Here is a 71677-nt window from a genome sequence, read left to right as displayed (position 1 = left end):
GTGCGTAAATGTGTGTGCATGTCTATATGGGTGCGTACATGTGTGTGCATGTCTATATGGGTGCGTACATGTGTGTGCATGTCTATATGGGTGCGTACATGTGTGTGCATATCTATATGGGTAACTCTTTCCGCCAGTCAATGACCAAAAGCGCCCTCTTGGGCGTTATCGGTGGAATGTTCTTAATATTTTTTATAGTTTCATAATTAATTACAAAATATACAGTACCAGTCAAAAGTTTAAACACACCTACTCATTCAAGTTTTTTAATTATTTGACTATTTTCTACATTGTAGGATAATAGTGAAGACATCAAAACTTTGAAATAACACATATGGAATCAAGTAGCAACCCTTTGCATTGGTGACAGATTTGCACACTCTTGGCATTCTCACAACCAGCTTCAGGAGCCGTCAAGAACTTTGAAAGTTTCTTCAATTGTAGTCGTAAAAACCATCAAGCTGTATGATGAAACTGTCTCTCATGAGGACCGCCACAAGAAGGCCCAGAGTTACCTCTGCTGCAAAGGATAAGTTCATTAGAGTTACCAGTGGGACTTAATGGGACTATCATTTGTTTTTTTTACAGGAAAATGACCCAACACACCATGTGTGGAGAGTGATGGAGTGCTGCATCAGATGATCTGGCCTCCACAATCACCCGACCTCAACCCAATTGAGATGGTTTAGGATGAGTTGGACCGCAGAGTGAAGCAAAAGCAAGGAACAAATGCCCAGCTTATGTGGAAACTCCTTCAAGACTGTTGGAAAAGCATTCCAGGTTAAGCTGGTAGAGAGAATGCCAAGGGTCTGCAAATCTGTCATCAAGGCAAAAGGTGGCTACTTATATTAAATATATTTGGATTTGTTTAACACTTTTTTGGTTACTACATGATTCCATATGTGTTATTTCACAGTTTTGATGTCTTCACTATTATTCTACAATGTAGAAAATCGTCAAAATAAAGAAAAACCCTTGAATGAGCAGGTGTGTCTAAACTTTTGACTGGTACTGTATATATATATATATATATATATTATATGTGCAAGGTGCAATATATGGTATAAAATACAGTATATACATGTGATATGAGTAATGTAGGATATGTAAACATTATTAAAGTGGCATTATTTAGAGAGCATTGTATAAATTGACTAGTGATCCATTTATTAAAGTGGCCAGTGATTGGGTCTCAGTGTGGGCAACAGCCTCTCTGAGTTAGTGATTGCGGTTTAGCAGTCTGATGGCCTTGAGATAGAAGTTGTTTTTCAGTCTCTCGGTCCCAGCTTTGATGCACCTGTACTGACATCAACTTCCGAACGGTAGCGGCGTGAACAGGCAGTGTCTCGTGTGGTTGATGTCCTTGATGATCTTTTCGGCCTTCCTGTGAAATCGGGTGCTGTAGGTGTCATGGAGGGCAGGTAGTTTGCCCCCGGGGATGCGCTCACCCTCTGGAGAGCCTTGCGGTTCAGGGTGGTGCAGTTGCCCTACCAGGCTGTGATACAGCCCGACAGCATGCACTCGATTGTGCATCTGTAAAAGTTTGACAGGGTTTTGGGTGACAAGCCAAATTTCTTCAGCCTCCTGAGGTTGACCACACCATCTGTGTGAGTGGACCATTTCAGTTTGTCTGTGATGTGTATGACGAGAAACTTAAAACTTCCCACCTTCTCCACTGCTGTCCCTTCAATGTGGATAGGGGGTGCTCCCGCTGCTGTTTCCTGAAGTCCACGATCATCTCCTTTTTGTTTTGTAGACGTTGAGTGAGAGGTTGTTTTCCTGACACCACACTCCAAGTGCCCTCACCTCCTCCCTGTAGGCTGTCTTGTCGTTGTTGGTACTCAAGCCCACTACTGTTGTTTTGTCTGCAAACTTGATGATTGAGTTGGAGGTGTGCATGGCCACGCAGTCGTGGGTGAACAGGGAGTGCAGGAGGGGGCTGAGCACACACCCATGTGGGGCCCCAGTGTGAGGGTCAGCGAAGTGGAGATGTTGTTTCCTACCTTCACCACCTGGGGGCAGCCCATCAGAAAGTCCAGGACCCAATTGCACAGGGCGGGGTTGAGACCCAGGGTCTCCAGCTTTATGATGAGCTTGGAGGGTACTATGGTGTTGAATGCTGAGCTGTAGTCAATGAACAGCATTCTTACATAGGTATTCCTTTTGTCCAGGTGGGATAGGTTAGTGTGCAGTGTGATGGCGATTGCGTCGTCTGTGGATCTGTTGGGGCGGTATGTAAACTGAAGTGGGTCTAGGGAGTCAGGTAAGGTGGAGGTGATATGATCCTTGAATAGTCTCTTGAAGCACTTCATGATGGCAGAAGTGAGTGCTACGGGGCAATAGTCATTTAGTTCACTTATCTTTGCCTTTGTGGGTACAGGAACAATGGTAGCCATTTTGAAGCATGTGGGGACAACAGACTGGGATAGGGAGCGATTGAATATGTTCGTAAACACACCAGCCAGCTGGTCTGGGCATGCTTTGAGGACATGGCTAGGGATGCCATCTGGGCCAGCAGCCTTGTGAGGGTTAACACGTTTAAATGTTTTTCTCACGTCAGCCACAGAGAAGGAGGGGGCAGTCCTTGTTAGTGGGCCACGACGGAGAAGGATGGCGCAGTCCTTGATGGTGGGCGGCGATGGTGGCACTGTATTATCCTCAAAGTGGGCAAAGCAGGTGTTTTGTTTGTCTGGAAGTGTGACGTCGGTGTCCGTGACGTGGCTGGATTTCTTTTTGTAGTCTGTGATTTCCTGTAGACCCTGCCACATACGTCTCGTGTCTGAGTCATTGAATTGCGTTTCCACCTTGTCCCTGTACTGGCATTTCGCTTGTTTGATTGCCTTGCGGAGGGAATAGCTACACTGTTTATATTCAGACATATTCCCAGACCTCTTTCCATGGTTAAATGCGGTGGATCATGCTTTCAGTTTTGTGCAAATGCCGCCATCCATCCACGGTTTCTGGTTACGGTAGGTTTTAATTGTCACAGTGGGTACAACATCTCCAATGTACTTCTTTATAACGCACTCATCAAGTGAGTGTATAGATCAATGTTATTCTCTGAGGCTGACCAAAAAATATTCCAGTCTGCGTGATCGAAACAATATCAAAGCATGGCTTCAGATTGGTCGGTCCAGCGCTGAATGGTTCTCGTCACTGGTACATCCTGTTTGAATTTTAGCCTGTAAGACGGAAGGGGCAAGATGGCGTTGTTGTCGGATATGCCGAGGGAGGCCGGGGGAGGGCTTTGTATGCATTGCGGAATTTAGAGTAGCAGTGGCCGTAGACTTCTCAAATTTGCTTTGTTAATATCCCCAGCTACAATAGATGCAGCCTCGGGATGTATGGTTTCCAGTTTGCATATTGTCCAGTGAAGTTCCTTGATGGCCGTCTTGGTGTCTGCTTGATGGTGAATGTACACAGCTGTGACTATAACTGACGAGAATTCTCTTGGTAGGTAAAATGGCCGGCACTTGACTGTAAGGAATTCTAGATCGGTGGCTGAACCGATTCCGACAACATATTCCGAGAGTGCCATGTTTCCATGAAACAGAGAATGTTACAATCTCTGATGTCTCTCTGGAAGGCACCCTTGCTCAAATTTCATCTACCTTGTTGTCAAGAGACTGGATATTGACTAGTAGTATACTCAGTAGCGGTGTGCGATATGCACGTCTACGGAGCCTGGCCAGGTGGCCACTTCATCTGCCCCTTCTGCGTCATCGTTATTTTGGATCGCCTACTGGAATTAGCTCCATTGTCCTGAGTGGTGGCCCGAACAGAAGATCTGCTTCAGGATAGTCGTATTCCTGGTGTCGAGTCTTTGGCTATGCCGGGGTGGCAGGGTTGCCTAGTGGTTAGAGCGTTGGACTAGTAACCGGAAGGTTGCAAGTTCAAATCCCCGAGCTGACAAGGTACAAATCTGTCGTTCTGCCACTGAACAGGCAATTAACCCACTGTCCCTAGGCCGTCATTGAAAATAAGAATTTGTTCTTAACTGACTTGCCTAGTATAACGGTAAAAAAAATGCCGGATTAAGTGATATGACATGCTATTCTGTAAAATCCTTTCTCCGTAATTAATTTGACCTGATTGAGCTAATCATGTAAATGTAATTAACTAGAGAGTCGGGGCACCACAAAATAATATTTATAGAGCTGTTACCTTCCGAATAAACTCTTTAAGACCTAGTAATATTTTACATCAATAGCAGTCCATATTAATCGTCACCTTAATTCAGTCTCATCTGAAAGTTGTAAATTCTTGGTTATCTTCACAAAACCTGGCTAACAAGTTGAATCAGCAATACAAAATTGGGTTTAATTATTTATTTACTAAATACCTAACTAATCACACATAATTACATATACACAGAATTAATCATACCTTGATTACAAATTACATCATAAAGGAAAAAGTCCCTAGCGGGCGGAACAGATATGACAGCTGGTTACACAAAAGAAAAGGGGCTGGGTTTGAGTGAAAGAGCGGGAAGACTGGGGGACAAAGGGAGAAGCTGTGCTATCGTAAATACAGTATCTTCTGCATTCTAAATTACCACCCATTTGGAAAAGGAAAATGCAATTAATATTTACTCTGAGCTGCGCTTCGGTAGGTTGGTGGTAGATGGAAGGCTGTGTTGTCCAACCGAGTCCTTTGTCCTTTGAAGAATGTCTCTGGTGGTCAATTGGTTACGTTGTAGTAACGTCATTGTGTGGTAGACGGGATACTCTGTCTGTTCTTTCCTAGCCCGCGTTTGCAGCCGCTGGGGCTAACTCAATGGCTAGGAGGTAACACTTCTGTAGTGAATAAGAGTTCAAAGTTCATAGCATTCACAACCAAAGCTCATGCTGAGGTTTGCTTAGTTCTGTAGTTGACATGTTAGTCCTTTTAACGCAGAGGCTGCAGACCTCACGTACTTGGAACAGGAGGTTACATTTTCGTCAAGGCTTTATATAGTGGAGCGAGAAGGGTGTGTTTGAAAAGTTTTATAACCCATGTCTCTTCACAGGGGCGGGCCACTGATTAAGCAGAGCCCTAACCTTATGATAACCCAAATCTCTCATTTGAAAGATTAATCTTTTCACCAATAATTTTATATTCAAACATTTAAATTGAACAACAATTCCATGTGAATCCGATAACTCTGATGTGTAGACTTTCCACTGTAGAGTTTATGTCATCCTATTATTGATGAGAATGTCCCAGATGACAACCGAACTGACATCATATTGAGTAAGTACCTCCGTATATGTTCAATTGGTCGGATTACCAGAATATAGTTCATTTCCCCCAACCTTCTGATGTTCCCAGAATCTCTATGTTAACCAAGGGGTTTTCAAATGTCACATCAGTAGGGTAGAGAGAGGAAAAAGGGGGGAAGAGGTATTTATGACTGTCATAAACCCTACCCCAGGCCAATGTCATGACACTGGTCATAATGTTGTTAAGTTGACATTGCTCTTACAATAGTTCTTCCCAGCTGTATGTAATAACACTCAAGATTTCCTGGGATAACAATGTAAAAATAGTACATTAAAAAAACAAAATACTGCATAGTTTCCTAAGAACTCGAAGCTAGGCGACCATCTCTGTCGGCGCCATACTCTACACATAGTATGGCGTATATACAGTATATGACATGGTACAGGTGTCTTCTTTTTTTAAGCCCATAACCGTGTGTGTGAGGTGTATACTTTGTTTCAAGGTAGATTTGTTTAGGACTACCAATAATCACTCTGTGTGACCCTGATTTAGCCCAATGCAGTAAAAGGTTCATTAGTGGGGTTTGATGGCTGGGGCTCTTTAACAGGAGTGGGGAGTTCTGCCAGCAGCTCTTCTCTTTTTTTGTGAGAGTGTTCCAGTAACTGATTAAACACTGCAGATAGAGGCTTTGACCCAATACCCCCCACCCACCCCTCATGTTTCAGGGCAATGGCGATAAAACACGACTTGACAGAGGTGTCGTAAAGCTAACATCTGGTCCTCATAAACGTGTTACAGGGGAATCATGCAAAAATCGGAAGGGACACAAAGTACGTGAGGATGGCTGGGGGGTGGTCTGGAGGGGGTCTGTAAGTTTAAGAATTTTGCATTTTTTAAACACAAAAAACAGATTTTTCCTGCAATCTAGAGCCACAATCATTATGCTTAATTCTTTGTGAAAAATATTTTTAAAATTCAGCATATGACCTTTTGAGCTGTCTGTATCTTCCTGAATGGTGGTTCTTTAAAAAAAATAAACAACATATGTTTCTCTGCATCTCTGCTAAAATCTGTGTAAAATATTGAAAGGAATGTGAGTCTTATTCAGTATATTTAGCTATTGCTTGCTTTTATAAAGTCTACCAACCTTGCCAGCAGGCATGCCAGCTAAGATAGCTAGACAAACTAGCTACTCTAACTTGATTGATAGCCTGAAATGGTTTCTTGGTGGCTAGTTCTGGTTGGGAGTTTGGGAACCTATCTGGGCTAGCTAAAGCCAAATTGCTAGATGGCTAGTAGTATTTCAGGGATTTTTTTTTAATAACAGGACATGTCTGAGGGGGCACATGCCCCTGTTCCCCCTATGGGCATGACGCCTCTGACTGTTTATGAATCCTGATGATGAATGAGGCTGTTCTGTTGTAGTAGGACAGGACACAGACAGGCAGAGTAGGGATATGAAGAGGCAGGTAGGTTGTTGAACACAGTTTGCATGATGAGTAACCTTGCCTGAGACCTAAAAACTTGTGTTAGCTCCCAGAGCTTTAGCTCAGTGAGCCGACACATTATTGTGGTGTGCAGACAACCTGGGTTCAACACAGTTGGTTGCACACAAACATGCCAAGGGGTTTGTTTTCTCTACAGCCTCACATTCTTCATGTTGAGAGAGATTACATTTAAAAAATATCACAGACAAGACGGACAGGATAATCAATCACGAGGGGAGTACAACACACTCACTCACTCAATCACACACTCACTGTAGTGGCTGCTGGCTGTGTCTGTTTGAGGGAATTGGACTCATAAATCAGCACTTGGTTGTCAGATGGACTAACATCAGTGTGTGTCCTTCTGTAATCCTCTCATAAAGAATTCAGTGAACTAAGAAAATAGTAAAAATAAAGAAAATACAGGTGTGCCAAGCTTGTAGCGTCATACCCAAGAAGCTTCGAGGCTGCAATCACTGCCAAAGGTGCTTCAACAAAGTACTGAGTAAAGAGTCTGAATACGTATGTAAATGTGCTATTTCAGTTTTTAATCTTTAATAATTTAGCAAACATTTCTAAAAACCTGTTTTTTCTTTGTCATTATGGAGTATTGTGTAGATTGATGAAGGGGAAAATGGTTGAATCCATTTTAGAATAAAATGTGTAAAAGGCTAAGGGGTCTGAACCGACAAACCCAGATTAGTCCATCGGACTGTCAGATGGTTAAAGCGTGATCAATCACTCCAGAGAACGTGTTTCCACTGCTCCAGAGTTTAATGGCGGCGAGCTTTACACCACTCCAGTCGACGCTTGACATTGCGCATAGCGATCTTAGGCTTGTGTGTGGCTGCTCGGCCGAACTGACTTGTTAGAAATGTTGATAGTCGGTGAGCTCTTCAGTAAGGCCATTCTATTGACAATGTTTGTCTATGGAGATTGCACGGCTGTCTGCTTGATTGTATACACCTGTCAGCAACGGGTGTGGCTGAAATAGCCAAATCCACTCATTTGAAGGGGTGTTCATTGTCTGAGTGAAAGCATGCAATAAACCCCAAAAAGGTTGCTATGGGGAGTGGTTATAACCCTGTGACGTCATCAGGTTTACTGTTCTAGTTTACAGAAGGTAATCAAAAACGAAACCTCACATTTTAACTTTTGAATTAAATTGCCTTTTAACACGAGGAGAGCTGTTAGAAGTAAGTCAAATGAATAGGATAATAGGTAAGAAGATTCCATCTTTACAGTAAAATATCCTGTCAGAGTGAGTTCAGCCATGTAAAGGGTTAACTCTACCAGGAAGAACAGGGTAGGGAGGAGCATGTCAATGTCACTGTTGAAGTGAAACTCAGGTGGAGAGACAGACAGGTAGTATAGTCTGCACAAAAACAGAGTTCCTACGACTGTTCAGCAATCTTTCTCAAACAATTACATACAGAGTTGCTGGGCCTCATGTGATACTACAAATAGAAAGATCAGTGAAAACAGTCAGTCACACTGATACAGGTGAGTAGAGAGATTTACCTGGACAGGTAAAGATGAACTGATTAACTACTGTGTTCATGTCTGTTTTCATGATGACTGTATCAAGGTGATTTCCTGTCTGATGGTGAAACTGTAAGCAACATTGGCTAGTATTATAATGCTATCTCAACAACTCTAGAGTGGAAACTATTGAGAGCAATAGCCTGTTCCCAGATCTATTTAAATGCCATCATGCCACATGTATTAGCTGGTACTGGGATACCACTGACCTGTGCCAGTGTCCAAAGTGTAAGGAGAAATTCTACAGAAGACTTGATCTTCACGTAAATACTTTTATTTCTGAGATGGCTGCTCAGTTCAGTAAGTTGGTTAAAGACACCAGCAGTCCAGACCAATGTCCTGCCAAACCTGGAGAAGTGGCCTGTGATATCTGCACTGGGAAAAAGCTTAAGGCCCTGAAATCCTGCCTGGAGTGTCTGATTTCATTCTGTGTCTCACCTGCAGTCTCATCAGAGCGTCAGACACAAGCTGAATGACCCTGCGGAGAACCTTGAAGACAGGATGTGTCGGGAGCAACCTCTCTGGAACTGTTCTGTCGGACTGACCAGACGTGTGTTTGTGTCTTGTCCATGAAAACAAATCACTAGAGTATGGAAAGAAAAATGTTAAACGGGGGAAGACAGAGGCAGAAGAGATCCTGAAGAAGGTTCAGGATATCAAACACTCAGTAGAGCTCAGCAAGAGAGACGCAGATAGAGAGATCAAATCAAATCAAAGTGTATTTGTCACATGCGCCAAATACAACATGTACCTTACAGTGAAATGCTAACTTACAGGCTCGAACCAATAGTGCAAAAAAGGTATTAGGTGAACAATAGGTAAGTAAAGAAATAAAACAACAGTAAAAAGACAGGCTATATACAGTAGCGAGGCTATAAAAGTAGCGAGGCTACATACAGACACCGGTTAGTCAGGCTGATTGAGGTAGTATGTACATGTAGACATGGTTAACGTGACACAATACAAATAGTCCGGGTAGCCATTTGATTACATGTTCAGGAGTCTTATGGCTTGGGGGTAAAAACTGTTGAGAAGCTTTTTTGTCCTAGACTTGGCACTCCGGTGCCGCTTGCCATGCAGTAGTAGAGAGACCAGTCGGGGTGGCTGGGGTCTTTGACAATTTTTAGGGTCTTCGTCTGACACCGCCTGGTGTAGAGGTCCTGGATGGCAGGCAGCTTAGCCCCAGTGATGTACTGTGCCGTATGCACAGTACATCCCTCAGTAGTGCCAGTAGTGCCTTGCGGTCAGAGTTGAGCAGTTGCCATACCAGGCAGTGATGCAACCAGTGCTCTCGATGTTGCAGCTGTAGAACCTTTTGAGGATCTCAGGACCCATGCCAAATCTTTTTAGTTTCCTGAGGGGGAATAGGCTTTGTCATGCCCTCTTCACGACTGTCTTGGTGTGTTTGGACCATTGTAGTTTGTTGTTGATGCGGACACCAAGGAACTTGAAGCTCTCAACCTGCTCCACAACAGCCCCATCGATGAGAATGGGGGCATGCTCGGTCCTCCTTTTCCTGTAGTCCACAATCATCTCCTTAGTCATGATCATGTTGAGGGAGAGGTTGTTATTCTGGCACCACCCAGCCAGGTCTCTGACCTCCTCCCTATAGGCTGTCTTGTCATTGTCTGTGATCAGCCCTACCACTGCTGTGTCGTCTGCAAACTTAATGATGGTGTTGGAGTCGTGCCTGACCATGCAGTCGTGGGTGAACAGGGAGTACAGGAGGGGACTGAGCACACACTCCTGGGGAGCTCCAGTGTTGAGGATCAGCATGGCAGATGTGTTGCTACCTACCCTTACCACCTGGGGGCGGCCTGTCAGGAAGTCCAGGATCCAGTTGCAGAGGGAGGTGTTAAGTCCCAGATCCTTAGCTTAGTGATGAGCTTTGAGGGTACTATAGTGTTGAATGCTGAGCTGTAGTCAATGAATAGCATTCTCACATACGTGTTCCTTTTGTCCAGGTGGGAAAGGGCAGTGTGGAGTGCAATAGACATTGCATCATCTGTAGATCTGTTTGGGTGGTATGCAAATTGGAGTGGGTCTAGGGTTTCTGGGATATTGGTGTTGATGTGAGCCATTACCTGGCTATTAGGCAACCTTCATTTTGACCATCACGAAAATTACGACATTTACAAAAGTCCCAGAGTCTCAATACTAGGTGCATTGAAACTGCCTCAGCCCATAGAGATGGACCCTAACGTTTCTGTCCGATAGTTCATTCAAGGACCCGCTGCTCGGGCTCCGAATGACCTATCAAGCCGAAACTCGGGGTTCAGGGTTGCCTCAACTAGGCCTACACATAATGTCAAAACTGGACCCGCAGCTAGAATGTAACTACGTATTTTATGTTTTTATTATGGTTTAAACAGAAGGCGCTGTGAATTTCGGGCCTGACAGTTGGCAGCTAAACAAGTTGGAAAAAGTGGGTTTGGTGTCATTTTGTATCAGTTTGGTGTCAGAATGATATCTACAGTGCCTTGCGAAAGTATTCGGCCCCTTTGAACTTAGCGACCTTTTGCCACATTTCAGGCTTCAAACATAAAGTTATAAAACTGTATTTTTTTGTGAAGAATCAACAACAAGTGGGACACAATCATGAAGTGGAACGACATTTATTGGATATTTCAAACTTTTTTAACAAATCAAAAACTGAAAAATTGGGCGTGCAAAATTATTCAGCCCCTTTACTTTCAGTGCAGCAAACTCTCTCCAGAAGTTCAGTGAGGATTCTGAATGATCCAATGTTGACCTAAATGACTAATGATGATAAATACAATCCACCTGTGTGTAATCAAGTCTCCGTATAAATGCACCTGCACTGTGATAGTCTCAGAGGTCCGTTAAAAGCGCAGAGAGCATCATGAAGAACAAGGAACACACCAGGCAGGTCCGAGATACTGTTGTGAAGAAGTTTAAAGCCGGATTTGGATACAGAAAGATTTCCCAAGCTTTAAACATCCCAAGGAGCACTGTGCAAGCGATAATATTGAAATGGAAGGAGTATCAGACCACTGCAAATCTACCAAGACCTGGCCGTCCCTCTAAACTTTCAGCTCATACAAGGAGAAGACTGATCAGAGATGCAGCCAAGAGGCCCATGATCACTCTGGATGAACTGCAGAGATCTACAGCTGAGGTGGGAGACTCTGTCCATAGGACAACAATCAGTCGTATATTGCACAAATCTGGCCTTTATGGAAGAGTGGCAAGAAGAAAGCCATTTCTTAAAGATATCCATAAAAACTGTTGTTTAAAGTTTGCCACTAGCCACCTGGGAGACACACCAAACATGTGGAAGAAGGTGCTCTGGTCAGATGAAACCAAAATTGAACTTTTTGGCAACAATGCAAAACGTTATGTTTGGCGTAAAAGCAACACAGATCATCACCCTGAACACACCATCCCCACTGTCAAACATAGTGGTGGCAGCATCATGGTTTGGGCCTGCTTTTCTTCAGCAGGGACAGGGAAGATGGTTAAAATTGATGGGAAGATGGATGGAGCCAAATACAGGACCATTCTGGAAGAAAACCTGATGGAGTCTGCAAAAGACCTGAGACTGGGACGGAGATTTGTCTTCCAACAAGACAATGATCCAAAACATAAAGCAAAATCTACAATGGAATGGTTCAAAAATAAACATATCCAGGTGTTAGAATGGCCAAGTCAAAGTCCAGACCTGAATCCAATCGAGAATCTGTGGAAAGAACTGAAAACTGCTGTTCACAAATGCTCTCCATCCAACCTCACTGAGCTCGAGCTGTTTTGCAAGGAGGAATGGGAAAAAATGTCAGTCTCTCGATGTGCAAAACTGATAGAGACATACCCCAAGCGACTTACAGCTGTAATCGCAGCAAAAGGTGGCGCTACAAAGTATTAACTTAAGGGGGCTGAATAATTTTGCACGCCTAATTTTTCAGTTTTTGATTTGTTAAAAAGTTTGAAATATCCATAAATGTTGTTCCACTTCATGATTGTGTCCCACTTGTTGTTGATTCTTCACAAAAAAATACAGTTTTATATCTTTATGTTTGAATCCTGAAATGTGGCAAAAGGTCGCAAAGTTCAAGGGGGCCGAATACTTTCGCAAGGCACTGTATATACGTGTGGTGGCCTTAATCAGTTTTACCTCATCTTGAGGTAACTCAACACTGTGTAGTCGTTTTAACATCAATGCCCTCGGCACATGATATCCAATATCACCAAAGTAACCCCTGCTATTAAATCAAATCAAATCAAATCAAATCCAATTTTATTTGTCACATACACATGGTTAGCAGATGTTAGTGCGAGTGTAGCGAAATGCTTGTGCTTCTAGTTCCGAGAATGCAGTAATAACCAACAAGTAATCTAGCTAACAATTCCAAAACTACTACCTTATAGACACAAGTGTAAGGGGATAAAGAATATGTACATAAAGATATATGAATGAGTGATGGTACAGAGCGGCATAGGCAAGATACAGTAGATGGTATTGAGTGCAGTATATACATATGAGATGAGTATGTAAACAAAGTGGCATAGTTAAAGTGGCTAGTGATACATGTATTACATAAGGATGCAGTAGATGATATAGAGTACAGTATATACGTATACATATGAGATGAATAATGTAGGGTATGTAAACATTATTTTAGGTAGCATTGTTTAAAGTGGCTAGTGATATATTTTACATCAATTCCCATCAATTCCCATTATTAAAGTGGCTGGAGTTGAGTCAGTGTGTTGGCAGCAGCCACTCAATGTTAGTGGTGGCTGTTTAACAGTCTGATGGCCTTGAGATAGAAGCTGTTTTTCAGTCTCTCGGTCCCAGCTTTGATGCACCTGTACTGACCTCGCCTTCTGGATGATAGCGGGGTGAACAGGCAGTGGCTCGGGTGGTTGCTGTCCTTGATGATCTTTATGGCCTTCCTGTGACATCGGGTGGTGTAGGTGTCCTGGAGGGCAGGTAGTTTGCCCCCGGTGATGCGTTGTCCAGACCTCACTACCCTCTGGAGAGCCTTAAGGTTGTGGGCGGAGCAGTTGCCGTACCAGGCGGTTATACAGCCCGACAGGATGCTCTCGATTGTGCATCTGTAGAAGTTTGTGAGTTCTTTTGGTGACAAGCCAAATTTCTTCAGCCTCCTGAGGTTGAAGAGGCGCTGCTGCGCCTTCTTCATGATGCTGTCTGTGTGGGTGGACCAATTCAGTTTGTCTGTGATGTGTAGGCCGTGGAACTTAAAACTTACTACCCTCTCCACGACTGTTCCATCGATGTGGATAGGGGGGTGTTCCCTCTGCTGTTTCCTGAAGTCCACAATCATCTCCTTAGTTTTGTTGACGTTGAGTGTGAGGTTATTTTCCTGACACCACACTCCGAGGGCCCTCACCTCCTCCCTGTAGGCCATCTCGTCGTTGTTGGTAATCAAGCCTACCACTGTTGTGTCGTCCGCAAACTTGATGATTGAGTTGGAGGCGTGCGTGGCCACGCAGTCGTGGGTGAACAGGGAGTACAGGAGAGGGCTCAGAACGCACCCTTGTGGGGCCCCAGTGTTGAGGATCAGCGGGGTGGAGATGTTGTTGCCTACCCTCACCACCTGGGGGCGGCCCGTCAGGAAGTCCAGTACCCAGTTGCACAGGGCGGGGTCGAGACCCAGGGTCTCGAGCTTGATGACGAGCTTGGAGGGCACTATGGTGTTAAATGCCGAGCTGTAGTCGATGAACAGCATTCTCACATAGGTATTCCTCTTGTCCAGATGGGTTAGGGCAGTGTGCAGTGTGGTTGAGATTGCATCGTCTGTGGACCTATTTGGGCGGTAAGCAAATTGGAGTGGGTCTAGGGTGTCAGGTAGGGTGGAGGTGATATGGTCCTTGACTAGTCTCTCAAAGCACTTCATGATGACGGAAGTGAGTGCTACGGGGCGGTAGTCGTTTAGCTCAGTTACCTTACTAACATTGCCCCGACACTGGAAATTGTGCATGCTTTAAACACCAGGATATCAGACTCTTTTCGGCTTTTCATCTTGTAGAATTCACTGCACACTATGGAGGAAGAGAACCGTCTTTCCAGACCAACATTTGTCAACAGGTAATAATCAGATAAGAGACGCACTATACCAAAACGAACAAATGACGGGTTGCAATGGAATTGTGGATTAGACGTATGAGCCTATTATGTTCAGATTTGTTTCTTACAGAAGACATTTTTAATAAACAGTAGTTTCTTAATAGTATGTAGTAGCCTATGATTAGGACACAGTATGTTGTTTTAGTAAGTAGTAGGCAAGACAGTGTTGTATTGTAAACCCATGAGTGGACAGAGCGGGACATTTCATGCCAGGCTTCACAGATTCTGTAATTCACAGCGCCCCCTTTCAACCCATCACAGAACAAACAAACTGCTCTTCCCACAATCCTGTTATGACTCTGAATGCGAGGCTGGTTGTCAGGAGACAGTCAGCAGACCCCTTTTACAACTTACATGTATTAAGGGAGGGAGGTCATCCGAGAGGCGCCACAGCTCTGTTCCAACAAAAGAACGCTTTTTTCCTCACTCTTCTTAATTAACAAGGAGAAAATGGCAAGAGCAAAAAAGGTCACATTTGCCTCCTCAGACTATGTACCTCATCCTAGAGATAGTTCTCACATTCAAAAACACTTTTTGGTATTTTGTGAAAACTTATGATTAACTGTTTATCGCCTATGAAAATGGATATGCCAAATCTTTGCATAACTGGGCCGTTAGACCCTGCCTTCTGTGATTCTGATTTTAAATAAGAGGACTTACTAACCAGAAATCAAATCAGATCTTTGTGAGGTGTTGGCCATGCCTTGAAGATTCAATGATCCATCTCCTTGGAAACCAAAACATCGCTGCGAGAAACCTACGCAACTTTGATTTGCACCATCCTATTCAAACAGAAGATTCGCCTGAGAGGAACCGTTGAGTCTTCATCGCTCCCAAAGGCAATCCGTACCAACATTATATTACACCCCAGTATCTTAACAAACTTTATCTTGTTGAACTGAACGAACTGAGAACTGAACTGAGAGAGCCTATGTTTGAGCTTCTATGAGGGCCTTCTTTGACTGAAAGCTCCAAACGCCAGGACCACAGACCTTTTCCCTGTGTCCCACTGCATCATAACAGAAACTCGACTGAACAAGACGACACTCAAATCCACGTAAATACCTTGTTGCATTTTCCTTTTTTGTGACGCTGTCTGTGTAAAAGTGGTGGCAGTAACAGATTATTGTAAGACTGTTAGTCTTAATTCGATATCATAATTAATACTGTTAAGGCATTGTCCACTTTCGGATGTGAACTGATAGCCTAGCCACTGGCAACTCTTGGTGGATGAACCTATAATTCCACAATGGTGACGACTATCAGTTGATAAGACCATGTCATCCTCAAAAGTATGGTGAATGTATGTACTGTCGTATTTGCTCAGTTCAAGTACAGAAGTTCATTTATGTTGGCCTGTGGAGATTCTCACTTCAATGATTGTGTTGTATTCTGTTTGCCTGGACCCTGCCTTACTCTGTTCTGCCATACTCTGTTAACTACCTCATTTTCCAACTTATTTAGTCTAGTAAATAAAACCTTAAAAATGAATTTGTGGCCTTGAGTTCATTTGCAAGTGACTGGGTCCTTGAAGTTTCTGAGCTCGACGACTTTCACAATGAGAATATAGTAATTGACTGTTGATTAAGACTATTGTTAATATAGGATTGGTATAACGGTTAATGATAACTAGGGACAGAGTTCATTCAAGGGATCTCTATATTTTTTTAAAACTTGATGGTGCACAACCTTTGATTAATTTGGATAGGATAACCAAGTTTAATTACAATAAATTACATACATTAATTATTCCAGTAATTAATCAGTAAATTATCTTTAATAGCCATTGCCAAAGTCACAACAGCAGATTTACGACACAGCCTCTCCTCTATCGCTCTCTGTGTCTGCTTGCAGGACCTGGCATTTCCTTCCATGCATCCTGTGTGTGAAACATGGGACCAACATGTGTGTGTCACGGAGGCTGTCACTCGTCACTCGTCCTCTGATAGCTGACGGACAGCAAGGGGGAGTAGTGCTGTGACAGGATGACAGAGGGACATCTCTCTCTCTCTCTCTGTCTCTCTGCTACGTTGATCGGATTCAGTTAGTGGGCAGAATCATTGAACAAAATTTGCATTCATTTTATGATGCACATTATGAACTTTCATTCATCTGATGAAGTTTTACACATTACTGAGACTCAACTGAATTACAGTACATCTGTTTTCTTCCACGAGAAACAAGTTAATTGAGTTTGTTATTAAAAGCAACTTTCTTACCATCTCTGTCTCTTCCCGCTTTCCCTTGCTGTCTGTCAGCTGCTCAAATACTAGTCTGTCTATTCATTCATCTGGAGGCAAAGGGAGGCTCTGAGGGGAAATATTGACTCAGGTCCACTGATGCAGCAGAATATGAATGGTCCTCATTTCAGCTTGTCATGTTAGCCTGTGCTCTGCCCCTCCCTGTGCCAAACACACACGCACACGCCTGCTGCATGGTGAGGCTGGAAAATTGAGCTGATGACAGCCCTGTCTGTCTGGCGGCATGTTGGGATGTGTTGTACTGCACCACACTCTTCCACATGGGTCATGTCACATTGTGTACCCCCGCGATCAGCTGTGACCCAGCTGTCAGGCTGCCCATGCTGGAGGTGATGTAGTAATGTGTATGTCTGAGTCTGTGTTGTCTGAGCGTGTGCTAAGATTCCCCTTGCTTAATTGAATCTGGTGTGTTCATACTGGGCTGGAACAAAAGCCTGTACAGTGTATAGTCATTCAGGCCACCTACACTAGTAAGTGAGCAGGGTGTAATTTATGGTTTGTTTGCTCAACACATCCAATCCAATTCCATTCCCAGCCCAGAGCCTGTAAGAAAGGTTTAATGATGGCGCAGAGAGAAAGAATTAGAGATTACTAACGAGGTTAGAAAAGCTTTAGAGTCTGGGAGGCATGGCTGGCTACCTAACGACTCCCTGGCTGTTTAAACAAATCACTTTTTCCCACTGGAGCTGGTGCTCAGCACAATTATACCCACAGTTAACCTCTCTTTTTACCAGGGCTGCCTCTCTCAACTGGCCTCTAACTGGAGATGCTAAGGCCAAGTAGATCTTTGGAAATGACTAATAACGCTACTATATCAATGGCCCAATGGGTTCGTTATTAAGCTGGCTAATGTAGTGATAGAGGGGATACAGCCAATGTGGTGTGTGAACCAGTAACCCTGAGATTATGGGTCAAGTGCTCTACCATAAAAGCCTGGGCCTCTTGGCAGAAGTAGTACGTGAGTTTCCTTTCAAAAACACATGGTAGAAAGAGATGAATTATAAGGGATATCAAGTTTTTGATTGGTTGATTTAGGGATAATTGTAAATATGCATATACAGCCACATCACTACATCAGGTGTAGAAGATAGGAGAATGAAGTGAGAGAAGGCAAGACAGAGAGAGAGAGAGCGTAAAAGAGATGGAGGAGGAGGGGACAAGCTGGTATTGATTTTGTGCCCAGTGTGATGGATAAAACCATAAGTGGTAGGAGCCAGTGGAGGAGAGGAGAGAGTGATTCTGTTTTTCACAGGTCAAAGGAGGCAGAGGAGGGCCAGTGTCCAGACCTTCGCCACATGATAGACTGATCTGTCCGGATGAAAGACAAACATAGAGGGAGGAAAGAAAGGGAGAAGAGGGACTCCAGTCTGACTCCAGTCACAAATTTGATGCCCTGATACTCGACTTGATATAAAATATAATGACTTTATTTGGACCTGGAGCCTCAAGACTCGGGACTCGACATTGACTTGAGACTGATGATTTGAAATGATCTAGCCAGGTTTTGTAATGTTTTGTAACTCATTTTGTGGCACAGAGTCTTCATTGATTGCTCTCCACGCAGCCAGAGACAGTAGCCACAGGCAGCATCGCAGATTGGCTAGTGAAAGGCACACTCAGCCTTCTGATTAGACCAACAAACTGTCAATCAACACATGTCCAGTGAGCCACTGTTCTTCAAGTGGAGAACATTCTGGGGTGTCATGAGTATGAAACTGAATGGGAAAAATAACTAATCTGGTACCAAGAAGCAAACGAGTAGCCTAATATCTAGGTTATTACGGTGTAATTATCATTTTACCTTGTGATTCAAGTACACTGAACAAAGATATAAACGCAACATATAAGGTGTTGGTCCCATGTTTCATGAGCTAAAGTAAAAAATGTAAAAGTATACATATTTTAATTGGCTACATATACAGTGTATACTATTTTATATTTAATAACCATTCATCAGCATTAGAGTGCAAAGCCGGACGTGCATATCCAGATTAGTCTCAAAAAAGCATTTGTTTCATCTACTATGGACGCATCTTTCCCAGAAAAATAACAATAGCCTACCTGGCTATCATTATATTTTCAGATTTCAGATAGTCGTAGTTTGGGTGGCTACTGGCCATAAAAACGCAGTTTATTTATGTGTATTGCATTTTTAAAATGCATCTCTGTTTATGTCTGTAATGCATTGGAGGCTCCTCAGAGGAGGAAGGGGAGGACTGTCCTCCTCAGTGAATTTTATAAAAATAAGGTATCCTTTTTAGATAAAACTATACTAAATATTTTCACATTATTCACAAATAATTTATTTAAACACACTGTTTTGCAATGGTCTACAGTATCCTCAAGCAATCTGTAGGGTACCACAGATGATAGCTAGTTTATGTCCTCCTCTGGGTACATTGACTTCAATACAAAACCTAGGAGGCTCATGGTTCTCACCCCCTTCCATAGACTTATGACAACATCCGGAGGATGTCCTCCAACCTTTCAGAGCTCTTGCAGCTTGAACTGACACATAATCAAAGGATCAGAGAATGAATATAGTACTGAAAGCATAAGCTACAGCTAGCTAGCACTGCAGTGCATAAAATGTGGTGAGTATGTGACTAAGAGAGAAAGATAATAGTTGAACAGTTTATAACAAATTAATTCCTTCCAAAATGAGGGAGATGTAAGAGAGAGAACAAGAGAGACAGCTAGCTATATTTCATTGTATATTGTTTTTTGCTTTCACTTATCTAGCGAATGCAGGTAGCTAGTTTAGCCTACTCAAACACCCAGCTAAACAGAGAGTGATGCAATGTTAGTTAGCAGGCTATGGCTATCCAACACTGGAACTCACCCAGGTCATGGTAAGTTTTAGGTTTAATTCATTTATTACCACGAGGCCCGCCGGTGTAACTGCTAAAGTGCTCGCTGACTGTACACTGTACTGCATGATTGTACAGGTTTACTAACGCTTTAGCTCTAGTAGCTATGTTGACTCTGACATTAGCTAATATGATGACAACAATGTAGGCTGTGTGTAGATGTTAGTGGTTATGATATTGTCGTGTCTTGACTATCATTAATGTGTTTGACTGTTATTTTATCAGTTAATTACATACCACGTTAAATTATTATGTGATTGAATTAATCATATAACAATGAATTCATTATTAATCTGGGGCACCGCGGGAAATAATTTAATGAGTTACTATCTCCCGACTAAACTCTAATGATATAAATATCTCTTACATCAGTAACACTCAATTCATTCCTTGTTATTTACCTTCAGTCTCATTCTGAATGTTGCAAAATCCTTGGATATCTCCACGAACCCTAGCATAAATGATGAATCAGCGATATACAAATTGGCTTAATTATTTATTTACTAACTAACTAACTAACTAACTAAATAATCACACAGAATTAAATAAACGCACAAACAGGATAGCTTACACATTGATTACTACGCAATGCAATGAAAAGTCCCTAGTGGACTAAACCGATATGATGGCTTGTTACACTAAATGGTGGATTCAAAAGAGAGGGAAAGGGAAAGGGAGAGGGAAAGGAATTCCACTATCGTGATCCAGCCTTTTGGTGTTGTAGTTTTGGCAGGAGGAATCTCCTTCTAACAAAAGGTTTCTTTCCCCTCAATCCTGCAGAGGCCAAAGGCAGAGTTTCTACAAGGCAGTTACAACCGTCATAAAACAGCCAACTTCACCCCTCTCCCTCTCTGCGGGAGAGAGAGATCGCTGTAGAGCAGACTCACTGTAACCTGATCCTTCGTGTCCTCACAGGAGAGGCATGGCAATATGAAGGTTTGGCCTGGAAAGGTTTTTTCTTCTGGTCACATACAGCTGATGTGTTGTGCACTGAATTCCACAAGCGAAGGGAAAATGTGAGAGAAGGAGAGCGCGTAGATGTGAGAAGGAATTATACAATGAACAAATTATCCTGCAGTTTATGGGTGGCTGTTGGAATAATGATTTCATCCTAGATTAGCTAGATGCAGGCAAGAGTAGGCAAAGTGGTATTGAATCTGTCACCTTGATTACAAATTTTTTTATCTCGACCTGTGTTGTAAACTTTCATTCATAGGCTAGGTTGTAGCAACCTCATGATGGGTATAGGGAGAATTTGAGCATCATGTATTAGCCTAAACCTATCGATGTTACATTGAACTGGGTGAATGAAATTTGAACGACAGTCATCCAATATGCTTTAATAGAAATAAGGCCGTGCTCTTAAAAAAATGTATAATCCTCCCTCATCTTAAACGGCACCGACCGCCACTGCTGTAATGACAGGCTACATTTGCACAGGAATTGTGTGCGCGTGTATGTGCGTCCTTGGTGCTTGGGGTCACCACCTTTGAACCACTCCTTTTAGGGGTTTGTGGGTCAAAAAGTTTCAGAACCACTGAGCTAGCAAATAGATTGCAGATTTACTGCAGCTATACAGGATTGGGTGCAGCGCAAATGCCAAATTCTAGGGAGAGAGGATTGCCATAAATAAATATGCAGCTCCCCAAAAAAATGGTGATAAAGAATATGCAAGCTTGCATTTGCAATTTTATGTCAAAATTAATTTTCCATAGGCCTAATCAAAATATGTTGTAGACAAAATAATTAAAAGGGCTGAAAAAATAGACAACGATTTGTAGTTGAACAAGTCTTTATACGTATAGATTTTATTTTACTTGACTTGAGACTTGACTTGAAATAGCTTGTGACTCGACTTGACTTGCTCTTAGAATGCACAACTTGGACTTGACTCAAGACTCAACCCATTCCACTTGGGCATCGACTTGAGACGGAGACAGAAACGAAGGGAGGAGAAGAGAGATGGAGAGGAGGGTCTGGAAAGAACAGAAGATAGATGAAGGGATGTGATAGAGGGGTGAAAAGAGTTGAAGAGAGCATTGATGAGAGAGAGAGAGAGAGAGAGAGATTAAGGCAGGGGTTGATATTGCAGTCAGTTCAACATTATTAATGGCAAAAGAGAGGAGAGGGAGTTATGACAGAATGAGTGTGAAGGGGGTATGAAGTCTCCACGAATAAGTTATTTGACTGTATTAGTGATTTAAATACTTGGATGCCTCACAACTTCCTTCAGCTAGATCAAGACAAGACCAATGTTCTTATTGTTGGAGCCATATCACAGAGAGAGTATCTAGCCGCACATTTGAATTCACAGGCAATAAAGATAAAACACCAGGTAAAAAACCTAGGTGTTATTTTAGATTCTGAACTAAATTTCGAATCACACAATTAGGACCAAACAAGTGTTTTACCACCTGAGGAACATTGCCAAAGTGTGGCCATTTCTCTCTCAGGCTGATACAGAGAGACTCATCCAGGATTTTGACTACTGCAATGCTCTCCGGTCTGGTCTACCCAAGAAAGCCATTGGTCAACTGCAAAACATACAGAATGCTGTGCGGGTACTGACCAAGACCAGACGGAGAGAACACATTACACCGATTTTAAGGTCTCTGCACTGGCTACCTGCGAGTTTTATAATTAATTTTAAGATTCTTCTATTGGTTTTAAAATCAATCCACGATTGTGCACCCCAATACATGTCAGACATGCTTTTAAAGTTATGTACCCAGTAAGGTCCTCTGGCACTTTCATTTTAACTATCCCAGAACCTGAGGGGGGATGAAACTGTGGACATATTTGAAAGAGATCTTAAAATACATATTTTTAGCTTTTCTTTTCCTTAGGTTCTGCTTAGTTGATCAGTTTGTGTCATTCTTAAGTTTTTTATCTTATGTTTGTTGTGTAGTAAATATTTCAGATTTTATTTTCATTGTTTATTATTTTTTCCTGTAAAGCACATTGTGTTGCGTTCCATGTCTGAAATGGACTGTATAAATAAAGCTTGATTTGATTTGAAGGAGGGAGGGGGAGGGATGAGAGGAGGAGTGATGTATGCCCCTTCTGGCAATCCAATAATAACACTGAAGAATGGCCCAGCAGATGGAAGGAGGGAGAGAGGGATGGAAAGAGGGAGAGAGGGAGGGTAGGATAGGATGGATAGAGACCAGACTGGGTGTAGAGGACTGTGGCCAGAAGGGGGCATCATTACAAAACATAGTCATAGTGAAGCGTGTCTTTTCAATCTTTTCATTACCTTTATTCACAGTTTAAACAGGCTATTCCAGAAGGGGGGGGATAATGTGTATGATATTAGGCAGTTATAAGATATATTTGCTGTAATAATACAGACATTTAAAAAATATAATTTTAGAGAACCTTTATTTTTGCTTTATTTGGAAGAGTGAGTGTAGTCGCACATGCACACACACCCCCGAGCTTGCATGCACACACGCCCCCGAGCTTGCATGCACACACGCCCCCGAGCTTGCATGCACACACGCCCCGAGCTTGCATGCACACACGCCCCGAGCTTGCATGCACACACGCCCCGAGCTTGCATGCACACACGCCCCCGAGCTTGCATGCACACACGCCCCCGAGCTTGCATGCACACAATGGGGTTGATGAGTAGTTATGATTGTGATCCCAGCCAGAACCATGCATCAGGTAACATCTAGCAGCCCAGCCAGGAGACGCACAAACATAATAGATATATACCGTAACCAAGTCACTTCCAGGCCCCATATACTCATATACTAACTGTTCTTTCTCTCTCTCTCTCTAATTTCTAGGGCTCTATTGGCATGGGAAACATGTTTACATTGCAAAACAAAGTGTAATAGATAATAAACAAAAGTTAAATAAAAACATTCAAAAATTAACAGTAAACATTACACTCACAAAAGTTTCAAAAGAAACTGTGGCGACAGGTCACAAAATCTTGCTACTGTGATGGCATCACTGTGGTACTTCACCCAATAGATTTCTCTCTCTCGCTCTCTCATAACATTATATGACACCAGTCAGACACAGACATCTCTCTCCTCTGTCTAGCTCTTCTATTTCTCCATCAACAAAGAGAGAGGGATAGAGGTTGCCAGACATAGATAGAAAAAAAGAGGAAGAGAGGAGGGGCAGACCCTAGACAATCTCATTAAATTGAGTAAAGAAGGAATGATTCAAAAGGGAGAGAAGGAGAGAGGGAGAGTGAAAGTGGCAGAGAGCCCAGCCCAGCTTAGTTTGGTCTGATAAAGACAGATATAGGTGGCCAAACGAAGGAAGGATGAGTAGAGCGAGGGAAAATAATGGATGAGGAAGAGGAGAGAGGAGGGGTTGGGCCCAGACAAGCTCATTAAGTAGAGGGCCGTGGTGTGACACAAGATGCATGAGTCTGGCAGCATCCCTCCACTCTCTGTCTGGAGGAAGATGTATGGCCGCGTGTGTCAGTGTGTGCGTGGAGTCGTGTGAGTGTTCGTGGAGAAAAATAAACAATTAAATACAAGGGTCAACTCAGATAGTCCGTTAAATATATTCTGGCAAAAATTACAGACAGTAGCTTATTAGCAAAATATAACTTTATTGAGAGTGTGTGGGGAGAGGCCAGGACCCGCTTCCATAATAGTGATGGAACTTCGGCTTATGAGTGTATTAATGATGCAGCATTCCTACAACGGCCGAAGACGTAACAAGATTTTCCCAAAACACCACGCAGAGAGAACGTTTCCTAAATGTGTAGTTAGACTGTGTCAATACCATCGCTTCTCTTGGATCAGCTTTCTCCATTCAAGTCTTACCTTACCATACAGTGCCTTCAGAAAGGATTCACGCCTCTTGACTTCTTCCACATTTTGATGTGTTACAGCCTGAATTTAAAATGGATTAAATGGAGATGTTTTTGTCTCTGACATACACACAATACCCCATAATGTCAAAGTGGAATTCTGTTTTTCTAATTTTTTACAAATGAATTAAGACAACCCATTTGTTATGGAAATCAGAGTCTACAGTCCATTACGGATTAAGAAGGAAGGCCTAACCGTGATCTGCCCAACGATGCCTCTCTAGCAGACAAACTCAATGCCTTTTATGCATACTTTGACAATAACAACATCAAGCCGGATGTGAAGGACCAAGTGGCTGCACATATGTGTTATTTCATAGTTTTGATATCTTCACTATTATTCTATAATGAAAAAATTGTAAAAATAAAGAAAAAATCTTGAATGAGTAGGTGTGTCCAAACTTTTGACTGGTACTGTATCTCCCTCCATCTCTCCAGTTTCCCTGCATATGTAAATATGGTATTGGAACTGACTTTTAACATATTTCCTGTATATATAGTATGCTTAATTACTTACTGTAAGCAAAAAGCCTAAGTAAGTCCACATAAGTTGCATGGACTCACTCTGTTTGCAATAATAGTGATTAACATGTTTTTTTGATTGACTACCTCATCTCTGTACCCCACTCATACAATTATCTGTGAGGTCCCTCAGTCGAGAAGTGAATTTCAAACACAGATTCAACCACAAAGACAAGGGAGGTTTTCCAATACCTTGCAAAGAAGGGCACCTATTGGTAGATGTATAAACAAATCTATATTCAATATCCCATGGTGAAGTTATTAATTACACTTTGGATGGTGTATCAATACACCCAGTCACTACAGATACAGGACTCCTTCGTAACTAAGTTGCCGGAGAGGAAAGAAACCGCTCAGGGATTTCACCATGAGGCCAATGGTGACTTTAAAACAGTTACAGAGTTTAATGGCTTTGAAAGAAAAAAACTGTGGATGGATCAACAACATTATAGTTACTCCCCAATATTATCCAAATTATCCCAAAAATATTCCAAATCATGTATCCAGTTTAAAACAAGGCATTAAAGTAATACTGCAAAAAAAATGTGACAAAGAAATGAACTTTTTGTCTTGAATACAAAGTGTTATGTTTGGGGCAAATCCAATACAACACATCACTGAGTACCACTCTCCATATTTTCAAGCATGTTGTTGGCTGCATCATCTTATCAAATCAAATCAAATTTATTTATTTAGCCCTTCGTACATCAGCTGATATCTCAAAGTGCTGTACAGAAACCCAGCCTAAAACCCCAAACCGCAAGCAATGCAGGTGTTGAAGCACGTTGGCTAGGAAAAACTCCCTAGAAAGCCCAAAACCTAGGAAGAAACCTAGAGAGGAACCAGGCTATGAGGGGTGACCAGTGGCCAAGGGGATTTCATTGTGAACTGTGGTGAATACATACAAAGCTCAGATTTCTCACTTCCTGTTTTGATTACTCCTCAGGATTTTGCCTGCCAAATGAGTTCTGTTATACTCACAGACATCATTCAAACAGTTTTAGAAACTTTATAGTGTTTTCTATCCAATACTAATAATAATATGCATATATTAGCAACTGAGACTGAGGAGCAGGCCATTTACTTTGGACAACTTATTCATCCAAGCTACTCAATACTGCCCCCCAGCCATAAGAAGTTAAGAGGTGGGGACCATACAAGAGTAATAAAGGCCCAGTGCACAAATTTTGAGGGATTTTTTTTCTGATTTATCATGGGGTACCCTCAACCCTGCAGCACCCTCAACACCCCAACTTCCCGTGGCACTGCAGCTCTGAGAATTAGCAATGTTCCTACTAAGGTTCTAACAGTGAACTTAACCTTAAGATGCATTTGGGAAACTGGGCCCAGGGCCGCCAGTTCTCTGATGGATGGGAGAAGAGAGGGAAGACAGGTGATTAGATAGCTGTGCTTATCATCCCTTCATCGAGAGATAGAGAGAGAGAGGAGAAAGCTTCAATAAAAACGAGAAGCACAAAGAGAAAGAAGAATGAGGATGAGCAGAAGAGAATAATAAGGGAGGGAGGGAGGGAGGGAGGGAGGGAGGGAGGGAGGGAGGGAGGGAGGGAGGGAGGGAGGGAGGGAGGGAGGGAGGGAGGGAGGGAGGGAGGGAGGGAGGGAGGGAGGGAGGGAGGGGGGGGAGAAAAAGAGAAGAAGTTTGTTGAGATTCTGGCAGCGACACTGGGACTATCATTTCAATACATCAGGACAATGAATGAGGCTTTCAGCGAGCTGTAATAAGAATTTGATAAATCATGAGACCAGAATTAACCAGACGTCACAACAATGAGACTCCTCTGATGGATGGAGGGAGGGCCACGGCACAGATTACTCATAGAGGAAGAGAGGAGAGTGGGAAGGAGAAGGGGAGGAGAGGAGGATGCATTGGGTCCAGCAAGGTCAAAACAGGGTCTGAGAGAGAGGAAAGGAGATGTGCCAGGCAAAGAGAGGGGAGAAGAAAGGAAGATAAGGATGGGAAAAGAGAGAGAAAAGAGGTAACAGATTGCAACTGAGAAGATATAGGAGGACAGAGATAAGAAAGGTGGGGCAGTGAGAAATAAAGAGAGGAAGAGAGGGGGGGTGAGGGAGTGGACACTATGGGAGGCAGACATTATATCTGCCATATCTCTGGTAATGATCTTTGTAGTACTACAGTTATCACAGAACAGTTTATCTCTCACCTGGCTGAGGGATGTTTATTTAATGAGCACAGTCTGGAGGGGGTAAAGGAATCTGCCCTAACACCATTAACCATGAGGCTTATTAGCTCTGCTCTGCATGGGGACACACGTCAGCACACTGCACCCCTTCATTCTCTATACCACTCCAGTCCTCCAGTACCCCCAACAAAACACATTTTATTGTAGCCCTGGACAAGCACACCTGATTCAACTAATCATCAAGCTCTCGATCAGTTAAATCAGGTGTTTTTGTTCGGGGCTACAGCAAAAATGTGGCCGCTAACACAGGTCTGGGATCAGATTACCCATGTAACTGCAGCCTAACCCTGAGTGTGAGGTTTTACAAAAAAGTGGTAAAAAGCTAAAAGTGACTAGAGAACAGTACTAAAGGGGTAACTGTTTATATGTTGTTGTTGCTAAGTTGACATGGAGGACAGTCTTGTGATAAAGGTTTAGGAGGACTAGAGTAAGTTATGGTTAGTATTAGTTCAAGTACAAGTTATAGTTTACTTGCCATATTCCAGTTCAAGTTTATTGGCCATACCCAAGTTACATTTTGCCATATATAGTAACTACATTGGAAATAGAGGTCTCCCATTAAAACAGCCTTACATTAGAGAGGTCTGATGATGGCTACACAGCCATGTAAATGAGCAGAGAGTTCTCATCAGTCATCCTGCCAGTCTCTCAGTCCCATTAGAATTATGACCATAATTGGCCCATGTATCCTCAGGCTACTGACTCCTCTCCTCTCTGTTGGAACTACTTACAGCCCTACTCAGCCCAGCCACTCAGCACTACACTGTGTGTGTGTGTGTGTGTGTGTGTGTGTGTGTGTGTGTGTGTGTGTGTGTGTGTGTGTGTGTGTGTGTGTGTGTGTGTGTGTGCGTATGCGTGTGCGTGTGCATGTATGCGTGTGCGTGTGCATGTGTGTGTGTGTGTGTGTGTGTGTGTGTGTGTGTGTGTGTGTGTGTGCGCATGTATGCGTGTGCGTGTGTGTGTGAGAGAGCTGGGTTGGACAGGTGTGTGTGATGTCATATGATCTGATTTGCTGTGATCACCACAGGACTGTGTACTGGAGATCAGAAGGATCCCACTCCCTTTGTGATCAAGTGAATCCCAGACATGCCACACTTTAATACTATTAGTAAATTAGCCAAGCTGAACAGAACGAGACAATGCATGGCTTCATGACCTTCTATAGTAATACTGTACCCTGGACACAACGTCTGAGTGGGAGAAACAAGCAAAAAAGAGAAGAGAAGAAATGTCTCTCATGTGAAGCTCACTGGGATACTAATGGTCCTTATGAGAGTACAACATCACAACAATATAAATGGTTTTAATATTATAATTTTGAACATATATGTTGTGCCATTCTTCTTAGTACATGTACTCACCCTTCACCCCCTCCATATCTCCTCTTCTCACCTCACCCCTTCACCTCACTATATCTCTTGCACTCTCTGTATCTCTGTAGGGGCCTAGTTGTAACAGACAAAGAGTTGAGTTAACCTATCGAGAGCCACAGTCACATTTTGGACTTCTAACTCCTTTTAAACAGTGTTTTTGATCGGTTGTACTGTTGGATTAGTCTATTTCCTCTGCGTCTGCTGATACTAACCAATAGTCTGTGATTAATGAGGGCTGAGTTAGAGCGCTGTTTGTGAGACAAGGGCAGGCCCCGAAGGGGTCCGGGGATGGTTCTTCTCACAAAGACGTCTGAAGAGTCCAAATGGGTTGAGCTAAAAACTACTATGACCCATCTATGAAAACCTGAGACTCTCACGAACACACACATGTACTACTCTATGACTCTCAGAAGCCACACAAGAGTTGTTCAAAGGTTAAGGGGTTCCTCTACATAGAAGATTGTAGGAAATCCCAGGACATTTTGTCTATAATACTGTAATAAGCTCACATACTTTCACTGACGAGTAAGATATTAATTTCTCATAGATCAAACCATTTCTGTAGTCTTATAAATACATTTTTATCAGGTTTTTGCTTAGAAGACCTTATTGGTTTGACATTAGTTAATAAAACTCATTAATGCAACTGTTTGTCAAATAGTTTTGTGTTCTACTTGTAACCTTGGTTGTCCTGAAAAATAAAATGGTCAAATACATCAATGTGATGCACAATATGAGGTCAGAACAATATATTAATAAAATGAGTGAATTTCAACTTGTTTTGCTGTGGGAAGCCTGGTTACAATGGAGGAAAACAGGTCAGATAAATGGTGCTGTAATGGGACAGAGAGAGGAACACAGGGTCAGAGAGGATCATACAAACTAGGGACGAGTGGGGTCACCACTGAACCCAGCACCCCGTTAGTAATCACCAACATTCCAGAGAGAGAGAGACTGATATAGGGGGGAGAAGGGTGGAGAGAGAAAGAAAGAGGGCAGTGAGAGAGAGAGAGAGAGAGGCAGGGAGGGAGGGAGGCAGGGAGGGAGAGTAGGTGATATTGGCAGGTGAGTGATGTGTGATTGGGTTGGTTGGTTTAATGATTGACAGCCAGGCCTTAGAGGTCAGTAGTTAAGTGATCCATTGAGTCTCAGAGGTACTGATTGACATCTGGTAATTACTTCATTGTCTCAGTGTTCTTTAATTAGACTGTGGGTGAATCTCAAGTCTCAATACTCCTCTCTCTGAAGTCTGCACTTGCTCGCTCCCCATCTTGGATTGGACTAAGCTGAAGGACCTAGAGGGTGTCCAAAGGAAGTGTAAAAAATGTTGCATGTAGTACCTGAACATGTATTAAACAATATAAATATGTACAGTATCTCCATCTCGACCACCTGCAGGTTTTCCCTGTATGGTTTGAGTGTGAGCACCCTTTGGACTCTATTTTGTTTTTTACCCTTAGCCGTGTACTATATAGCTTAGGCGCAGACTGACACTCATTTTCTCTGTAATTGAGAAGAACAAGGCTAAGAGAGAGCTGTCGTCTCAGTGTGTCTGTAGGGTGGCGTTGACAGACACAGAGACACACACACGCACAGTCACAGAGCGCTGGCTCCTCACAATTGCATCATTAAGGGACACATACACACTAGTGCGCACACAAACACACACTGCGCACCAGCTAAAATAATTTTGTGACCCTGAGATTTGAATCATATTCTACTTGACATGTGGCCTTCGCTCCAAATCTTTTACCAATGTAATTCTCTCCCTCCCTCCCTCTCCCTCTTTCCAGCCCGCTCCTTCATCCTCATCCAACTTTCAAGCTCGCTTTCATGCTGTCAAACAGGATGTTTCTCTTCTCTCGCTTAGTGTCACACACTCTTGTGGAGGTTGTCTCCCGGGGGTCTGAGAGGGAGGACGAATAGGGCCGGGAGCCATCGATGTTCTGACACCCACACACACCTCTGATACACTAATGTCCTCCTCCTACTCCGTACATCACTAATTTGGCATGTGGTTCACTAAGGAGCATTAACTGAATCAATTAGTTCATGTAAAAGTGGATCTTATTCTGAGACTGTGTGGTTATGATAATATCCTGAGAAGGAGTGTGTAATTGAAGTGAGCTGTCTGTTCATCGGGGGATGGAGCCATGGCCAAACATTGGACAGTTACGTTTCTATAAAGCAAAATATAATTTCTCTCTTCTGTTGGCACTAGTCCAGTTTGTGGAACACTGGTGTGAAATTATTAGCCAATGTCACCACCTGGTGGACAAAGACTAAGCTCAACACTTTGGCAGAAAAACAACAACATCTAGGACACAAGTGTGCACACTCTTTAATCAGTAAAATAAGTCATGTAAAGGATGGGGGGGAGCAAAGCTAAAAAATAGAAGAAGATGATTTTCAGAGAAGAAAGACTGTCTATTCTCAAAGTCAATAAACGTATTAATCTACACTACAAACAAAAAGACAACAAACCATTATGTTATTCTGTAACTACGGGCACAAATGTAAATGTTCTACTCGACAGTGAATTAGATCACTACACACCAGAAAGTTCTTATTCATTATACACCACTTATAAATACACACATGCAAAGGGTATTCAATCAGATGTCATTCATTTACAATCCTTCAGACACACACATAAGCCTCACACACGTTTGTCATTTGATTAACTCAATGACTTGATATTACATTCAGATGCTACTTCTCTGCAGAGTAGCTAATGTTATCAAGCACCTGCGATTTGATACATAGAAGTCATGTAATAGCGTGAATTAACACAAATCCATGTTAGCTGTAATGGAAGGGACATTGGGAGAAGAGTGTGCAAACAGTGATATAAAAAATACAATTCTTGGCCATCAGCAGCACTCTTTCACATCTCTTCTTTCCTTCTCTCAAAATGCCCCCCCCAATTCTCTCTCTAAAAACTGGTCCCCCTTCATCTCCCTCTATCTAAAAACAATGCTCTAGACTATCAGAATTCCCAGAACTATTAACTAACAGATCCTCCAGTGATTTCTCATGGGACAGTTGCCTGTGGAACTTTTTATTTGGGAAGGGAGGTCTCTGATGATGACTTGCAAACCCCCCTACCTGTCCCCCCTCCCGCTCCGGTGCGTCTCGGCGTTCCATCACAGTATTCCATCTGTCCTCCGTGCTGGTGACCATACTGGAAGCGGATGCGGAGCTCTCCGACGCGACAGCGAGGCAGGATGTCTGGGATCCACTCGATCACAAAGGGAGTGGGATCCTTCTGATCCGCTGTACACAGTCCTGTGGTGATCACAACAAATCAGATCATATGACATCACACATAGCAGTCCAGCCCAGCTCTCTCTCACACACACACTGACCGACTTGGAGAAAGGTGCGTAGCTCCAGGGGTCGTATGGCCTGGGATCTGTCCATCCGGCTGTAGCCCTCAGTGGGGTGAGGATGAAGAGGCTCGGGGCAGCGGAACGGAGAGTAGGAACCATCACTGTTCTTCACAAAACTCTGGGTCAACTCCAGGGGCAGCTAGACAGACAGAGGAAGACAGAGAGTGGGAGAAGGATGCATGGTGAGATAGAAAGTCACAGAGTGACTAAGACCAAAACATACTAACACCCTGTGGTAAATGCATAACACGAGCAGTCTGAAGACCGTGTGAGTGGATGAGATGAAGGAGGGAGATGGGGAGGAGTGAAGAAGAGGGAGCTGACCTCTGGGGTGTCGAAGATGCGTTTCACCTGCATCAGATTGGTGATGTGCCAGGTGTACTTGGGGAAGGAGCCATGGTGCAGATCATCATTCCTTACAAACGCTGACCAAAGAAAACAAAACGATAAGACAACAAAACATGTTTCCCTTGTAACTCAGCCTAAAACTGGTGGTTACTTTAGTGTTATGTTTGGTGTTGGGTTAAGGTTTACTTGTAGTTGCATTAGGGTTAGTCTCGTGAGGCCATCTTTCCAAATCTCATCTTGATGACTCAAATATTGGAAGTCTGGAGAACTTCAGTATTGGATTTTGCATTTGAATGGGAGTGCTGGCTGTTAAAGCTCGCATTTGATTGTCTCAGAGTAGAAATTCAAATTAGTTATTTTTTCCTAGTTTTGATTGTGCATCTTTTCCTACCGGTTAGACAACATTTTAGTAGCCTATTCTGCCTTCTTTTTTGTATCGTATGCTAGTTAGCTTGTTGCAAGTCAGAAAATGTTTTAGAAACATAACCTCTGTTTGGAGCTCCACCCAATCAAAATGTTTAATCGATTTGATAGGTGGCAATGTGTCACTGGCATTCATCTAGACTCCACCGTATTTTTGGCATTTTTCTTTCGGAAAACAAGTTCCCCAGGAGTTCGGAACAATGTAAACAAAGCCTGGGTGTCCGAGGCTGTTAGGGTTAGAGTAGGCTCATTTGTAGCGTTATACAGTGAGCTCCAAAAGTATTGGGACAGTGACAATTTTTTGTTGTTGTTTTGGTTCTGTACTCCAGCATTTTATGACACAATGACTATGAGGTTAAGTGCAGACTGTCAGCTTTAATTTGAAGGTATTTTCATCCATATGGTGGGAAACAGTTTAGAAATTATGACACTTTTGGTACATACTGCCCCCATTTCAGGGGACCAAAAGTATTGGTACCCATCATATTAAAGCTGACAGTCTGAACATTAACCTCATAGTCATTGTGTCATTTAAAATCCAAAGTGCTGAAGTACAGAACCAAAACAACAACAAACAAGGGTCACTGTCCCAGTACTTTTTGAGCTCACTATAGTTGAACTCGGGATGGCGTTGGGTTGTGGTTAGGGTTAAGGGTTACCTGAGGTAGCATTAGGCAGCCGTCTCTTCTTGGAGCCCAGAGACAGACGATACTGCAGGGTGTTGAAGAACACATGGGGAATGTGGAACACCAGAGGCTCCGGCTGACCTGGAGACAACAACATCTTTATCATCATTATCAATTAGACAAACACAGAGGCACGGAGGGCTGTGTGTGTGTGTGTTACCATCAAACTGGTAGTGCATGGTCAGGTGGATCCTCTCTGTAACGCTGGCTAGCCACTGCTGGAAGCCCAGGGTCACCAGGCTCTCATCCACAGGCTGACTGCTCCCTGACACACACACAAGTCATAATTCATTAAAAGAGATAGAATAATATAATATGACCTTTTAATGCTCAAGAATCTGTGGATTATTGGATACCGTTAAGGGGCAGAAAGGCAGTGAGAAAGGCAGTGAGAAAGGCAGTGAGAAAGGCAGTGAGAAAGGCAGTGAGAAAGGCAGTGAGAAAGGCCGTGAGAGACAGAAAGGGAGGACAGATGGACAGGACAGAGGCAGTGGTTAACAAACAGAGCGACAGAGAGAAAGGAGGCAGGCAGGCTGCACCTGCGTTCTTGAGCCCAATAGAAACAGGAGCACAACGACCAGGAGGTTTCCTCTGACAAGGCCTCCTCTACCCATCCTACCCCTACCCACCCTACAGGACATACAGCTGAATGGAGGGAGGAGAGAGAAGGAAGGAGGGACTCACAGGGGAAAATGAAGAAGAAAGGAGTGACAGAGGAAAAAGAGGATAGATGATAACAGAGAAGGACAGATCGAGAGAAAAAAATTGTGCTCAGGCAGATTTCAAAGAACATAAAAAATATCCTATTTTCATGATGAGGCACTCGCACTTCTATTGGATGAACAGTGTGATTGACAGGGCAGCTCACCAATGAGGTGCTCTTCCAGACGGAGTCTCTTGGTTTTGTGAGCGGTGATTGGTTCAGGCAGCTGAGGTGGGCTGGAGCCACAGAGGACTGTGCAGTCAGCATTCTGTTGTACACCTGTAGTACAGATGACAACAGAGTCTCCTACAGGTACTGCAGCGAACACATACATACACCATGAAATATTACACAAAGATCACACACATCAATCCCTCTCCTAAGGACCTACCATTGGAGCTGTAGTTGAGGAAACCTGTGAACTCTGAGGCCAGTTTCTCGTCGCTGGTGAAGGCGCAAACACAGGCATAGAAATGGAGGCAGAGGTATGGAGCTGTAGGGCCAGCATCAGCACCAGGCCGAGAGGTGGAGTCAGGTAAGACACCAGAGGAGACGCCACCTGAGGACCCTCTCACCTCCCCATCCCCATTCTGGGAGGTTTCCACGGCCACTCTTCCTCCTGCCGTACCTCCTCTGACACCCCCTTGACAGGAACACTGAAACACAGCCCCCTCTCTGACCTTTCCCTTCCCCTTCCCCTTCCCCCAACACCAGACCCCCGCGCCTACAGTTAGGTGCAGCAGCCCCAGAGGATGACTTGGTCCACTGTGACATTTCACCACCAGAGTATCTTTGTTCACCCGCTGAACCAGGGGTCCCGGGGACTCAGTAGCCAACCTCCAGAGCTCTTCCCTGGCCTCGACTGAGGCCTGAAGCCCCTCCAGGATAGAGCTCTTCAGGGGGAGAGGGGTGGCCTGCACCTGGCACTCCATGGCCTGCTTCACGTGGACACAGGGAGTGATGGAGTTAGACAAGCCATGCTTGGAGGGGGGGTTGGTCAGAACAGCTGCCTGCTGCGACTGGCTCTGGCCTGACCTTTGACCGTTGGCATGGCGGCAGGTGGGCAGGAAGCAGCGGCCCATGTTGACCCGGGTCAGCAGAGTCGCCCCTTCACTCGTGGCAATGGCCGTATCCGTGGGGACAAGCTCTATGAACCCCTGCTGTGTTGCAGCCGCTCCCACCCCTCTCACTCGCTGACAGACAGAGAACACCTGCGCACCTCCACCTGAGGATTCACCACATCTTCCTTCATCTCCCTCTTCATCTTCCCCTCCTCCGTCAATCACCACCCGCACCACCTCCATTGCTCCTCTCTTGGCCCCTCTGCCTCCCCCCACAGCCCCCCCATCTCTGAAGACAATTCCACAAGCCTTGTTCTTGCAGCTGAGCCCACGGGTGCCGTTGAAAACGCCACACTGGGGACACTTCCTGATCCCTCGTAGGGTGGGCTTGCCCAGATTGGACAGAAAGGAGGGGTTGGTGCTGGTAGCAGTCTTCTTGCTACTCTCTCTCTGCTTTGAGCAAAGGTTGTGGGGTGTAGGGGCAACCACCGATGCAGGAGGTGAGGTTACTGCCACACCAGGCTCCATTTGGGTAGCCAGTCTCCACTGGCAGTTGGCCTGAAGTCTGGAAGACAGAGTAGGTCTGAAAAGAGAACAGATACAGCCTGATCTAATTTCAGCAAGTAGATATTACTGTAATCAATGTGATCAAAAAATAACTTAGGCCATAATGCAATCTTTTGTTCCAGTCAAGCCTTTGTAGGTCTTTTTCACGTTTCCTTATGTAATCAGAAATAAGTGGGGGGGTTTTAATACAAAATATAACAAATAATTTATCATAAAAAAACGGTTACTTTTCAACACATGTAACTTTGATAAGAAAGGAATAGAAAAGACAATTTATGTAGGATGACATTGTTCCTGAAGTGAACAATAACGGTGCGTAAAATGCGTCCATAATTATACCATAAGCATTGCAATCTACTGCTCCACGCCTGTGTTTGAACCATGATTGGTTACAGCTGAATGCATACCTGTGTTTTTTTCACTACCTATAATCCTGGTGCTGTATGGTCGTTCCAGTTTTCATACACAAACCTCCTCTTCTCCTCGACCGTCGCCATTCCTCCTTACATCCGTGTCTCCGCATTGCGCCTGTAACGAGCATCCTGATTGGGTAGGGTGTTGGACAATGACTTATACATAAAGTAGATGTTTAATTCACCGCACGTCCATCTTGGTACTCCCCCACGGTTGTAAAATAGTAATGGCGTATTTTTGAAAGCACTAACTCCACAGATAGCAAAGATCTATTACTAGCTCATTGTTCTAACTCCACAAAGGTTCACTGGACAAAGCCTATGCGGAAATGAATGGTGTTTTTGGATATATGCTGAAAATAAATGTGGTGGTAAAAACAGGTTTAAGCCATACTCTCATGGAACTAGTATTACTATAGAACGTCGGTTATGTAATAATAACCCCAACGTGTCCGTTTTTTCAGTGGACGATTAGGAGGGGATTAGTTTTACCAAACTGCCCTGTAATTTCGAGGTGTTTTCTCATTCTCAATTGACCATTATGACGGAAACTCAGAGTCCCTTCTAGGTGTGAAGATATTTCAAATGTCTAGGGATAACCTAATATTGGCTTAATGGCCTTCAGTTCGGAGAAAGTCAAAAATAAAAATGAAAATCAATAATAACCATAAACGGTAACCTATGCAGACCTGACGTATTTAGCAATGTATCAATTTATTAGCACAATATCGTCCACTTCATATTTTAAAAAAGAAGTATGGCACTAGAAAGGTTTATATGTGACAAAACAGATCATTCATCTGTAGGCTAGTGCATAGCGCTTTGTTTTAAGCATAAATGTGCTCCCCATGTTCATACCCAAACTGGGTGCAGCACCAGTTAAACTCTGTAATAATCCCTAAAAACACAGGGATGACGATTCGCCCGGGATAAATATTATCAGAAGAACTTGGAATTTGCCGAAAAACAGTAGGTTTTTACGGCTGTGGTAATAACCTTCCTGACAAATAAAAATGATTGACATAGCAGTTCGGACAAAACTAAATTAGGGATGTGGTGATTCGTGCTCGTGGACATAATTACATTACCTGAGCTCCCCAGTAAAATGTATTCTGTCCGAATATGGCTTTATAAGATCTTATACATTTTGTTCTAGGATAATCTTCATCAGATGTCACCTTTTTGTTCATTTTGAAGCATTTATGCAATTTAAAAAAGCACTTAAAGGCTTCATAATTCAAAAAGGTCAGGTTAATTTATTGACATCTCATAGAACAAAAGGTATATAATCTCTTAAACTAGTGATAACCTCAGACCTTATTTTCGGCATTTATCCCCAAAACCCTATTCTTTCCCCATTCATTTTTCGCTGAATGAACCAGAGGTAACTCATTTCCGGGTTTTAGGACTACAAACTGTCGAGCTGTATAGAAATGCATTTAATGACATTGTTTTTTGCCACGTTTATTATATTACAGACACCTTCATTCAAATGCTTTTAAATTGTGGGCTATACATAAAATTAAGTCTTTAAAGTATATATGTTTTTGGTCAATGTTAGTTTTTTTGTCATTCTGCCCCTGAACAAGGCAGTTAACCCACTGTTCCTAGGCAGTCATTGTAAATACGAATTTGTTCTCAAATTACATGCCTAGTTAAATAAAGGTCAAATTAAAAAATGCATTCCTATGGAGGACTGCTCCTACTGGAGAGTGCAAATATGGCTGACCAGTGGCTTCAAATCCACTCAAATGGTCACTACATAGCATCAGCAATACAATGTTTGTTGCCACGTTCACATGCTATTCAGATCTAGATAGCAAGTCGGAAATGTAGTAAATCGGATATTTCCGACTAGCAAGTGAAGGCAGCGTATACACATTACTGGTGTTGGTCACAGGGCCGAGATGAAAGGCCTTTTCAGAGAAGAGAATCTTGTTCATACCTGTAGATCAGAAATTCAAACACAGCTTGGGTCAAGTGTATGTAATGTATGTAGGCCTGCCCTGCTCTTGTAATTCCAGTTTCTGTTACTTAAAAAACGTGTTATCTGATGACAAAAATCAATGGATCTGAATACTACAAGTAGGAAAGCTCATTGTAAACAAAGAAGCATTTCGTTGTAAGACAGGACCACCTCTCACAATACTCTCAACTCAAGCCTGTAAAAACACAGTAACAAAAAGTGTGATGGAGATAGAAATATGATCCGTTTCGGCAAGCAACGTTTATAAGCATCAGCATTTTAATGGGACAAAGCAAGAACACGTTATAGCATCAGCAACATAACCCCACCCCCAAAACATAAGGTCTATCCTTAGGCACTGCCTACTCTATGATAAATTGGTTGGTTAAAATTAAATTAACTCAAAGTAAGGCAACACAATGGGTCTCATCCAACTGTATTATTTAAACAACTCCATGGGGGGGCACAGTGCAAAATTATGATCCATTCAAGTTTCATTTTTTACGTTTGATAACTATTTACTACTTTGTCATAAAAAAACACCAAAAAGTTCAATATTTAGGTTGTATACACAGAATAACTTCAATTCTACATTACTTTTCAGTATAGATCATTTTTGCACTGCCGTTCGCTCTCCTCAGGCCCCTGGAAGAATCAAATGTTGCACTGTCCCTACATTGTAATGGACCAGCATTTAGCAGTGATGCTAATATGCCCCAGTCTAGTTTAAATCCCCAGCCCTGGCCATCAAAAAGCAAGCAAGCTTCCATAATTAACATGAGGTTTCTTCCTCTTTATACAGCGTCAGAACAGTTGAACAGACTTTGTTTGGTTATTTACATACAAAACAGTATACGTACGTACGCCCTCCTAAAACAAAAGTTAACAGGAAAAAAGTGGAATGCAAAACAATTAAAAATACCTAGAATTTGTGTAACATCAAATTTTGTGAAAAGGTAACTAAGTAATAGTATTGTGCAATATTTGTCTGCCTTTAAAAGAAAGAAGAACAGTGGCAGTAATCCCTGCAATTGTTTCTTAGTTGAGATATTGAGATTTAAAAAAATACAACAGTTGACATCCATTTGATTTGTTTTTTATAAACATAAAAAAACAAAAAAAGGTTCTTACATTTCACATGATTCCATGGAGTCATTGATTTAAACATTTCTTTAAAATGACAGTCCCCCCCCCAAAAAAGGCAAAGCTCGTTTCTTAACGATATCAGCAGTGGAAATCGTTCAAAACAAACCAACGAGAAAAAGCAAATCCAAAATATGTCTTTATCATTTAATAGTACTTTAATTAAAAATGGCATAGTCCTTTTTGATTCATGAGTCAGTTGTAGGGTGTGTGTACGCATGTATACAGTACCAGTCAAAAGTTCAGACACCTACTCATTCCAGTTGTTTTTTTTGTTTGACCATTTTCTGCATTGTAGACTAGTGAAGACATCAAAACTATGAAATAACACATATGGAATCACATAGTAAGCAAAAAAGTGTTAAAACATTTTACATTCTTCAAATTAGCTGCCCTTTGATGACAGCTTTGCACCCTCTTGGCATTCTCTCAACCAGCTTCATGAGGTAGTCACCTGGAATTGATTTCAACAAGGTGTACCTTGTTAAAAGTTCATTTGTGTAATTTCTTTCCTTCTAAATGCCTTTCAGCCAATCAGTTGTGATGTGACTAGGTAGGGGTGGTATACAGAAGATAACCCTATTTGGTAAAAGACTAAGTCCATATTATGGCTAGAAAAACTCAAATAAGCAAAGAGAAATGACAGTCCATCATTACGTTAAGACATGGTCAGTCAATGCGGAAAATTTCAATAAGTTTGAAAGTTTCTTCAAGTGCAGCCACAAAAACCATCCAGCGCTATGATGAAACTGACTCTCGAGGACCGTCAGAGGAATGGTTGACCCAGAATTACCTCTGCTACTGAGGATAAGTTTATTAGTTACCAGCCACAGAAATTGCATCCCAAATAAATGCTACACAGTGTTCAAGTAACAGACATCAACTGTTCAGAGGAAACTGTGAATCAGGCCTTCATGGTCCAATTGCTGCAAAGAAACCACTACTAAAGGACACCAATAAGAAGAGACTTGCTTGGGCCAAGAAACACAACCAATGGACATGAGACCGGTGGAAATCTTTCCTTTGGTCAAATTAGTCCAAATTAGATTTTTGGTTCCAACAGCAGTCTTTGTGAGATGCAGAGTAGGTTAACGGATGATCTCTGCATGTGGGGTTCCCCCTGTGAAGTATGGAGGACGAGGTGTGATGGTGCTTTGCTGGTGACACGGTCTGATTTATTTAGAATTCAAGGCACACTTAACCAGCATGGCTACCACAGCCTTCTGCAGCGATATGCCATCCCTTCTGGTTTGCGCTTATTGGGACTAAGTTGTTTTCAACAGGAAAACCTCAAAACACCTCCAGGCTGTGTAAGGGCTATTTGACCAGGAAGGAGAGTGATGAGTGCTGAGTGCTGCATGAGATGACCTGGATTCTACAATCACCCGACCTCAACCCAATTGAGATAGTTTGGGATGAGTTGGACCGCAGAGTGAAGGAAATGCAGCCAAGTGCTCAGCATGTGGGAACTCCTTCAAGAATGTTGGAAAAGCATTCCTCATGAAGCTGGTTGTGAGAATGCCAAGAATGTGCAAAGCTGTCAAGGTAAATGGTGTCTAATTTGAACAATCTCAAATATAAAAATGTATTTTGATTTGTTTCACTATTTTGGTTACTACATGATTCCATGTGTGTTGTTTCATAGTTTGGATGTCTTTACTTTTATTCTACAATATAGAAAATAGTACAAATAAAGAAAAACCCTGGAATAAACTTTTTACTGGTACTGTACACACACACACACACACACACACGTGTATCTTATATACCAGGACTGGGCAACTGGGCAACTCTATCGCCAATGACACACAAGCGTTTCCTCCTCTTCTCCACCATAAAACTTACATGTAAAAACCAGGTTGGGTGGGGGGGACGGACAGGGGAACCCCCCCCTCCCCGTCATAGAGTTCTTAATCATGTTGTAAAAGACAGGGCACATGTTGGCCCCCCACCCCCTGTATAGGATCCCTGTTGTGGAGGGTAGGAGGCCGACTCTGGGCCGCCAGGCCCACGCTGATCAGTGGGTGTGGTAGCCAGCGGTGCCCATGCCGGACTGGTTGGCCAGCACAGTCCCATTGACTCCCTGTCCAGGCTCCACCACACCACCATTACTGACGGCTCCCACGCCCGTCCACCCTGCACCCGCCTGTAAATGGCTACACAGAGACAACATGGAGGTTAGAGGATAGGTGAAGGATGGGGAGAGAAAGATGTAAACCCAAAATCGGTGATGGTTAAAGGGCAGGAGGGTAAAGGTCATGAGAGGGATGAAGAGAGAGCAACGACACGAACAAGAAGTTCAGATTGATCTTCAAGGGCCACTAATGTTAAACAAGTCTCCTCCCAACATCTGGGCTGAAATGTTATACAAGTCTCCTGAAATCTGGGCTGCATTTCCTTCAAACACCTTGTTCCCTTCCCTCTAGGAGTCCACGAGTACTCACTTGAATCCCTGCTGGTTCCAGGCCTGTCCGTAGACTCCGTAGGTGGGCACCTGCCACCCGTTTGGGACGTATTGGCCAATCTGCTGGGCGTTACCGTACCACTGGGCATACTGGCCGTAGGGCTGCGCTGCAAAACCTATTTTGTTCTGCTGTGGAGACAACACTTAGGGTTCAAACTATGTAATTGATGAACTATTGGATCAAAATGGGTCTTATGTTTTTCTGTTTACTTAGATAGCCCACTTTGCTCTGTGCTTATGGGCAACTGCTACATCAAGCCCCTAAAGCTGAGCATGTAGATATGTTATTACACATGTATATCGTAGATATGTTATTACACATGTATATCGTAGATATGTTATGACACGTGTACATCATGTCCATGTGTATATCATATTCATGTTATTACACATGTATTATATCTAAGAGAGTGTAAAGGATGTTGTATGAGAAAGGAAGTGCTGTTACCTGTGGTCTTACCTGAGGCATCTGTACCTGCTGCATGGGGCTGACCATGTCTGTGGTTTCTTTCCCCCAGTAACACTTCACCACGTGACCATCTATGGACGTCCCGTTCACTGACACTATGGCGTGGGCCGCTCCCTCGTGGGAGTTGAACCTATACCAGGGAGAGACGCAGGTGAGAGGAAAATCTCCCGAACAACTTCAAGGTCACCATCAGGGCTCTTCCCATCGAACTAGAGATGCAGACACCTGGTCAGCAGTGAAAAGTTCCACGTTTTCACCTGGAGATGACCAGGTTTTGCTGTGATTCTGGGTTACTCTGTGGGAATACGGGATTCTGGAACAGTGTATTCTGTAGACAATGTGCATGGACTTACCTCACAAATGAGTAGCCTTTGTCTGGGAAAACTCTGATCTCCATGATCTGACCGAAGGGGGTGAAGGTCTGCCTCATCAGTTGCTCTGGAAACAAGGTACATCAGTAAGGATGGGGTCACCAACGACATCACATATTCCATCTAAATAACCTGCAAGTTATGTTGTGACTTCCATAGTACAGATTGTCTTGAGGTTCTGACCTGTGAGGCCTGTTGTGACACCTCCACAGTAGACGGTACAGTTGCTGGGACTGGACTGGTTCACAACCTCTTCAAACGACAGGTGTTTGGTGTTTGCTGCTCCACAGGGGAGAAGGTTGATTTAAAACATGAATGAAAAAAAATCGGCCAATTTTTTTCATACATTTTTCCCCAAATCGGATGCCAGCAGGTGTGCGCGCGCAAGTCCTTCTTTAGACTGTTGTGTCTAACTCACTCTCGTAGGTGGCTTTGGGCGCAGGGGGCTTCCTGGTGGCCCAGTTAGTCCTGATCTGCCGTCCTCCCAACCACTGACCTCCCATCTGTTGGATGGCATTCTCTGCATCCTACACACAAAGGCATACCATTTATTATGCATAGTGATAGTAATAATGGTGTAACATAGAATCTAAATCTCGTCTTCACCCATGTAAACTCAATAGCTCAAAGTGGCTAAACATTGCTGGGTGACATCTGAGGGGGGACACAAAAAAGGAATGGAGTCTCACACTGCTCCGATGCTAATGGTTTCTTGCAAGCCACAAACCCCAGATGCAGCACAGTAAGTGGAGGTTGGGAGCGGGCGGGCACTCACCCATTTGTTGAAGAAGGACACAAAGCCATAGCCTTTAGATTTGCCAGTAGCCATGTCTTTCACCACCCGAGCATCACTGTGGACAGAGACTACTGTTAGCAAGACAACAGGAAGTTATGGCCTCTGCCAACTGATCCATCTGTGTTTCTAGGAAGCTTTTCCTTGCCACCAACTAACTGGGTTTCTGTCCAGGGAGGTTTCAGCCCCACGTTGCTGTAAAGCACTGGATGATAAGTATGATACTAAGAAGTGCTGTGATTAGTATTTCATTAGCTGCTTGTTGAGAGACATACTCCAAAAAGACCTGTAGAGAACAGATTTTACAGATGAATGCTGCAAATACAGCTTGTTCTCGTGTTCAATCAATAACATTCACGATTGAAGGAACATATCTTTGTTGTGTTTTTGAATAAGCATAACCAAGATAACTGGGGTAGGGAGAAACAGAGAACATCTGGGGTAGGGAGAAACAGAGAACATCTGGGGTAGGGAGAAACAGAGAACATCTGGGGTAGGGAGAAACAGAGAACAACTGGGGTAGGGAGAAACAGAGAACATCTGGGGTAGGGAGAAACAGAGAACATCTGGGGTAGGGAGAAACAGAGAACATCTGGGGTAGGGAGAAACAGAGAACATCTGGGGTAGGGAGAAACAGAGAACATCTGGGGTAGGGAGAAACAGAGAACATCTGGGGTAGGGAGAAACAGAGAACATCTGGGGTAGGGAGAAACAGAACATCTGGGGTAGGGAGAAACAGAGAACATCTGGGGTAGGGAGAAACAGAGAACATCTGGGGTAGGGAGAAACAGAGAACATCTGGGGTAGGGAGAAACAGAGAACATCTGGGGTAGGGAGAAACAGAGAACATCTGGGGTAGGGAGAAACAGAGAACATCTGGGGTAGGGAGAAACAGAGAACATCTGGGGTAGGGAGAAACAGAGAACATCTGGGGTAGGGAGAAACAGAGAACATCTGGGGTAGGGAGAAACAGAGAACATCTGGGGTAGGGAGAAACAGAGAACATCTGGGGTAGGGAGAAACAGAGAACATCTGGGGTAGGGAGAAACAGAGAACATCTGGGGTAGGGAGAAACAGAGAACATCTGGGGTAGGGAGAAACAGAGAACATCTGGGGTAGGGAGAAACAGAGAACATCTGGGGTAGGGAGAAACAGAGAACATCTGGGGTAGGGAGAAACAGAGAACATCTGGGGTAGGGAGAAACAGAGAACATCTGGGGTAGGGAGAAACAGAGAACATCTGGGGTAGGGAGAAACAGAGAACATCTGGGGTAGGGAGAAACAGAGAACATCTGGGGTAGGGAGAAACAGAGAACATCTGGGGTAGGGAGAAACAGAGAACATCTGGGGTAGGGAGAAACAGAGAACATCTGGGGTAGGGAGAAACAGAGAACATCTGGGGTAGGGAGAAACAGAGAACATCTGGGGTAGGGAGAAACAGAGAACAACTGGGGTAGGGAGAAACAGAGAACAACTGGGGTAGGGAGAAACAGAGAACAACTGGGGTAGGGAGAAACAGAGAACAACTGGGGTAGGGAGAAACAGAGAACAACTGGGGTAGGGAGAAACAGAGAACAACTGGGGTAGGGAGAAACAGAGAACAACTGGGGTAGGGAGAAACAGAGAACAACTGGGGTAGGGAGAAACAGAGAACAACTGGGGTAGGGGAAACAGAGAACAACTGGGGTAGGGAGAAACAGAGAACAACTGGGGTAGGGAGAAACAGAGAACAACTGGGGTAGGGAGAAACAGAGAACAACTGGGGTAGGGAGAAACAGAGAACAACTGGGGTAGGGAGAAACAGAGAACAACTGGGGTAGGGAGAAACAGAACAACTGGGGTAGGGAGAAACAGAACAACTGGGGTAGGGAGAAACAGAGAACACTCACGATATCCTCCCAAAGGGGGCGAAAGCAGCCTTGATGTCATCCGTGGTGATTTCAGGACTGAGGTCTCCAACGAAAACATGGAAGTGATCTGAACGCAAACAGAACCATGTGTATAAAACATTTTTGAAGATGACAAAAAGTCAACTGGATAACACAAGTGTGCTCTAAATGCCCCATACACAAAGTCTAGCCACATTTGAATAATTATTAAGTTTCCATGCTTTATATAGGCACTACTCCTTTAACACAGTTAGGTACAGTGCATGTCAAAGTATAAATAGAGATAGTACTCACTGCTTGTGTCTTTCTTCTGGCTGCTAGGGGTTGTGGCCCAGTTCACCTTGACCTCCTAAAGAAGAGAAAGAGAGATGGAAAGAGAAAAAGATAGAGGGGGATGGAAAGAGGAGTGAAAAGCAAGCCTTACTTGTACAGCACGCGTCTGTCAGCCTATTAGAGGGCTTGTTGTAGTCACACCAGTGATAGAGGGAAAGCCTGGTCACACTCAGACTACGTCACAATTCAGTCTCACCGTCTAATCAATCAAATTTGGAACAAAACGTCTAGGAAGTTTTTTAAAAAAAGGTCCAAATAACAAGGGACTTACAAACAAGTGAATTTTACGAACTTGTATTACTCCTCAAATGGTCCTTCAATACCTGTTGAGGATAAAATATTTTCAACTGAATGTGTCTTTAAAGATATAAATAGTATTATTTGGATTCTTTATGCAAAGGATTTTTGCAAAAGAACACATTGTACAGAAAAATAAGGGTAGAAGTATAGGAGTGTTATTTGAAACCGGTCAATGGGGGACACTACTTAGAAAGATTACACAACCCAACCAGTTTTAAAGTCATTGGACATGCTGCCAATAGTAATTGCCTATGCCAAGTTGTCTTCTGAGCATGAAACTGTACACGGGTGACGTCCAGAAGCTGCTTCTACCAGTAGGATTAAATAGTATGTAGAGTAGTAAGCCTATTAGCTACAACCAATCTGGGATGGCCAGGGTCAGGTGGCCAGGGTGCCCAATCAGTAGCTAGCAAAAAATAAATAAATCCATAACATCTTATCAACAGGAGTTTCATAGTGTTTGAATTCAAGTGCAATCCGTCGTCCACGCTCCTTCATTCAGTATCTCCCCCAGGTCAAATGAACCAGACGTTTCATTTACATTGCGAGATCTGCTGGCTTCAAACCCAAATGAATGGGAAAGATTGTAATATGACTGAATTCGATGGTGCCAAAGTCAAACTTCCCCATTAATTAGAGATTGAGGCCGGCAGATTGATCCTAATTTTTTTTATTTAAATGGCATCTACACAACATTTGTGTGGAATATGTAGTCTTATCTGGGCTATCATTAGACATGTGAGGAGTGGAGACAGATTTCAGGGTGAAGAACAAAGTAGCCTACCGTTGTAAGGAATGCTGCAAGACCATTCAAATGTAGCCTACTTATATTTAAAAAATACTAATAAATTCTGGTTTTGCGGTATTATTGCTAAACGAGGAAACATTCCATGCATGTCATACTCCCTGATGTTTAATGTCAACAGTTGAGATTGAACTGATAACATGTTTCAGTGTGATACCCAGTCAATGAGACTCAGTCCCAAATCAACCCCACCCCTAACCATTCCTCATAGGGCTGCCATATTGCTTGCGCCAATCTGACCTTTCCAGTCCTACATCAAGTAGGCCAACCCTCTCCTCCTTCCCCTCCCCAAGCCGACCCAACCAGACTCACCCTGTAGATACGATAGCTTACCTTACCCATTATTTTACGACCATTCATGGCTGCGAGTGACGAGGCAGCGTGCCTGTGTTCGTAGAACTCCACAAAGCAGTATGGGTCATTACCTGCCGTCTGGAGGGGAACAGGGGACAGGAACAGGGACTTTACCTTTGACACCAGACCTGCCCACAGTTTTATTCTACCCTTGTGAAATGTCGGTCTAGTTGAGTCTCCCTCCTTAAATAAGAATTGGTTACTAACTGACATTCCTAATTAAATAAAAACAATTAAAATGTAATGCATTTTATACTCCAGTTAGCCTATACAAATAAAATCCATTATCATTCATCATCATTTACAGATTGGCCAAACAATCTTCCCTCTATTTAGCTTGACAGACTCAATGTAAATCACACCCAGAAGAAAGACTCGCAACAGTACAATGTGTTCTTAAACTGGCAGCTGACTATTACTGGTCAAAGCTATTCTGTCTAATTTGGCTGGTGAGTCCTGGGTCACTTTCAGTGGGTGCCAGATAAAGCAAGTGTGTAGGACAGACATCCCTCTGTCATGTAGAACAGTGAATTGTGTGGTCATATTTGTTTTTCTTTAGGCTTTATACATTAAATTCCTATCTGCAATGTGTTGCAGACCACTGAATAGGCCCCTAGTCATGGTCGGCGCTCAGTAGGGACAAAACTAGAGAAAATGTTTTTGAAGCAGTGGTACCCCTCTCAACGAGTGCAAATACAGATGGGACGTTAAACCGAAAATGATCGACACAGACCATACCAATCACTTATCGCAGGCATTTTGCTGATATCTAATATGGGTGATTGTTAATGGGACAATATGTGCCTAGAACCATCAAACTAGTAGTAGTAGTTTAAATAATAATTTACAAAAACTGCAGTGCACATTAATATTATAAACTTATCCTATTCATTGTCATCACCACAATTCAGGCAATTTATTGCAATATGGATTTTGTCCATCACACCCAGCTCCAAGTCTAATCATAATGCTCTTTTTGTTTTTCCATTTCAAAACATTCTCTCCCATTTGTTCTGACTAAACATGGTGCAGTGGTAAGTCATTCTGAGTTTAATCTGATTGGAGAAGGTTCATTCCTAGCCAATAGGAAGGACTCACGTCTACTATCATTTTACAGCTCTTGCAGGGGCCAATCTGTCCAAACAGCTGCATGATGAGGGCTTCAGTCACATCCCGGGACAGGTTCCCAACATACCTGCAGCACAGTGACAACACATCAGCATGGACACCCTGGGTTCAACTCAGCAAATACAAGATACTCCGAATGCCCCACTTACCTGATAGACAAGGAAGTGTGGTTGTGAAGATCTGGATTTAAAATGGATAGTTCACCACCATCGACAAAGTAAAGCGGTATAAACCGTTTGGAATTGTTTCTTATTTTGGGGTGAACTATCCCTTTAACTCAATATATTCTACCTCACAGCTAACAATTAAGATATCGGTATTTTAAATCTTAAAATGGATACCAGCCCATGCAAGGCACCATATAGCAACAATGGCCACATGAAGACAACTGAGGTGAAACTGAAACCATAACATAAGGCAGTGCCATACAAAACCAGTGAAGTAACGTTAGCCGGCTTTGTTTGGAAAGTAGACACCTGGCTTTTACAGCTACTGAACATAATATTTGCAACATTCTCAAGACAGATTATGTTAGTGTCGCAGTTTGTGTCTAACGCGAGAAAAACTAACACAAATGTATAGAGTAAGTAACATCCAGTTGGAATTTCCTAAATTAGGCGCCTAGGCCCCAGAATCTGGGCATCCGAGAGGACTAGGCCGCGCTTTCACATTGCATTCAACAATTTCTATATGTGCATTATCATGCATGGCCAGTGTCGTAGTTGCAACTAACACATTCATGTTAGCTAGCTGGCATACCCAATCTGAATCTCAGATTTGTAGAGGTATGGTAGGTAGTTAGCCAACAGCAACAGATAACACATTGACGCCCGACTATTATTGATCATTGATGTATGCCGAGCAGTGTAGGTATAGCTAGATAGCCAACGTTAGCAGTTAGGTTGTGCTTTCTTGAATACTGTATGGACAACGGTGTAGAAATGTAACGTTACAAGGCTGACGACAACAGCATTGTTCAGCATGATACTGAAGCTAATTTAGAGGCCCGGCATGCTGTCGACAAGAGTTAGTAAGCAAGATAGCTAGTTATCATGCGAACGTTAGTCTTCCTCAAATATGACATTACCAAAATATGCTAAATGTACATTTAACACCAATAGGCGAACTAGACCATGACAATATCTCTAAATGTTGAGATCTAAAAAGGCGGCTTTAGAGACAATTATGCAAGTTGCAACAATGTTCTCTCTTCTACAGCATAGGTGGCTACAGTGCCTTTGTCTTAAAAAATGGACACGTCTGACATGTTAGTTAACTAGCCTATTAGCCAGTGCATTTCCATCATAAACCCAGTGGGCTGGCTCAGTCCTAGCTAGCTCATAAACAGAGGGGTAGAGAAATGACTGACATGATTATTATGAACCACATCATATGAAAATGCAATTGACACATAAGACCGATGCACCGATACTTGAAATAAATGGTCATTCGGCTAGCTAATAGCGTGCCGCTATTCATACATACAGGGTCTTGGGTGTTTCGTCGTCCATCATATTTTCCGACCGAGGTTGAGATCGAACCCTGAGAGAAAAATCCACGTGTGTCGTATTCTATGATGACCTTGGATTCTTGCTCCTTTACCCTATTTTGCTGATGTCCACTGAGCAATATCCAAAAATGTTTTAATGCGCAGTAAATCGCTCCGCCGCCCCTGCTAACTTCAATTATGAACAATAGAAAAGCGACATAAAATGGCGGAGAAAGAGAGCGGATATACGGCATCGCTAAGGTATAGCATCGCATGCGCACTGTGGCTTTGGTGAAAGTACTGGCAGGGTGACCAAAATAAGACTTGTAATGCAGCGATTGAGTAACAGTAACATATGATTTGTGCTATGGATGGCATGTTGGATATTTATTTGTATGCCTATGTAAAATGTTGGAGAAAATTGTGATAGAATGTAACAAAATACGTGCGCCGCCCGGGAATCGAACCCGGGTCGCAAGAATGGGAATCTTGCATGATACCACTACACCAGCGGCGCGTTAAAAGAGCTAGGATACTATGGGTATTTTACCCTTACCGTAATAACATCACTTCGACTGCAATTTTACATTTATTAAAATGTGTTCCTCTTGTCAATGATTTTGAACGAGGCTGTGTTAGAACAAAGATGGTTCAGGTGAAGTTCAGACTGAAGTTATATGCCCCATCAGTGGTGTAAACTACTTCAGTGACGTGACTTGCCTAGTTAAATAAAGGTTAAATAAATACATTACTTGTATTTTTTTGAGGGTATCTGTACTTTACTATTCATATTGACAACTTTTACCCCTCTACAATCCTAAATAGAATAATGTACTTTTTACTCCATACATTTTCCCTGACACCCAAAAGTACTTGTTACACGTAGAATGCTTAGCAGGACAGGAACATTCACATATGTATGAAGAGAATATCCCTGGTCATCTCTTCTACAGCTGATCTGGCGGACTCACTAAACACAAACGTAAATGTCTGAGTGTTATTGTGTGCCCCGACTATCCGTGAATAAAATAGAAACAAGAGAATCGTGCGGTCTGATTTGCTTAATATAAGGAATGTAGAAAATATTTAAACTTTTGATGCTTAGTATATTTTTGCAATTACATTTCAAACTAAATAATTTCAGACTTTTACTCTAGTGGTATTTCACATTAGTCGTTTTCTATTAAGGTATCTTTACTTTACTCAAGTATGACAACTGGGTACTTTTCCCCACCACTATGCACCATACCATCAAGTCCTGCATAATCAAATTAGACAGCAGACAATTTACTTATTTATTTCAACACATGTATAAAAACAGATAAGACCATTTCAAATAACCACACATTGGATTGGAAATATAGTGGGTAGCCACACTGACCCAGGGGTCTGTTTTTCAGTGCTCTGTACACATCTGGGTAAGGTGGAAGAAATGTTGATTAATCCAAATTGCACTCAGGTCAAAAGTAGTGTCCTATATGAGGATAGGCCAGAGTGTTCTTTTATTTCATAAACAACCTAGTAGTCCCTCATCTAGGGCAGATGTGCTGGTTAGTAATAAGATTCTCCATTCTCTTGATCTTGCGTTTGTTCGTGGGCATTTGTTTGTCGTAAATGCCGTGTCGTATCAGGTGTTCCTTGCTGTGGTGTACCAGGGCCCCATGCTGCAGCTGGAAAGAGCACAGTGCCTGCAGAGGCTTCAACAGAACCTGGAAGGGACAGGAAGATGAAATGTCCAGTCACGTACAGGCAGATTGCTGCAAAGGGCCATCCGCCATCATGGTGTGGGTCTGTAGCGGTCTTATGCTCAGGAGCAGTGTTTGGGTCTTTACTCACAAAAAGTAATATATTATTCATTACGCGTTACTTCTTTCAACAATAACTAAATTACTTCACTTATTACTCATTGGGAAAAGTAATTTGTTACACTACTTATTTTTTTACTTTTTGCGTTACACACCAAAATGTTGCACGTCCTCACTAAATGTAAACAAAGTTGCGTTAAGTAGGCCGATACACCAAAACAAGTACCTTAATAATGACAGATTCTACCATGGATAAGGGCAGCATTTCATCTTACTACATACCCAGCTAAAAGCTTGTTCAGCTCTCCCTAATTCTACACCCTGTCCTCCTGAATGATTCAAATCAAGCCTTGGTTGTTTGAATGAGGTAGGCCTACAGACATCTTCAGCAGCAGTCAGGTATCGGGGGTCTTTCGATACGAGTTTTGTGTTGCCTTTGCAGAGTACTTCCATGTCAATGTTTAAGACGCTTCTGTCATTTTTCATCTCTCTCTCATTAAAGCAGTTAGTAGTAGTGCGTGCATAAACAGGAACTTAGTGAGACTGAGAACAAAAACAAATTTGTTTAAAAAATATATATATATTGCACCATTAGAGAGGGAATAATAATCACAAATATTTACTTGGATCAATAACTAAATAGGAAGGGAATGATGACAAAAGTAACAATCCATTTATTTGATCAAAAACTATAAAGTTATTACTCAAATTGGAGCAGTAACTCCATTACATTACTGGTTACTATAAAAAATGATATTATTACTGTAACACGTTGCTTTATAATACATTACCCACAACACTGCTCAAGAGGGTAAAAGTCGTGAGACGTTATAGAAAGTACAGATAGAAATGGATGTTGTCTATTATGCAAACTGGAAACCATATATCTTGAGGCCCATTTATTGTAGCTGGGGATGTTAACAAAGCACATTTGAGAACAAGGCTACCTAAATTCTATCAGCATATTGACTGTAGCACCCGCGCTGGTAAAACACTGGATCAATGCTACTCTAACTTTAGCAATGCATAAAAGGCCCTCCCCCGCCCTCCCTTTGGCAAATCCAACCACGACTCCATTTTGCGCCTCCCATCCTATAGGAAGAAACACAAACAGGATGTACCCATGCTAAGGACTATTCAATGCTGGTCTGACCAATCAGAATCCATGCTTCAAGATTGTTTTGATCACGCGGACCGGAACATGTTCCCGGGTAGCCTCAGTGAATAATATTGACGTATATGCCGATTCAATGAGTGAGTTTATAAGGAAGTGTATAGGAGATGTTGTACCTACAGTGACTTAAAACCTACCCTAAGCAACAACCGTGGATAGATGGTGGCATTCCTGCAAAACTGAAAACGCGAACCTCCGCATTTAACCATGGAAAGGTGACTGGGAATATGGCTGAATACAAACAGAGTAGTAATTCCCTCCACAAGGCAATTGAACAAGCGAAATGTCAATATAGAGACAAAGTGGAGTCGCAATTCAACGTCTCAGACACAAGACGCACAGTTGAAGCTGGAATCATTAAAAATTGTTTTTCAACCACACCACAAATTTCTTGTTAACAATCTATAGTTCAGGCAAGTCGGTTAGGACATCTACTTTGTGCATGACACAAGTAATTTGTTCAACAATTGCTTACTGACAGATTATTTCACTGTATCACAAATCCGGTGGGTCAGAAGTTTACATACACTAAGTTGACTGTGCCTTTAAACAGCTTGGAAAATTCCAGAAAATGATGTCATGGCTTTAGAAGCTTCTAATAGGCTAATTGACATCATTTGAGTCAATTGGAGGTGTACCTGTGGATAGATTCCCTTCAAACTCAGTGCCTCTTTGCTTGACATCATGGGAAAATCAAAAGAAATCAGCCAAGACCTCAGAAAAGAAATTGTATACTTCCACAAGTCTGGTTAATTCTTGGGAGCAATTTCCAAACGCCTTAAGGTACCACGTTCATCTGTACAAACAATAGTATGCAAGTATAAATACCATGGGACCACACAGCCATCATACTGCTCAGGAAGGAGACGCGTTCTGTCTCCTAGAGATTAACATACTTTGGTGCGAAAAGTGAAAATCAATCCCAGAACAACAAAGGACCTTGTGAAAATGCTGGAGGAAACAGGTACAAGAGTATCTATATCCACAGTAAAACGAGTCCTATATCGACATAACCTGAAAGGCGGCTCAGCAAGGAAGAAGCCACTGCTCCAAAACCACCATAAAAAAAGACAGACTATGGCTTGCAACCGCACATGGGGACAAAGATTATACTTTCTGGAGAAATGTCCTCTGGTCTGATGAAACAAAAATAGAACTGTTTGGCCATAATGACCATCGGTATGTTTGGAGGAAAAAGGGGGAAGATTGCAAGCCAAGAACACCATCCCAACCATGAAGCACGGGGGTGGCAGCATCATGTTGTGGGGGTGCTTTGCTGCAGGAGGGACTGGTGCACTTCACAAAATAGATGGTATCATGAGAAAGGAAAATTATGTGTATATATTGAAGTACCATCTCAAGACATCAGTCATGAAGTTAAAGCTTGGTCGCAAATGGGTCTTCCAAATGGACAATGACCCCAAGCAAACTTCCAAAGTTGTGGCAAAATGGCTTAAGGACAACAAAGTCAAGGTATTGGAGTGGCCATCACAAAGCCCTGACCTCAATCACATAGACAATTTGTCAGGCCTACCAACCTGACTCAGTTACACCTGCTCTGTCAGGAGGAATGGGCCAAAATTCACCCAACTTATTGTGGGAAGCTTGTGGAAGGCTACCCGAAATGTTTGACCCAGTTAAACAATTTAAAAGGCAATACACTCAATTAGTATTTGGTAGCATGTAAACTTCTGACCCACTGGGAATGTGATGAAAGAAATAATAGCTGAAATAAATCATTCTTTCTACTATTATTCTGACATTTCACATTATTAAAATAAAGTGGTGATCCTAACTGACCTATACAGGGAATTTTTACTAGGATTAAAATGTCAGGAATTGTGAAAAACTTCGATGTGTGTATTAGGTAGTTGTTGTGGAATTGTTAGATTACATGTTAGATATTGCTGCACTGTAGAAACTAGAACGCTACACTCGCAATATCATCTACTAACCATGCATATGTGACCAATAAAATTAGATTTGTAGAACAAGTATGATTGTCTGTATATATATATATATATGATTGTCATGTCACGTACAGTATAGGTCTATGCTACCCACCTCCTGTATTGCTTCGTTCCTCTCTAGGATGGACAGGGTGACAGCAGCACACTCCAGGGTGGACAGGCAGATGTTAGATGGCTGAGAACGGATCACATACTGGCTAGTCTGCTCACTCCTGCTCAGCTGTACCTGAAATACACAACGTAACAGACTCCATTTCAACAATAAAAATAACCAGACCATACACTTGAAAGCCCTTGATTTGGCTTGTAGTGTGCACTTTTGGGACTATTGCATTGGCTTTATTGTACTTAATCAATACACCCCTGGTGTAAAGAAACCTGGTTCCATTATACTCAATCTACAGTGACTTGCGAAAGTATTCACCCCATTTATTATAGCTGCGAGTATCTTGGGGTGTGTCTATAAGCGTGGCACATCTAGTCACTGGGATTTTTGCCCATTCTTCAAGACAAAACTGCTCCAGCTCCTTCAAGCTGGATGGGTTCCCCTGGTGTACAGCAATCTTTAAGTCATACCACAGATTCTCAATTGGATCGAGGTCTGGGCTTTGACTAGGCCATTCCAAGACATTTATAGGTTTCCCCTTAAACCACTTGCGTGTTGTTTTAGCAGTATGCTTAGGGTCATTGTCCTGCTAGAAGGTGAACCTCCATCCCAGTCTCAAATCTCTGGGAGACTGAAACAGGTTTCCCTCAAGAATTTCCCTGTATTTAGCGCCATCATTCCTTTCATTCTGACCAGTTTCCCAGTCCCTGCCGATGAAAAACATCCCCACAGCATGATGCTGCCACCACCATGCTTCACTGTGGGGATTTTGTTCTCGGGGTGATGAGGTGTTGGGTTTGCGCCAGACATAGTGTTTTTCTTGATGACCAAAAATCTTGATTTTAGACTCATCTGACGGCAGGGTAGCCTATTGGTTACAGCGGTGGACTAGTAACCGGAAGGTTGCAAGTTCAAACCCCTGAGCTGACATGGTACAAATCTGTTGTTCTGCCCCTGAACAGGCAGTTAACCCACTGTTCCTAGGCTGTCATTGAAAATAAGAATTTTTTCTTAACTGACTTGCCTAGTTAAATAAAAGGTAAAATAAAAAATACCTTCTTCCATATATTTGGGGAGTCTCCCAGATGCCTTTTGGCATACACCAAACGTGTTTGCTTATTTTTTTATTTAAGCAATGGCTTTTTTCTGGCCACTTCCGTAAAGACCAGATATGTGGAGTGTACGGCTTAAAGTGGTCCTATGGACAGATACTCCAATCTCCACTGTGGAGCTTTGCAGATCCTTCAGTGTTATCTTTGGTCTCTTTGTTGCCTCTCTGAATAATGCCCTCCTGAATAATGCCTGGTCCGTCAGTTTTGGTGTTAGGCCCTCTCTTGGCAGGCTGGTGCCATATTCTTTAATTTTTTAAATAATGGATTTAATGGTGCTCCGCGGGATGTTAAAAGTTTCAGATATTTTTTTATAACCTAACCCTGATCTGTACTCATCCACAGCTTGGTCCCTGACCTGTTTGGAGAGCTCCTTGGTCTTTATGGTGCCGCTTGCTTGGTGGTGCTGTGGACTCTGGGGCCTTTCAGAACAGGTGTATATATACTGAGATCATGTAACAGATCATGTGACACTTAGATTGCACACAGGTGTACATTTAACTAATTATGTGACTGCTGTAGGTAATTGATTGCACCAGATCTTATTTGGGGGCTTCATAGCAAAGGGGAAGAATACATACAGTGGGGCAAAAAAGTATTTAGTCAGCCACCAATTGTGCAAGTTCTCCCACTTAAAAAGATGAGAGGCCTATAATTTTCATCATAGGTACACTTCAACTATGACAGACAAAATGGGGGGTGGGGAAATCCAGAAAATTACATTGTAGGATTTTTTAAATGAATTTATTTGCAAATTATGGTGGAAAATAAGTATTTGGTCAATAACAAAAGTTTCTCAATACTTTGTTATATACCCTTTGTTGGCAATGACAGAGGTCAAACGTTTTCTGTAAGTCTTCACAAGGTTTTCACACACTGTTGCTGGTATTTTGTCCCATTCCTCCATGCAGATCTCCTCTAGAGCAGTGATGTTTTGGGGCTGTTGCTAGGCAACACTAACTTTCAACTCCATCCAAAGATTTTCTATGGGGTTGAGATCTGGAGACTGGCTAGGCCACTCCAAGACCTTGAAATGCTTCTTACGAAGCCACTCCTTCGTTGCCCGAGCGGTGTGTTTGGGATCATTGTCATGCTGAAAGACCCAGCCACGTTTCATCTTCAATGCCCTTGCTGATGGAAGGAGGTTTTCACTCAAAATCTCACGATACATGGCCCCATTCATTCTTTCCTTTACACGGATCAGTCGTCCTGGTCCCTTTGCAGAAAAACAGCCCCAAAGCATGATGTTTCCACCCCCATGCTTCACAGTAGGTATGGTGTTCTTTGGATGCAACTCAGCATTCTTTGTCCTCCAAACATAACGAGTTGAGTTTTTACCAAAAGGTTATATTTTGGTTTCATCTGACCATATGACATTCTCCCAATCTTCTTCTGGATCATCCAAATGCTCTCTAGCAAACTTCAGACGGGCCTGGACATGTACTGGCTTAAGCAGGGGGACACGTCTGGCACTGCAGGATTTGAGTCCCTGGCGGCGTAGTGTGTTTCTGATGGTAGGCTTTGTTACTTTGGTCCCAGCTCTCTGCAGGTCATTCACTAGGTCCCCCTGTGTGGTTCTGGGAATTTTGCTCACCGTTCTTGTGATCATTTTGACCCCACGGGGTGAGATCTTATGTGGAGCCCCAGATCGAGGGAGATTATCAGTGGTCTTGTATGTCTTCCATTTCCTAATAATTGCTGGTGCATAGCCTGGTGCAGGTCTACAATTTTGTTTCTGGTGTCCTTTGACAGCTCTTTGGTCTTGGCCATAGTGGAGTTTGGAGCGTGACTGTTTCAGGTTGTGGACAGGTGTCTTTTATACTGATAACAAGTTCAAACAGGTGCCATTAATACAGGTAACGAGTGGAGGACAGAGGAGCCTCTTAAAGAAGAAGTTACAGGTCTGTGAGAGCCAGAAATCTTGCTTGTTTGTAGGTGACCAAATACTTATTTTCCGCCATAATTTTCAAATAAATTCATTAAAAATCCTACAATGTGATTTTCTGGATTTTTTTTCTCATTCTGTCTGTCATAGTTGAAGTGTACCTATGATGAAAATTACAGGCCTCTCATCTTTTTAAGTGGGAGAACTTGCACAATTGGTGGCTGACTAAATACTTTTTTGCCCCACTGTATGCACGCACCACTTTTCTGTTTTTAAATTTTTTAAACAAGGAATTTTTTTCATTTCACTTCACCAATTTGGACTATTTTGTGTATGTCCATTACATGAAATCCAAATAAAAATTCATTTAAATGACAGGTTGTAATGCAACAAAATAGAAAAAGTGCTCTAAGGGGGATGAATCCTTTTGCAAGGCACTGTATTGTGCCCTGTTGAAGTATAGCTGTTCCACCTGTTTGGGCTGGTGGAGCAGGGTGTTTCTGAGGAACATATCTTTTGCCTGGCTCCAGGTGCCATCGATGATGATGACATTGGGTCCCACCGCCCTCACAAATTGCTCTCCCATCCTGTCCTGGTCTTGTTTCTGGACTAGCTCCTCCAGGTTCTGAGCATCTGGTCCCGGGTACAGTATCAGGGTTCTGCTGTCTCGACACACTGCAGCCAGCTCTGGGTTCCTGTAAGGCAGAGAGAGATGCAACATGTTTAGAGAGAAAGATGTACGTGTCACGTTCGTCGTATGGAGGAGACCAAGGCATAGTGTGATATGAATACATCTTCTTTAATAAGATGAAGAACACTTAAACAAACAATACAAAATAACAAAACGAACGTCAAGCTATACTATAAAATGTGCATTTACAGGCAACTAGACATAGACATAGATAATAACCCACAAAATACCCAAAGAAGATGGCTGCCTAAATATGGTTCCCAATCAGAGACAACGATAAACACCTGCCTCTAATTGAGAACCAATCTAGGCAACCATAGACATATATAAACACCTAGATGATAAACAACCCCATAAACCTACAAAACCCCTAGACAGTACAAAAACACATACATCACCCATGTCACACCCTGACCTAACCAAAACAATAAAGAAAACAAAGAATACTCAAGTCAGGGCGTGACAGTACGTGTAATGTTCAGTATCGGACCAACATAAAGATAAATGTTTACCTCTCTTCATTGAATCTCCTTCCCACCAAGACCTTGCATTTTCCTGGGGGCAAACACGCAGCAAGGAGAGGGACGGTACGAAGCGCTCGACTCTCCTGAAAACACAGAGAAAATAATTTCCATTGTTATTTTTACTGACTCAGTACCCAACCACACACACTGGATCGGAGGAGCATAGGGTCAACTGCAGAGCAGTAACCCTGAAGCAGTTTGGGGCATTACTCAAGGGCTAAACTCAGGGTTGTGAGTGAGTCGTTCCATGGGATTTTAATCACTTTATTAATGGACCCCTTGTGATTTGAACGAAACCTTCCATACATTTTTGCCCACGGTAGAAGTGGTCAGAAAGTTACTTTTTGGACCTGAATGCCAAAACATTGAGGGGCTCAACGTTGACCCATTTTGTCTACTCCACCTACCATGAGACAGCCATGTCTTAATCACCGATTAGAAAAATGGTTGAGTTTGATATATACTGAACAAAAATATAAATGAAACATATAAAGTGTTGGTCCTATGTTTCATGAGATAAAAGAACTGAGAAATGTTCCATACTCACAAAAAGCTTATTTCTCTCAAATTGAGTGCACAAATTTGTTTAGATCCCTGTTAGTGAGCATTTCTCCTTTGCTAAAACAATCCATCGACCAGACAGGTGTGACATATCAAGAAGCTGATTAAACAGTATGATCATTACACATGTGCACCTTGTGCTGGGGGCATCAAATGGCCACTCTTAAATTGTGCCGTTTTTGTCACAACACAATGCTACAAATGTCTCAAGTTGAAGGAGCATGCAATTGGCATGCTGACTGCAAGAATGTCCACCAGAGATGTTGCCAGAGAATTAAATACTTATTTATCTACCATAAGTCGCCTCTAACATCATTTTAGAGAATTTGGCAGTACGTCGAACCGGTCCCACAACCGCCGACCACATGTAAGTCAGTGAAGAGCCGACTCCGGGATGCTGGCCTTCTAGGCAGAGTTCCTCTGTCCAGTGTCTGTGTTATTTTGCCCATCTTAATCTTTTATTTTCATTGGCCAGTCTGAGATATGGCTTTTTCTTTGCTACTCTGCCTAGAAGGCCAGCATAGAAGGCCAGTCTCCTCTTTGCGGTTGACGTTGAGTCTGGTGTTTTGCGGATAGTATTTAATGAAGCCGCCAGCTGAGGACTTCTGAGGCGTCTGTTTCTCAAACTAGACACTCTAATGTACTTGTCCCCTTGCTCAGTTGTGCACGGGGCCTCCCACTCCTCTTTCTACTCTGGTTAGGGCCAGTTTGCGTTGTTCTGTGAAGGGAGTAGTACACAGCGTTGAAAGCGATCTTCAGTTTCTTGGCAATTTCTCACATGGAATAGCCTTCATTTCTCAGAACAAGAATTGACTGATGAGTTTCAGAAGAAAGTGCTTTGTTTCTGGCCATTTTGAGCCTGTAATTGAATCCACAAATGCTGATGCTCCAGATACTCAACTAATCTAAAGAAGGCCAGTTTTATTGCTTCTTTAATCAGAACAAAAGTTTTTAGCTGTATTAACATAATTGCAAAAGGGTTTTCTAATTATCAATTAGCCTTTTAAAATTATAAACTTGGATTAGCTAACAACGTGCCATTGGAACACAGGAGTGATGGTTGCTGATAATAGGCCTCTGTATGCCTATGTAGATATTCCATTTTTTTTTTAAACTCTGCCGTTTCCAGCTACAATAGTCATTTACAACATTAACAATATCTACACTGTACTTCTGATCAGTTTTATGTTATTTTAAATGGGCAATTTTTGGGGCTTTTTAAAAAAAAACAAGGACATTTAAGTGACCCCAAACTTTTGAACTGTTTTGTATGTTGTAGCTCAGACCCTATTTGACATAATCTGAGGTGTTTATGTTGTGTTTGTGTTGTGCCTGCCATCAGTTGAGACACAGCATACTCTTGAATACAGGGTGGTTTCGTTCAAATCAAAAGGGGCGCAGTCAGAAAGTGATTGAAATTATATGGATCGACCCCCCCCCCCACACACACACACACACACACACACACACACCCCACCTCTGCAGGATGCTGTACGATGTACAGACACGTGGAGACCTCCAGGGGGTGGACTGGCAGGAACGGGCAGAGACACACCTTCTGGGGACGGCTGTTTGGAGAGAAGAGGAGAGGGTGAAGATGTCTCCCAAACAGTCTTTAATAACTATCTTCCTCATCACATACCTTTATATGTGACTGCCAGGGAGAGGTGAAAGGTATAATTATGGTGGATGACTACTGAGAATGTGCTTTAACATGGCCACAAATCAGTGTGCAGATAAAGGACTCAGTACTGGGGTGGTATTCATTACGCTGATTCTGTTCCAAAATGTTTCGTCCAAACGGAAAACGTTTTGCAACAAAAACTTGAGTTTTGTATTGGACAAGTTCAGGTAGGTCCCTCCCCGTTTGCTTCCTGTTGAGTCTGGCAAATGGTATCCGTTGCAATACATAATCAGGGTTGGGGAGTAACGGATTACAAAAAATGGTAACTGTAATCCCTTACCAGAAAAAAAATACTGTAATCAGATTACCAATACTTTTGAAAAACTAGATGATTACTTTGAGGATTAGTTTTAAATTCCGAAAGGATGTTTGTGCAAAAAAATCTGTTTTCTAAATGACATTCAAATCAGCATTGAAAAAAGGCGCAAGTTTAAGTTTGTTCCATCTGAGTGAGTCTGACCACAAGTCAGAGACCACTATGATGACACACCAAATATGTTTGATGGATTGCGGGAAAAGAGCATTAATATGCTTTTGTAGGCTACAGTCCAAGCTATGTCTTCCAATGGTGTGACTGCAGTCGGCATCCAAAGATTATCCAACTTGAATAAACGCTTGGAGGTAAGGATGACAGTAGTGGTGTAGTCTACGGCCATACAGATATCACGTATTGATATCTACAGAGCACATTGATGTGAATCACACTGCTGCTCTCTCATTTAGCTATTTGCGCCTTACGGATTGTGGTTGTTGTAGGTGGCTGTTCACAAGTCTAAGTGTGTATTTGAACCCAATAATGGTTGAATTCAATATGTTTAAACTGTCTATACATCATGGTTGTTGAAACCAGTGGACAGCCAATGAAAAATGCGCTCTTGCAACATCTGCATAATGCGGATCCCAGCCTCTGGAATAAAGGTGGGGCTTTTATTGATCAATCTAATTTATGCTAATAAAATAAATCCATAGGCCTAATGGACACATGCTCAAACTTGCACACTTTTGATAGACTTAAAAGGGACAAGCTGTAGTTGCTACATCCATTTTGGGATTCATAAATATTAAATATACAGTACCAGTCCAAAGTCTGGATACACCTACTCATTGAAAAAAAATAAGAAAAACCATTCAATGAGCCCAATCATTCCTCCATGTCGGACTGGCTAATATGTCCTTAGTTTTGGAGTCATACTCAGGTAAAATAATTTGGCTAATCTATACTTCCATATTTCCAAGTCCTATTCTTGAAGATCAAGGGGTATAACATTTATTGGAATGACTGGAATTCTGGTTTGGTTTTTAATGTAAAGCTATAATTTAATCATATTATTATATGTAGTAGAAAGCAATGGGTTAGAAGAAGCCTACATAACCAACCCATAAAGTAACATTTTACATCCATATATGGCCAGCTATGTAAACTTTGACATAGATTTATCCTGCAATAGATGTCGTTCAATTGATAACATACATTTGTGTCTTCTAATGCCTCTTAAAGGGAAAGTAATCTAAAAGTAAATGAATATAATCAGATTAAGTTACTGCGTTTGGGGTAATCTAAAAGTTACGTCACTGATTACAATTTTGGACAGGTAATTTGTAACTGTAACGGATTACATTTCAAAAGTAACCTACCCAACCCTGGGCATAATGAATGAAGCACTGTACTATTTGAGAAGTAGTCTACCCCTAGCCTCGCGAGGGAATCCTTCCACATATCGTCTCGTTAGAAGCAGCAGAATAGTTCATGGAGAGAATGAATATCTTCATGTAGCTAGCTTTCTCTTAGGCGGGTTGCCTCCAAGGCTCCAACAGGGTACCACGGGTCTAATCATTAATCCAAACTGTTGCGTTTGGCATGAATTCGTGTAATCAATACAGCCAAGCTGTAGCTACAGAATTGTAACTGGATATGTGATGGTCCATTACAGTAACTAGCTAATCTTAAATATTTGACTATTTAAAGCTTTCATTCACATACTATCAATCAATGGTGGTGGCAAAGATACTGGCAACTTCTATATTTTGTGGCGGTGCTCCCACTGAACTTACCAACATCGTAAACATGTGGGTCGTCTCTCGCAGACATCTACAGGCAGAGATCGCAGATCCCCAAAGCCGTCTTCGTCATCTTGCGAAGAAGAACTGCCACAATTGGCATATTCAACTGGAGCAAGAGGGTGGTTTAGGGAAAGATTTGAGAGACTTTGGCATGTTGTGTCCATTACAAATGTATGGAACATGAAAAAAAATTAAGGGAAACTCGTATCAGCTTCTCGTCAGTAACACCAGAAGTACTTCCGGGTTACGGAATTTCGGACATTTTCTAAATAAAAGTCCACCACGTAATAGTAGGAATGTGTCATTAACCTGTATTTATTCATATGTATGAAAAAGGATTGTCTAAAAATGAACAATGATTCATATTTGTTCATAAATTCATATTCGTTCACATTTGCATTAAATGTGGGTTTTTAAACAGGTTCCAAGGTTAATTAAATGCCCCCAATGCAAATCACTGTATATCAGTGGAGGCTGGTGGGAGGAGCTATAGGAAGACGGGCTCATTGCAATGACTGTATTGGAACCAATGGAATGAAGTCAACGCGTTGTTTCCATCTGTTTGATTTGTTTGGTACCATTCCATTGATTCCATTCCAGCCATTACAATGACTCTTAAAGCGCTTCCCACCAGCCTCCTCTGTTTTACATGTATTACATATTGGCTTATACCGAAAAAAAACAATTATTTGACCCGATGTAAAAGTGGGGTGGGGAGTACTCAGTAGGGTCTGTAGAATCTATATATAGTGTAATTTCATAGGGCCCTCTTTCATAGGGGGGCACACGGGGAGTCAGGCGATAGACCTGAGCCAACTCCCTGTGCTTACCTGGAAGAAGCGTAGTACTGGTCAGTACGCGCTCATAGCCCGGAAAGCTATAGGCCAGCCCCCCTCAAGTACCTTTAAATAAATGGAGAGAAAAAGTGCCATGCGAGAGTGGGCATCCAGCCAGGGCGTATTGTGCCGGCTCAGCGTGTTTGGTCTCCGGTACGCCGTTTCCGGGGTGCTGGGAGGCTGCGCCCTATGCCTGCACTCCGCCCGTGCCGGGCAAATGTGGGTATTGAGCCTAAGGGAGAGGTGCGAGTGGTATGCACTAGATCTCCAGTGCTCACCCACAGCCCGGTTCAACCTGTGCCTGCACTCTGGAGGGTCCGGGCTGAAGTGGTCATCCATCCTGGAGGAGTGGTGCCAAGGCTGCGCACCAGAGCTCCAGTGCTCCCCCACAGCCCGGTCCATCTGCTGCCTCCTCCACGCACCAGGCCTCCTGTAGGTCTCCCCAGCCTGGTGGGTCCTGTGGCAGCCCCACGCACCAGGCTGTCTGTCCATCTCCTCCCTCCAGGTTCTCCCACCTGTCCGGCGCTTCCAGAGTCTCCCTCCTGTCCAGAGCCGCCCGTCACTCCGGAGCTGCCAGAGTCCCCTGTCAGTCAGGAGCTTCCAGTCGCCCGTCAGTCAGGAGCTTCCAGTCGCCCGTCAGTCAGGAGCTGCCAGAGTCGCCCTTCACTCCGGAGCTGCCAGAGTCACCCTTCACTCCGGAGCTGCCAGAGTCGCCCTTCACTCCGGAGCTGCCAGAGTCGCCCTTCACTCCGGAGCTGCCAGAGTCGCCCTTCACTCCGGAGCTGCCAGAGTCGCCCTTCACTCCGGAGCTGCCAGAGTCGCCCTTCACTCCGGAGCTGCCAGAGTCGCCCTTCACTCCGGAGCTGCCAGAGTCACCCTTCACTCCGGAGCTGCCAGAGTCGCCCTTCACTCCGGAGCTGACAGAGTCGCCTTTCACTCCGGAGCTGACAGAGTCTCCCTCCTGTCCGGCGCAGCCAGAGTCTCCCGTCTATTCGGGGCCTGCTGCAAGGGCCCTCAGTCCGGGGTCGGCGGCGAGGGTCGCCGCTCCAAAGGCGCCACCTAAGTGGGCCAAGACTAAGGTGGAGTGGGGTCCACGTCCCGCGCCAGAGCTGCCACCGTGGACAGATGCCCACCCAGACCCTCCCCTATGGGTTTAGGTTTTGCGGCCAGAGTCCGCACCTTTGGGAGGGTGTACTGTCACGTCCTGACCTTAGTTCCTTTTTTATGTCTCTATTTTAGTTTGGTCAGGGCGTGAGTTGGGTTGGGCATTCTATGTTTGTTCTGTGTGTTATAGTTCTATGTGTTTGGCCTGGTATGGTTCCCAATCAGAGGCAGCTGTCAATCGTTGTCTCTGATTGAGAACCATACTTAGGTAGCCTGTTCCCACCTGGTGTTTGTGGGTAGTTGTTTTCTGTGTCTGTGTTTTCACCATACAGAACTGTTTCGATTTTCATTGTTTCACGTTTGTTATTTTGTGTTCAGTTGTAATAAATTTAACATGGACATGTACCACGCTGCATTTTGGTCCAATCTTGACTACTCTTCCTCAGACGAAGAGGAGAATCGTTACAAATGAATTACCAACTAGCTAGTAAGCTATGTTTTTTGAATCAAGCAACAACAGGCTATTCAATCGGATCATTTTCCTGTTCACCCAATCAAAGTTACTGTGGTTCTGTGTGGCTTGCAAAACCAGGGTTGTGGGTTCGATTCCCACGGGGGACCATTACAAATTCAAATGTGTCCACTCAGTACTGTAAGTCCAGGTGTAGCGTATCATCCATGGAAAAACAAAAAGTACCTCAGGCTACACTCTCGCATCTCAAAACCTATCATACATAGTCTCACTACGCCTTGATAGTAGCTAGCTTAGCTTTCTACTGCATCGATGGATTCCCAGGAGAGAGTAATTGCGAGATTTTTAAATAGTAATGATGTTGTGCTGGGAGCAGGTTCAGACGATCAGTGGCGTCAATTTATTGGCAACTACTTTTGACCTGAGCCGGAGAGTGTGGCCATCAGCGACTCCGCAAATGGAACAGACACCGACTCAGACAAGCTCACCGAAGTCGAGGCCGAGCCCCTTGAGGACGAAACTGAGGAAAACCACCCGTTAAAGGTTGGATCCGTCAATTACGGCGCTTCAGTCGGTCAAGGGGAAATATGTAAATGATGCTGGGCAAGAAATTGAAAAGGCTTGCTTGTTCAGGTGCTCTTGCAAGTCCAACGAACGGGAGCCCTGCTATTTGCTTTTTACCCCTGAGGGTCCTATTTGTTCTAAAGACAGGTTACATAAATGCATGAAATGGCCATCAATAAAGTTATCATATAACTTGACCATCTATAAAGATATGTCAAACATGACCCATTTACTGTCCGAGTAAAAGTGTGTGTGTTTTCTGTGTGTGTGTGTTTACTGTTTGTGGTATGTGTGTGTGGGATTCATGCATACATTTAAATAAGCACAGGGAATGTGTAGTTTGTGTGTTTTATTGAAAGTGTGATGATATAACTTGAAAATGTATTGGCTAGAATATATTATGATGGTGACAATGTTAAAGAATGACGCACTATTATGCACTATTATTTGTCTTATTTTTCAGATGGAAAACATATAGTGCTCACTGGCAAGATTGCTGGTTCCATTAACCTTTCCAAGAAAACTGTCAGCTCGAAAAGAAGCGAACAAACAGAAAGGAAACATCAGAAGAAATAATATTTCCTTGATAGCCAGCAAATCTGCAGAGGAACATTCAAGTTCCTACATGCTTAAGTTGTCTTTATTTCTAAGAGTACTTCAACTTGATGTTTTCTGTTATTATTGGGGCTGCAACAGTATTAAAAAGTTCAGGAGGTATTTAAGAATGAATGAGTAGTAAACTGTATTATGAATATAAATAAAAGAGCTGAGAATGCATTGTGCCTTTCAGCACATATTAAAGGCATGTTTTAAATCATGTATTTTCTGATTTCAGAATTTCTACAAAAAGCTGACTGCAGTGATAAAAGTTCTGCAAGGAACATGGTGTGATTCCAACGAATAATTGGTGTGGAGGTCGTCTCGCTGTCCTACGAGAACATTCAGCGAATCATCCACGCAATGCCGCTCCCAGGACAGATCTGCTACGGTGCTACAGACATTTGAGACAAAGTCCTCTATGAAGCGTAAGTACAAAAAAGTTGATGCGTGATCATGGTGAGTGTTTTCCTAAATCTGGATACTTGTATTTTTATCAAACGTTTGTCAACTCAAGCCAGTGGACTAACGCCCCACACGTATCGGATCCATATAGACTGTCAGTCCTTAAGTCTCTGGTGACGTGTGTGTGGTCAGATTTTCTTTAACGTTTCTCATTTTAGATGCTGCTTAGATACCAGAGCTTACTCTGACCATTTTTTTTTTAGCCCTCACCCCCTCTATCCCCTTGCCTGTTTTGGCACTTTTCAGATGTCGTTAACTCTGTATGACTGTCATAAAAATGCAGGTGCTGGGTTTGTGAGAGGGTTGCTTGGGTACATCTATATACATTCTCTATTATGTATTTTTAAGAGATGTTATTTATTCATTAATTATCCTCCTGAGCCTTATCTCCAAATCTAACATGGAAAAACTATGAGCCAAAACCATGATATATTTGAGGACAACATGGGATGCACACGCGTTTGTGTGCACGTGTATGTGCAAGAGGAGTTCCCACATATGCAGAGCACTTTTTGGCTGTTTTTCCTTCACTCTGCGGTCCAACTCACCCCAAACCATCACAATTGGGTTGAGGTTGGGTGACTGTAGAGGCCAGGTCATCTGATGTAGCACTCCATCACTCTCCTTCTTGGTCAAATGGCCCTTACACAGTCTGGAGATCTGTTTTGGGTAATTGTCCTGTTGAAAAACAAATGATAGTCCCACTAAGCGCAAACCAAATGGGATGGTGCATTGCTGTAGAATGCTGTGGTAGCCATTCTGGTTGAGTGTGCCTTGAATTCTAAATAGAGTTTTTTTCAATCGCTAGGACCCATTTCTCAATACTTTTTCAAAACTCTTCACACAGTTCTCCTAACCAACTTTCAGCCTGGCATAGCAGTTAATTTCACATCCAAAATGCACTAAAACTACCAAAATAATTCATACATGTCTCAAATCAACTCATTCTTCCACACTACCAAAGGTTGTCACCCAACAAGCACACTTTGTCACTCATAAAACAATGACCTAAAAAGCTCTAACACTAAAAACAATGTGTTTTTTTTGTTAAATTTCTTTGCTGTTCTGAATTCACTGCAGTATATGTTACGTGAAAGAATAAGACATGATGCAATATGCTTCAATATGTTTTGTCATTTTTTGTCATTTTCTTATGTCAGACTGTTGGTAACAATGATTCGGAAGACAGGCACAGGAATGCGTAATAGTTTTTTTTTAAATGATACCCCAAATTACGGTGTGCCGTGTAAAGGCACGAAGACCAAACAAACACTTACACAAAACACAGGGTTGAAACACAAACAAAAGAGTGAGGAGTACCTCAAATAAATACACATGCGCACAATGATTAACACACGGGACGAGACCCATAGTCATCTGCGCAATCCACAAGGGCACGAAAGCCCAAAACACACAGCACAGGTACTCACGCGCAATAATCGACAGCGCCAAGGTAAACAAAGGGCACATATATACAAATACAATCAGTGGGAATAGGGGCCAGGTGTGCGCAATGAAAGTTCCAAAGGGATCCGTGACAGTTCTGTATATTATAGTCATCTTACCTGGACATATTGGTTCCTGAGTTGCTTGACTCGTGGGTTTGGAGGCTTTGCTCAATTTACTTCTGTAATGTGCAGTTCAGTCATATGCCCTTGCAGAATGCACATCTTACCTTTTGTTTTGCTGGAAATTTCTCACAATAGATGCCACTGTTGAGCGTTGCAGAATTGACTGCACACTCAGACCAGCCTCTCTCATTGATAGACCATGATTTATTACATGATCAATTATAGTGGCCTTAATCTCATCTGAGACTACAGCTCTGGATCTTCCTCTCAGTCGTCTTCCACCACGCATACATACTCCTCTCCCTCTCCCAGCCACTCTTCTTCCTCTGTCAGCCACTTCTCTATCTCTGGCTGGGTTCATGTTTACATTACAGTACAGCATTACTCCTAAGAGGTCCCCTTTTGTATAGATGGTGATGCAATTGAAAGACTAACACCTGGGTAGGTGTTAGGCTACAATTGTTTTGATAGTACGTTTCTAATTAGCTAAAGTTGTCCAACATTTGGGTTGCTAGATTTTTGCGTTTATAAGACCACCCATCCACCCCAACCAACTGCCATACTAAGTAACCATTTGTCTTATGTAACCATACCAAACATAACATATCATATCATTAGAGTATTGGATTTACATTTACTATGTCACATCTAGTCTGAGACCAGGCTGGCCTCGGTAACGGCACCTACTCTGAGGCTATGAGGTCAGTGAACTCATGTTGAGTCTAAATCATACTCCTGCACTTTTGTAGTCACTTTAACTCTCTGCTGACTCACACATTCAGGACTATATCTAAATGACAATACAGACTTTACACATTAAATCAGCCCAAATTCAGCCTTGTCTGACAAAACATGCATCAGGTCAAGCGTTTTGGCTAGACAAATATATATTTATATTTTTTTATCAGTATCGTTACTGGCATACCTGTATGTAAATGGACTAAATTATCCGAATGATGATGAGCAGGCTGCAGACTTTACACATTTAAATCAGCCCAAGGGCAGCCTTACCTGCTATCCTGACTGTCCTGTAAGGATCTGAGTGGGTCAGATCAGGTTTGCAATGAATAACTCAACCAGACCCCCTTTCACCCACAGAGAGGGGAAGGAGAGAACTGGGCCAGGTTGACAGCTCATGCACAGTTGTAAAATTAAAGGAGAAGACTCTCTCTCCATTAACAGACTTTTTCCTGACGAAACTCTAACAGTTTTTAAACGAATACTGGAACAATTTTTCTAAAATAAGAAAAGGTTATAAAGGAAATAATGTAACTTGGAAAGTATATCCCCTTTATCTGTCAAATCTCCATCCTCTACATTGTATTTGAGTAATGAAAAATGATGTTAAGATAGATTCTCTTATGGCTCCTAAAATCACATTCCTATCTCCTATAAACTGTGCATAGTAAGTAGCCATGCCCCAAGTGTGGTCAGAGAGCGTGTCAGACTGACGGAACCGTCCCCCTTCGGCCAGAGTGCATAAAAGGACTGGTATGGAAATTAACATTACACCAGAAAGGCGTTTGAAATGGTTGGCACTTTTAACCTCAACACGAGGTGAAGAAAATAAACCCACCTCCCAGACCAGAGAGGCATGTAGAGTTGCAGCTCATGTCCAGAGGGGTTTGAACCTTGAATATCAACATGAGGAAGCAGCGAAAAGCTCACCTTCAGACAATCACTGGTATGGCTGATTATCTAGAAAATCTCATTTAAGTGGGACCATCCTACTACTCTTCTCAAATTACGGTATTCTACTACTCTCATCACCAATAGGAACCGTCGACACGGCTGGCTGGCTATCTTCCAAGGAGCATCTTCCTGAGTGAACAACAGTAGCAGGCGGGAAAGGGGAGACCCATTTTGGACAATCAGAGCCACACAAGCGTGCCGCTGAAAGGCCAACAACCTTCCTAAGTAGGGCTGGTTCCAACAGCGATAAATGGTAAACGAAGGCAGTCACACGTAAATACATTCATGATTTCTTACTTTGTGTGCAAAGTATATGATTACTGTGAGAATAGTTTCTAAAATGTATCAACAATAAGTCTCTTTCTTTTTCTCTCTCTCTCCCTCTCCATGTCATTGTGTAAAAAGCCACCATATTGTGTCAGTCTGCTAGGAACCTTTTTCTCATGTATTAAGTGTGTATGTTTATTCTGTGTTATTATTTAGTTAGCTAGAAAATAAATAATTAAACCAATTTGTGTAGCACTGAATCATAAGTAAGGCTGGGGTTTTTGCAGATTCAAGAAGGTTATGACTGTTCAGAATGATGATATGATAAGAGGTCATGATTTAATATGTTGACTGTTGGATGTGATAGGTCAAGACCTTTAGAGTTTAATTCGGGAGATGGTAACGCTTTAAACAACTGCTCTCGAGGTGCCCCAAATTCCTAATGTGTTAATTGTTACATGATTAATTTAATCGGGTAACAATTAAACATAGTTATTTGATTCGATAAAGAACAGTCATCAGATTAATGAAAATAAAGCCACAACACTGCCAAAACATGCATTAGGTCAAGTGTTTTTTTTTTTGACAAATAAAATATAATTTTTTGAAGCTGTATCATAGTATCACCCCAATTATGCCTGTAGTCTATCAATGGTTATCACGGAGGTTAACAGTACTTTTCTTCAACCAACCCTAGTCGCAATTCATCAAAAGGTTTGTATCTTGGACTTGGGTTTTTGGATTGAAAGTAGCAGGGATGTGGGTTCTGTTTTTTGTGATTGTGTGACATATTGTTGCCTCATAAAATAGCTATGTGCTCACCAGGAAAAGGTAGATTCTAGTGAGTTGGCAGGACCCTGGTTTTATGGACACACAATCAATTGTTTTGCCTGTACAGTGCAATATTTGTTTCTTATAGTGTCCAGGCGTCCCCTTTTAAGCTGTTTGACCACAGTAAATGTCCAGCAACACTTTCTATGATCTAGCTTTTTCTTCAAACTCACCTGATAT

At 42.7% G+C, this 71677-nt stretch overlaps 3 protein-coding genes and 1 non-coding gene across 10 annotated transcripts; all 4 read right to left on the bottom strand.

The window, feature by feature from the left end:
- Nucleotides 1–30749: 30749 nt before the first annotated feature.
- On the bottom strand, nucleotides 30750–36158 carry lg20h2orf42 (linkage group 20 C2orf42 homolog). Of its 4 annotated transcripts, none has more exons than XM_042302450.1 (8): nucleotides 36019–36158; nucleotides 34375–35627; nucleotides 34149–34262; nucleotides 33441–33545; nucleotides 33254–33361; nucleotides 32175–32248; nucleotides 31800–31962; nucleotides 30750–31719 (listed from the first exon to the last, which is right to left on the bottom strand). In XM_042302450.1, exons 2-8 carry the CDS (start codon nucleotides 35570–35572, stop codon nucleotides 31493–31495), a joined length of 1989 nt encoding a protein of 662 aa, XP_042158384.1. In that variant the 5' UTR covers nucleotides 35573–35627; nucleotides 36019–36158; the 3' UTR covers nucleotides 30750–31492. The 4 variants fall into 4 exon arrangements, with proteins under 4 accessions (XP_042158384.1, XP_024237809.2, XP_024237807.2 ...); XM_024382041.2 differs by having other exon boundaries at nucleotides 32148–32248; nucleotides 34375–35609; XM_024382039.2 differs by having other exon boundaries at nucleotides 32148–32248; nucleotides 36019–36157.
- Nucleotides 36159–40856: 4698 nt separating this feature from the next.
- Nucleotides 40857–49776, bottom strand: LOC112220279 (nucleolysin TIA-1). 4 transcript variants are annotated; one of them, XM_024382044.2, is made up of 12 exons: nucleotides 49525–49776; nucleotides 48010–48106; nucleotides 46891–46989; nucleotides 45414–45468; nucleotides 45120–45207; nucleotides 43213–43288; nucleotides 42856–42964; nucleotides 42621–42716; nucleotides 42420–42504; nucleotides 42046–42196; nucleotides 41578–41726; nucleotides 40857–41289 (listed from the first exon to the last, which is right to left on the bottom strand). In XM_024382044.2, exons 1-12 carry the CDS (start codon nucleotides 49551–49553, stop codon nucleotides 41151–41153), a joined length of 1173 nt encoding a protein of 390 aa, XP_024237812.1. In that variant the 5' UTR covers nucleotides 49554–49776; the 3' UTR covers nucleotides 40857–41150. The 4 variants fall into 4 exon arrangements, with proteins under 4 accessions (XP_024237812.1, XP_024237813.1, XP_024237814.1 ...); XM_024382045.2 differs by having other exon boundaries at nucleotides 41578–41723; XM_024382046.2 differs by having other exon boundaries at nucleotides 42058–42196.
- Nucleotides 49777–49974: 198 nt separating this feature from the next.
- trnag-ccc lies at nucleotides 49975–50045 on the bottom strand. The gene has a single exon. It is a non-coding gene; the product is annotated as a tRNA-Gly (tRNA).
- Nucleotides 50046–50809: 764 nt separating this feature from the next.
- dtwd2 (DTW domain containing 2) lies at nucleotides 50810–63345 on the bottom strand. The gene is made up of 6 exons (XM_024382050.2): nucleotides 63090–63345; nucleotides 60831–60921; nucleotides 58781–58875; nucleotides 58050–58272; nucleotides 54572–54703; nucleotides 50810–51237 (listed from the first exon to the last, which is right to left on the bottom strand). Exons 1-6 carry the CDS (start codon nucleotides 63278–63280, stop codon nucleotides 51058–51060), a joined length of 912 nt encoding a protein of 303 aa, XP_024237818.1. The 5' UTR covers nucleotides 63281–63345; the 3' UTR covers nucleotides 50810–51057.
- Between the last annotated feature and the right edge of the window lie 8332 nt (nucleotides 63346–71677).

Source organism: Oncorhynchus tshawytscha, linkage group LG20 (assembly GCF_018296145.1).
Source record: "Oncorhynchus tshawytscha isolate Ot180627B linkage group LG20, Otsh_v2.0, whole genome shotgun sequence".
Taxonomy (NCBI): Eukaryota; Metazoa; Chordata; class Actinopteri; order Salmoniformes; family Salmonidae; genus Oncorhynchus; species Oncorhynchus tshawytscha.
This window is presented reverse-complemented; position numbering and strand designations above follow the sequence as displayed.

Bases quoted from the DNA above. Each gene is read 5' to 3' on its own strand.
- LOC112220279 (XM_024382044.2), bottom strand. From the start codon at position 49,553: ATGATGGACGACGAAACACCCAAGACCCT. The intron at 43,289-45,119 runs GTGAGTGTTCTC...CTCTGTCCACAG, and splicing joins GCCCCCTTTGGGAGGATATC to TGATGCTCGGGTGGTGAAAG. The intron at 41,290-41,577 runs GTGAGTACTCGT...GTCTCTGTGTAG, and splicing joins TGGAACCAGCAGGGATTCAA to CCATTTACAGGCGGGTGCAG.
- lg20h2orf42 (XM_024382041.2), bottom strand. From the start codon at position 35,572: ATGGAGCCTGGTGTGGCAGTAACCTCACCTCCTGCATCGGTGGTTGCC. The intron at 33,546-34,148 runs GTGAGCTGCCCT...TGTGTGTGTCAG, and splicing joins TCTGGAAGAGCACCTCATTG to GGAGCAGTCAGCCTGTGGAT. The intron at 31,963-32,147 runs GTCAGCTCCCTC...CTGTCTGTCTAG, and splicing joins GCATCTTCGACACCCCAGAG to CTGCCCCTGGAGTTGACCCA.
- dtwd2 (XM_024382050.2), bottom strand. From the start codon at position 63,280: ATGTTCCATACATTTGTAATGGACACAACATGCCAAAGTCTCTCAAAT. The intron at 60,922-63,089 runs GTAAGTTCAGTG...CTCTCCAAACAG, and splicing joins CCCACATGTTTACGATGTTG to CCGTCCCCAGAAGGTGTGTC. The intron at 54,704-58,049 runs GTGGAACAGCTA...TGTGTATTTCAG, and splicing joins TGCTCCACCAGCCCAAACAG to GTACAGCTGAGCAGGAGTGA.